The sequence below is a fragment of the Heloderma suspectum genome, chromosome 3, assembly GCF_057233095.1.
Source record: "Heloderma suspectum isolate Gila_16-S chromosome 3, 16-S_ref, whole genome shotgun sequence".
NCBI lineage: Eukaryota > Metazoa > Chordata > Lepidosauria > Squamata > Helodermatidae > Heloderma > Heloderma suspectum.
Window position 1 is genome coordinate 255,121,631 of NC_139460.1, and position 72,089 is coordinate 255,193,719.

Genomic DNA, 72,089 nt, shown 5'->3' on the forward strand with positions numbered 1-72,089 from the left:
TCCGCTGCTTCAGCACTGATATCTGTGCTGGGAATAAAGCCCCAAGAGCATGCAGTTTCCGTCGTGAGTGCTCCCTTGTAGCAGTCAGCACTCATGCACCTCTTGTCCAATGCCAGGGGATTGTAGGGTCCCCCTTGGAAAAGCTGAGGCAGTAGGAAGCTCTGGATGGCCCATGCCTAGTTAGGTTGGTGCCGATACTCCAGCTTTAAGACACTACCCCAACTGGGGGAACGCGTCTTAACTTGGAACACGGTTTTATGCTAGGTTCTAGCCCCCCCTTTTTCTCTAGGTCAACATAGGCCATCCTTACCTCGTAAGCAACATTTCTCCTCACCAGGCGTCGACAGGTTCAGGAGAGGTTAACAAGGCAGTACTGGCAGAAGGGTTTTATCCCCCCCTTTTTTCCCACACCCCGTTAGCTACTCTAGGGATCTTCCTTCTCGAAATGCTGCCCAGGAAATCCTCTAGGGAGTTTATCCTGATTCGTAACCTCTCTTCCCTGAGGGCCAGTCAGTTAATCACGAGATCCCTGATCATCTCTGCTCAGTGCGACACACCTCTTCGATGAGGCAGCTATCTTGATCTGGGATCCCGGCCATGGGTCCCTGATGGGAATGTGCTACATGGAGTCCAAAGACAGTGGTCAATGTTCTGACCTAACGCAAGTATTGCTCCCCTTTCCTGTTACCTCAGCGCCCCTTAGCTCACAAAGGCTGAGGGCCTGTTTCCCACATCAACATTCAGTGAGGCCAATCCAATACCCTTAGGTGTTATTCTCGCCTCCTTCAGGACAACTTTCAGGTCGTTTAGGCACAGCTCCAAGCAGTTATACATTAAGCATGGCTTCAACTTACTAGGGCTTTAATGGCACCTCCTTCCGGAAGCGTGAGCCTCTCCTCAAAGCTGGACAGCAGACTCACATGGTTCTGCCGCTACCCCAAGTGGTTTCAGTTTCTTCGGGCAGGTCCGATCGGGCTGTGGGTAGTGGCCTGTAGAGTGGAGGCTGCTGCCCCCGCCAAGCACGTTTTGGGATAACCTTATAGCCAAGTCAGTAACCCCCCCCCTTCAGTATGACAACATGACCACGTTATTCAATCTCCGTCCTCCTGAAATTGGAGTGTCATGTCATGTGTCAGTATGTTCGTGCTTCAGAGTCGGTGTTACAACATCTGGTTCTGGGCCCACCATGTGCTGGGTTAGGCAAACCCAATTGTCGATGCCTTGTCATGAAATTAGGTCAACGTCTTCTGGGCCTTAGCCCCGTGGGTGCTCCATTCCCAGATCCCATCCTTGCAGTACTATGGGAGACCAGGATACTGAAGCCACACATGCCAGCCTGCATTCCATGGCTCTCCGTACAGGAGCCGCCTGCGACAGAGCAGGTGGGGTGTGCCGCGCATTAGGCAAAGCCTCAGCGATAGGATTCATGGCCCTTATCTATAGATCATTGGCCACAATTTCACGCCTCTTTAAGGAACAGCAGACTATCTTGGGACCATAAGTCGCAAGCTGGCCATTTAGCCTTCTGGCCCACAAAGGTGGGTTTCACTGACTCCGTGTCAGATTTTAGGGTTCGGCGTGCAAGATAGTGTTGGGCACAGTTGTTGCCTGCATTAGTAAATTAACCACCCTCTCTCTCTGGATACCCCTTTTGGGCTCCGGGGGCGTGGGCCCTCCATTTGAGCTTTCCAATAAGACGTTTCCCTGTTCCACGTAGCTGCCTTAATGGAATTCAGGGTTGGTCTGGGCTCACAAGGCCGACTTGTCCCGGAGGGCCTTGATATGCTTCAAGGTACAGGTCTGGACCAATGTAATCCATTTACATATTTGGTGATCAAACTGATAGGTATGGCAAGGGCACGGCATGGCCCACAGCCAAACACAAGTCAACAGATTATGCCCTGTCAGCACCTTATGGGTTTCATGGAATGCCACGGGTCTGAGGAGGGGCCTCCGTTTTATCACTTCAATGGTTTACTGTTGACTTAAGGGGAATTGGGCAGTTTCTACATTAGTTTTACCCTGCTAGGCCTAGGTCATTTGCAGTTCAGAACCCACTGTTGTTACATTAAAGCAGTCTTCATGGTAGCTGCTGGAGGTTTGTCTCTCAGGCATGTTATGACATTTTGAAAATGGGGCTTCACAGCATTTCGGCCTGCGTTCGCGAGTTGTCCGCTTCTCCCTGACACATTTTTCGCTTTGCTTGCCCTAATGTGCTTATTCCTTAGTCCAGCAGACTCGTCGTATGCCGGTACGGGTGCTCTTACATGGGCACGTTATGATGTCTGGAGCTGCATGAAGGCCTTGTATGTCATCTTCAGACTTCAGCTTCTGTCACCCTGTCACATTAAGATCCAGTGGCTTCATAGACGTGGCATACGGTGGGAGTCCCCTCCTCACTCTGTTCCACCAAGTTTGTCAGTCTTCCTCTGCAGGTCCAGGTGCTGCACATTGAGAGGAATCACTTCGGCTGTAAGCCAGGCGAGGACCTGATCAAACAGGCCTTGGTTGAGATGCAGGTGGTCCGGCATACCTGGCCGGAAGTAGCCTATTGCAGCCCTCACCGCTCCCATGGATCAATGGGAAGGAATGGAATGACATTGCCAGTAGCAGGGCACGTCCGAAAGTGCACAGAGAAATGGCTTATGGCCAGGTGAATGAGGTGATGGATGCACCACCCGCCAGGGAATTCTGTGGACATGGAGGGAGCGTTACAGGTAGGACAGTGTCCGCCTGTCTCATTTAGTGAATAACATATGTCTGTCTGATCTGCAAAGGGGCCTGCAGGAAATTCTTCTGCACAGGTGGGGGGAGTTTCACAAGCTCTAGGCTTGTGACTCCTGTGGCGGCTAGGATGGGCAAAAACAGGAAAGTAGGGATGGTGTGCATGTAGAGGCATCTTATGGTGACAGGTGACGCCTGAGGCCCCCCCGAATGGGTTGTGCGGCTCGGCGGGGGGATAAGGGTTGCCTGGGAGACCAACCCTACTCACTCACCCAGGTGTTGTGCGGCACCGGGTTGGGGGTGACACCGGAAGGTCTACCTGCCCCAGAAGGGGCAGTCCGGAGGGATGGCGAGATCACCGCCACCCCTCAGGCTGGGTATGTTTTCGCCCAAGAAGTGCCAGCTAGCCACTGACACAGTTAGATGCCCGTCTTAGTTACCCCTTTGCAGGTATTTCAATAAATGTGGCCCAATTTTCAACCCAAGCTTGTTGTCTGCGTCTTCTTTAACCCATCTCTGCTCGCAAAAGTGACAAGCAAAACTGGTTAAAATGTGTTACACGGGATCACTTGCCAAGTCCGCTGCTTAGCACATGACCAGTTTCTCTGGTTCTGAAACATTGACTGTCACAGAACAAATGAACAAGATTTTTTTTTAAAGTAATAGGTCTACTGTAACAGTTTAGGCTCTCTTCACATACATGCCTGTTCATCACAATGACTTGTTGCATGTGTGAAAGTGCCATCAACAAACACCCAAAGCAAAGGTTTTATATCACCTCCAACACAACATTTTTTCAATAGAATGGAGCTAGTTCTGTATTGTGGCATGGCACCTGTTGAAATCATTAATGTTCAATCTCCCTCTGTTCCTAATCTAATCAAAGCAACGCCGTAATCCTATGCAGGGACTCCATTTGCATGTGTGAGGGCTAAAAGGGTGGTGGGGGCATGGGCATGGGTGTGCAAACAAGCCCCACTCCCAGTATCCATGTCTCTGTCTTCCCTGTTCCTGACTTCGGGATGTCTGTCATTTGCAAATCTGGCCCTTTGGGGGCCCGATGGATTCCCGCTGCCCACCTGGCATTCGCAAGCCAAGCCACAGTTTTTTCCCCAAAATCTGGGAACTTTTTTTGGGGGGTGTCTATAAATAAAAAGGTGCATAAATTGCGGCTGCAATGTATATAATTTGCACAAATTCCAGTCTTATTTGCTTAATTTGTGCAAATTCTGGCCATAATAGTGGCTGCAATTTGTGCAAATTATGCAAAATGCAGGTATAATTTGTGCAATCCTCTATTTACAGAGAATATCCACAAGCTGTCTCAATGCAGATCGAGTCAGGCCAGCTTGTGGGGAAGAAGTGAGCTGAATTCCAGAGGGCCAAGCTGATGAAAGCTCAGCGAGCTCCACCCCCTGGACAGATCCCTCCAACATCCCTATCTTGACCTTGCCATGTTGAGCCTCAAAGTCTGATATAGGGATGGGAGAATCAGTGAAGCTCAAGCTGCCCAGGATCCTCTGAGTCCCACCTTGAAGCTCAGTCCACCTTGTTTCCATTCCTGATTGTAAGCTTTTGTTGTTGTTGTTTGAATGGAAAAGGTATGCATTTTGGTAAATAGCCCATTGACACCTGTAATCTTGTGTATATGGGCAATTCATGGTGCCATTTTGTGTATAAGTGTATGTGCATTTCTGTGATAGCCATGTTTTTTCACAACATGGTGATCGTGACACAGGAGGATAGGGCCTGGGTAAGTGCGGATGGTTCTGCGAGTGGGCAAAGGGCTCGAGTGCGGTCCAGGGCATGTGAGTGGGGGCAGGGGCTGGGCGGGCACCCAGAGAACCCGGATCCCCCCCCATTCATCCCTACTTTTGTTACTCAAGAAAAAGAGAATTGCTTTTCTTTTGTGCACCTCAAAATTGCCTTTCCAGGACTACCCTACCATTTCTATTTGTTGTCTCTAAGAATATGACTGCCCAGGCTCCCAGAATTGGGCCAACAGTCTTCCCCAAGTTCTTCCAAGAGAAGTGGCCTTTCCAGCATACAATACATTCAGACTTGCTGGCTCCCGAGCTCCTGGATTGGGTTCTCATTCTTGCACTTTGGTAGTACCCTGAGCTCTAGGTGATTTCAAGAGAGGTCTTCCTGGAATAAACGCAGCCTGACTGACCCTGAACTCTGGCTTTATGTATTTTCTTCTCTGCAAAGTTGACTTTGTCCAGTAATGCCTTGGCATGGTTAAAAAAGTATTTTCCTTTTTGCCTCCCTTTTGGATTTACTGTGACACTGAACCCCTCCCTTTGTTTTGGACAAATCTTATGGAAGGGAATTTATAACACTCCCTCTTTCTTTCTCTTCCACTCCTTCCAGTTTTCCAGTCCTCATGGCAATCCCTCCCCCTTCTCCTCCCTGGTAACCAGTCACCATGCAGCCTCCCTGGTTGATAGCAGCATCATGTCTTATCTCATCCCCACCTCTCTCCCACCCATCTCTGGGACAGCCTTCACAATTACCCAGTAAATGGCCATTTTGTTTATCTACTCAATAAAACTCCTTTTCTGAAAAGAAAAACAAAACAAAACAAAAACCCTCTGATCTCATCTCTCTTGCTTCCCCAAGTACCTTATAAGGGCACTCTGCTATCCAGGCTGTGCTGTCCAGACCCAAGTTCCTCATCCTGTGCTTCTGTGTAGTTTTGTAAACACATTCATAATCTAGGCCAGCTCTACTGGACAGATAGCAGCCTGTCCTGTGGCAGAATAGAGCCGGGCTTGCAGAGGGTAAGCGTTGCCTTAACATATTTGAGCTAAAATCTCACTCTCCCCTTCCCATAATTTATGTTCCAGAAGGGCTTATTTCCTGAACATAAAAAAGTAGTTTGTATGTGTCTTGAGACAGTGTGATATCAGACTTAAGATCCATGCTGCGTTATATGCCACATCTTGTCATCCTGCCTGACATGGCAAGATGAAATGTAGCAATGCACATATCACTGTCTCTCTCCTATAGGGAGAGATACCACACTTGGAGGCTGAATAGCTGACACTTAGGCATGAGCTGGAAATGTGTACTTGTCAACAAGATAGAATGTTGTCAGAGAATAATGGTCTCCCACTGCTGCGTAAATGCTACAGGGTTTATAAGAGGCATTGATTCTCTAGTAATGCTCTTGCTGCCGCCACTACTTTGTTGCTTTTAAGTTTTGGAAAGTCACAGATTGAGCTGCCTCATCAGGAAACGCTTCAGGGGATGTTATGGCCATCATTCCCTGGGTGTGTTATTGACCTACCTACTCTAAGTTCTTAAAGGCAACCATTATCATATTAGCTTTAGTGGTCCTCAAAAGCTTTTATACGTTTGTTCTCATATAGCTCTGCTTATTGGAGCTCTCCATTCTCTTTGAAACAGAAGGCTGCACACTATTTTTGGGGATATTTACTGGACTCGGCATATTTTTCAATGACCACGCAGATCAATGATAAATCCATTGAGGTCAATCACAGGCATTTTATGAAGCAGTAGGTTGTATGGTGGAGGAGTGGGTGCAGGGCCATTCTTCACCCTCCTTCCACCTAAAGCAGGTGTTCCAACCAATTTTCACAGTTCTTCCCATCCACCCTGCAAAAGGGCAGGCATATTGCAGAGTTCTGGCTTTGATGATGCATATGGGGCCATGAATGAAGCATCTACATCATATTTTACTTTAGGTTCATGGTGGAGCTGAAGGGAATACACATACTCTTCCAATGTACTTTCATAGAATCATAGAATAGTACGGTTGGAAGGGGCCTATAAGACCATCGAGTCCAACCCCCTTTCACCACCTAGTGAGTGTTGTAAACCCAGGCATAAGACTGAAAGAAATCCAGTGTTCAAAAATCCAGTGGGTTCCAAATTCCAGGTCAGTTTATACTATCAACAGAATCAAATAGTAAAGTTTTTCCTTGTCTTTGCCTAGTAATGTGTAAGTCAGCAAAACTCAAGTTTGTTGAGATTCTCCAAATCCCACCTCAAAACTTGTTCCAAATCATGTCCATATCAGATTGCAAGCTTTGCTGTTGTTTTTTATTTGTACATGGAAAATCATGTGTATTTTTGTGTGTATTTTCCTCAAATGTACTCATCAGTTGTGCACAGTTTGACAGGTATGCATTATTCTCCCACTGATTAAAGCATGTTTGTGTGCATTTTTCAATCACATAAATTATTTCAAGTGCATTTTTCAAAGACTTTTTTGTTGGTGTTCTTCTGCGAATCACATCACAAGCTTGGAAATATATGGACTTTGTCCACAAATTGCATTCAGGTCAGCATTCAGTCCCAGGAAGTGGGAAATGGGTCAAATTCTAGTGCGGTGCCGAATCCTGCCCCCTATTTTTGGGAACTTAGTGCATTGTTTTTTCTGCCTCTTTTGCAGGGTGCGGGAGGGGGATAATTTCAGAGAATTCTCTCCTTGGGGAGGGGGACAGGTTTCCACATACCTATTTTTAAGTGGAGGTGATTCTTGAGGGTTCTTCTTTTCATTTTTCATTTTTTCATATATATATTTTTAAACACCCCCTGCACTTGCAGGAGCCCAGGACTCTTCTCCAGCTGGGTGTTCTTCCTGAATGCCTATTGGAGAGGGTGAGGTCACATGGTCTCCTGGGAGTTCAGAAAAAACTGCTTGGCTGAAGCATAGTCCGGGGCTCCTGCAAGTGCAGGGAGTGTTGTTGTTGTTTTTAACAATAAAAAAATAGAAAGAAGACCCCTCAAGAATTTCCTTAAAAAAGTATGTGGAAACCCTGTCCCCCTCCCCAAGGAGAAAATGATCTAAAATTCTCACCTCTCCCTGACTCTTTCACCAGAATTTTTATTTTGCCATTACCCCTACCCCCACCACCCATGAAACACCAAATATGGAAGAGTTGACATTTTCTGCACAGCACTAGTAAATTCTGGGCAAAAGGTTTTGGAAACTACAGAGAACAGACTGTACCCCAGTTCTCACAGTTTGTTCCCAAGTTCTGAAACATCTGTAGTTTTGTCCTGAATCACCATCACCAACTCCATAACTGGCACCAATGGAGACATTTCCCTGTGGTTTTGTTGCTGTTCAGCTATCTCCTGAACCTCCGATTTATGGGGTTTTATTAAGGGAGAGAGTGAAGCCAGCTCAGGCAAGGCATAAAAGGAGACAACTGGCTCTGGATTCAGATGGTGCCTGGAGAAGCCACTCCTACAGGTGTCAGCCAAATCTCATAACCTGCCACTCACCATCCCATTTAGGACAACAGGCAAAGCACCTGTGCACTCAGTCAGCTGGAACCTGACAGAGCAGCTCCTTCAAGTGCCAGCTGACTCCCTTCACTAGGTGCCCACCATCCAAGTAGGGTCAGTGAGTGAAGTTGGCATGCAAATCAGTCAGCAGCGTTGACTGAATGCCTTTCTCCTTGCAGAGAGAGAAACATCTCTTTGTGTCTCTCTATATACATGGACAAAGATAAAATGGGGCTAGGTGACATCGGAGGTCGGGTTTTGTGGGGAGGGTTCCACCTCTGATATCATTTGACCCTCTGGATGGGCCCTGAGAGACAATCTGGCCCCTGGGATCACTCCTGTTCCCCACTCCTGCTCTAGATCTTATTAACAACCCATTTGGCAAGTTCACATGATCATGGAGGAGAAAAAAAGACATGGTAGTGTATTTCCACTCTCCACGGAGAGATTAGCATAATTACCCTGGCAGTGCATCTTGTTGTGTTGTAAAAACCCAAGAAGGGTGGCTTGTTGCCATGGGTAACAAGCCACCCAGAACCCATGGTCTGCTCTAGGACTCTGGGTGGCTTGTTACCCATGGCAACAAGCCACTCTGCCCAGGCTCACATGACACAACAAACTATGCTGCCGAGGGTATATACGCAAACCCCCCAGCATGCAACCAGCATGTGCAGGGAGGGGAAACAAGCCACGGTGACTTATTTCCCCCTCCATGATTGTGCAAAGCAGATCATTGCAATTCAGATGATGGGAGCACTAGCAGAAGAGCCTCCCTGGATGATCTCAGTACACTGGGATATGTGGGAGGGATGGAATACATTTGACAATGAACGGCAACATTTGTTGCTGCAAACTGAAAAGTACATCAACCTCAATGGAATTTGGCACAATTTATATTGGGAAAAAATGCTCAAAACCTGTTAAAATGTGATTCATTCGCTCCTTATTGCAAACCGATGTCACAATTCCATGTATGATTTGTTATTAAAGAACTGTTACCCTTTTCATTGGGAGAGGAAGTTCTTGTAATTGGCTCCACACAGTTCCTTGAGGCATTCATTAAACTAATTATCACACAGCATACTGAATGCAGGTTTAATTTCCCCCCCTTCCCTATAAACACACCCAAAATTAAAGCATGTCATTTTTGAAAGATAATAACTGTCAGGCAAAACCTTTATGATTCATCTTTCTTCTTGCTAAACCACTCACACAATTAGATTTGCTAAATTTTAATTTTGCAACTGCTTAGAGCAGAATGAATATTTTAATTGGCAATTCAACATTTTTAAAAGAATAGATTAATCTGTATGAATCAGCATAACTGGCAGCTCCTGGAGATCCAAGTAATGTGCTTACACCACTTAAGCTGGTATGACTGCAGGGAATTACCATGTGAAATGAGGCAGCATTGTGTATGGCCTCATGAAGAGGCAAGGTGTATGTCGTAGGGATGTTAGAGAATTCCGCCACGGACTCCAACTCAGAGTCCATGGCGGAACGGACCACCCACCTCCGCCACCCTGCAAAGTTGCCCCAGAACGGATCCTACCTGCCACCAGCCAGGTCCAGTCCATCTGCTGCCGGTCTGCGGAAGCAAATGGCGTCTGGCGTAGCGGACGCCATTTACGTCCCTCCTCTTTGCCGTGATAGGCTATGTAAATCTTTACATAGCCTATCACAGCAAAGAGCAGGGACACAAATGGCTTCTGCTATGCCATTTGCATCCTTGCTCTTTGCTGTGATAGGCTATGTAAAGATTTACGTAGCCTATCATGGCAAAGAGAAGGGACACAAATGGCATCCACTATATTGGATGCCATCTGCGTCCGCAGACTGGCAGCAGATGGAAGTCCAGCTGTGGATGGACCTGGCTGGCAGCTCCGTGGACTTTCTGCAGAGTGGAGCCAGCCAGGGAGGATTCCGGTGGGAGGGACGGATTGCCTCCCCCCCCCGCAGAACCCCCCAGAGGACTGGTGAGTGGGTTTCATACACCCCTAATGTCCAGGGTCAGTAGCTGGATGAATATGTCCAGGCAGAGCCAGCCAATGGGTGGCAGGGGGGAGAGGAGTGAAGGCTATATAAGGGAAGGGAAGGAGCCTGGGGAAGGAGGACCAGCCAGCAGCTGCACCAGGTGGATCCTGAGCCTGGGCCTGCTTCTGCCCCCGCCCACAGGTACTTAAGGCGGGGCTGCCAGAGGCTGCTCGGGAAGGAGCCTGGGGAAGGAGGACCAGCCAGCAGCTGCACCGGGTGATCCTGAGCCTGAGCCTGCTTCTGCCTCCGCCCACAGGTACTTAAGGCGGGGCTGCCAGAGGCTGCTCGGGAAGGAGCCTGGGGAAGGAGGACCAGCCAGCAGCTGCACCAGGTGGATCCTGAGCCTGGGCCTGCTTCTGCCCCCACCCACAGGTACTTAAGGCGGGGCTGCCAGAGGCAGCGCCTCCGCGTGCGCCTCGGCGTTGCGCGAAGTGCGACGTTAAGTGCGCACTTAGCGTCGCACTTGGAGTCGCATAGGACCTGAAGATCTACCCACCTGCCTCTCCAGAGACACCAGCAGCCACAATACCAGCAGCAAATAGCAGCAGCAGCAGAGGGCAGCAGCTTTAAAGACAAGGGGAAGGGGCAAACGTGGACTATCTGCTCCTTCTTAGCTGCTGTTCTCTTTTATCTCTTTTATATTCTTTTAAACTGTTGTGTATTTTATATCTTAATATTTTAATATGTGCCTGGGAGGACTATTGGGCAACTCAGGGGGTGGGGGAGGTGCCACCATAACTGTGGTCACGGGCAGGGGGAGGTATGGTGTTGGGGGATTAACAGGCCAGCTGAGGAGAAGAGGGGCTAGACACCTTACAGCTGTCCCCTCTTCTGGTTCTTCCCCCAACCTGATGGTTCCTGGCAGCCTTACCAGTCTGCCCTCGGGTCTGGTGGTGCTGCTGCTGAATGCCAGGTCGGCCCAAAATAAGACCTCCCTCATCCATGATTTGATTGTGGATGAGGGGGCTGACCTGGCATGTATTACTGAGACCTGGGTGGGGGAACTGGGAGGGGTCACTCTCTCCCAGCTGTGCCCTCCTGGGTACTCGGTGCAGCACCAACACCGACTTGAGGGTCGGGGAGGGGGGGTTGCCATGGTCTATAGGAATTCAATCTCCCTCTCCAGGCTTCCTGCTCATTCGAGTGCAGATCTTGAGTGTTTGTACCTTGTGTTGGGTACCCGGGACAGATTAGGGATTCTGTTGGTGTACCGCCCACCCCGCTGCCCATCAGACTCCCTGCCTGAGCTGACAGAGGTGGTCTCAGACTTGGTGTTGAGGACCCCCAGGATGATTGTCCTGGGGGATCTCAACTTCCATGCCGAGGCCGCTGTATCCGGGGCGGCTCAGGACTTCATGGCCGCCATGACAACCATGGGGCTGTCCCAACATGTCATTGGCCCAAGTTCAATGCATATAAAAGGACACACGCTTGATCTGGTTTTCTCGACTGGGCAGGTGGATGGTGATCTGAAAGTGGAGGAATTAACATCTGTCCCTTTGTCATGGTCAGATCACTTCCTGCTGAGGTTTAGACTTCTGGTGGCCTTTCCCCTCTGCAAGGGTGGGGGACCTATTAAAATGGTCCACCCCCGGAGATTAATGGATTCCGATGGATTCCAGAGGGCTCTGGGGGATTTTCCTGCTGGTATGGTCGGTGCTCCTGTCGAAGCCCAGGTCGCTCTGTGGAATGCAGAGATGACTCGGGCGGTTGACATGATCGCGCCCAAGCACCCTCTCCCTCTGAGCAGAGCCCGGCCAGCTCTTTGGTATACACCTGAGCTGAGGGCAATGAAGCAAGAGGGGAGACGGCTAGAACACAGGTGGAGGAAAACTCGTGCTGAGTCTGACCGAACACAGGTAAGAGCCCACTATCGAGCCTACTCTGTGGCGGTGAGGGTGGCAAAGAGACAGTTCTTTTCCACCAGCATTGCATCTTCTCAGTGTCGTCCAGCGGAGCTTTTCCGAGTGGTTCGTGGCCTGTTACATTCTGGGCCAGGGAGAGAGACGGTGGAACCCTCGGTAGCACGCTGTGACAAGTTTGCGCGGCACTTTGAGGATAAAGTCGCTCAGAGTCATCATGAATTGGACACCACCATTAATGCAGTTCCATTGGTAGAGGCGTTCAGAGCACCGTCTGGTCCAGTTTTATTGGATGAGTTTCAGTTACTGAGGCCTGAGGATGCGGACAAGGTGCTTGGCCAAGTCCGATCGACCACTTGTGTGCTTGACCCTTGCCCTTCATGGCTTATTAAATCAAACAAGGAGGGGTTGTCCGGCTGGGTCCAGGAGGTTGTAAATTCCTCCTTGAGAGAGGGAGTGGTGCCTGCTGCTTTAAAAGAGGCAGTAATTAGACCACTCCTGAAATGCCTAACCTGGACCCAGAGGATGTTAACAATTATAGGCCAGTGGCCAACATCCCCTTCCTGGGCAAGGTGCTTGAGTGGGTGGTTGTAGGACAGCTCCAGGCACTCTTGAATGAAACGGATTATCTAGATCCATTTCAATCGGGCTTCAGGCCTGGTTTTGGAACGGAAACTGCCTTGGTCGCCCTGTGGGATGACCTCTGCCGGGAGAGGGACAGGAGGAGTGCGACCCTGTTGATTCTCCTGGACCTCTCAGCGGCTTTCGATACCATCGACCATGGTATCCTTCTGGATAGGTTGTCTGGGTTGGGAGTTGGAGGCACTGCACTACAGTGGTTCCGCTCCTACTTGGATGGCCGATTCCAGAAGGTGGTGCTGGGGGATTATTGCTCTGTGCCATGGCAATTGTGCCATGGGGTTCCACAGGGCTCTATTTTATCCCCCATGCTGTTTAACATCTACATGAAACCGCTGGGGGAGGTTATCCGGAGGTGTGGGCTGAGGTGCCATCAATATGCGGATGACACCCAGCTCTACCTCTCTTTCTCATCAAAACCAGGTGAGGCAGTGGCTGTTCTGAACCACTGCCTGGGCACGGTAATGGACTGGATGAGGGCTAATAAACTGAAACTCAATCCAGACAAGACGGAGGTACTGTTAGTGGGTGGTTCGTCTGCCTGGCTAGGTGATATTCAACCTGTTCTGGAGGGGGTTGCACTCCCCCTAAAGGATCAGGTTCATAGTTTGGGGGGGCTCTTGGATCCAGAACTGTCACTTGAGGCACAGGTGAACTCAGTGGCACAGAGCACTTTTTATCAGCTTAGACTGGTATACCAACTACGCCCTTATCTGGACAGAGATAGCCTAGCTACAGTTATCCATGCTCTGATAACTTCTCGTCTGGATTACTGCAATGCGTTATATGTGGGGCTGCCTTTGAAAATGGTCCGGAAACTTCAGCTGGTCCAAAATAGGGCAGCAAGCTTGTTAACAGGGACTGGCCTGCGAGCTCATATTACGCCAGTACTTTTCCAGCTGCAGTGGCTGCCAGTCCATTTCCGGGCCCGATTCAAAGTGCTGGTGTTAACATTCAAAGCCCTTAACGGCTTGGGGCCAGGTTACCTGAAGGATCGCCTCCTCCCATATGTGCCTGCCTGGACCTTAAGGTCATCATCAGAGGCCCTTCTCTGTTAGCCCCTGCCAAAGGAAGTGAGGCGGGTGGCTACTAGGAGGAGGGCTTTTTCTGTTGTGGCACCCCGGCTCTGGAATGAGCTCCCTAGTGAGGTTCGCCTGGCGCCTACATTGTACTCCTTTGGGCGCCAGGTGAAGACCTTTTTATTTTCCCAGGCATTTTAGCTTTCTAAATTTTTATCTTTGCTGTTTTAAATCTGTATTTTAAACTCCTGTACTGCTGCTAGGTTTTATTGTGGTTGTATTGTTATATTGTGGTTTTAATGTTCTATATATTTTAAATTGTTTTATTGTGTGTTGTTTGGTTTTAATTTTTGTGAACCGCCCAGAGAGCTTCGGTTATTGGGTGGTATAGAAATGAAATAAATAAATAAATATATAAGCCTGATACCTTTCCCCCATGGGTGCAGTGGTGTGTGTGTTTTCCCAACAACCTGAATGCAGAGCAAGTTTAGCTGGTTGCATTGGGCCAAATAGGGTCACTCTCTCTGTCTGTCTCTCTCAATCTCTCTCCAGGATGGCTGAGGACTAAAGTATTTTTTTTTTAATTTACTCTACACTGTCTTGTCAAGCATAAGCAAGTTAATGCTAGGGGAGGTGCAGATAAGTTAGGCTAGATATATTGGGTCAAAGCTGGCTGGGCAGAGTGCTGAACACTGGTGAGAACCCAGAGGCACAAAGAAGGTGAAAGGGTATTCCATTTACCAGGCTTCAACTCAGGCTGTTTGGACTAGTGCTGTGCCAAAATCTGTCCTCCGATTTCCAAAAGGCCTTTGAGCTTCCTTTGTCATTTCAAGGTGGCCAAGGGAGATAGGTGTGTGTGTGTGCGTGTGTTTAAATTCTCTTATGTATCTTCCCATCACTTGCAGGCTCCATGGCTGCCCACATCCTGATCTAAAAAAAGCCCCACGAGAGAAGGTACCTCATGATGTCTTCCTCTCAGCTTTAATTGACGTACGGGAAGCCAGGGAGGTGGAACACCACCAGGGAGAAGATTGTACAATGAAAGACAGGATACTCACACATACTCACACATACTCACACATACACATACTCACACATACTCCTCTGCTACCTCATAGCTGATGTAAGTGCAACAACCCTGTACTCCGCTGATTAGCATTTCACCAAAATTGTTGTTCTGCTTTGAAAACAGCGTCTTCCGATGTCTATCAAATGGACGAGAATGGCAAAAAATAATGCAGAACAAATTTTCTGGGGTAGTGGTGGTGGAATTTCGGGATGAAAACAGGAGGGAGGAAAGCTTCAGTTGCCCCCTCAAAGTGTCACAGTCCTGATCCAAATCAGGGCTATGTGCACTTTCAATGAAGTAAATAATCCAATAATCATGTGTGATTTGAAGAATATTTAGTTTGGCTCTAAAATACCAGACAAAGGGTAGTAGAGGTGGCATGTCTCCCACAAGCAATCATCCAGAAAGAAAAAAAATGAGTGTGAAAAAAATAATTAAGTTAAGCTCTGGTTGATTTTTGCATGCACTATGCATCAGTACTTCTGATGCATTATTTAGCCTACTCTGTATGTAAAAGCCCAGCTAAAGCTATTGATGGGTTTGGCTAAACATTTCACCCTCAATTGTTTACTCAATGTAGCTGAATTTGAACATCTGATATCTCTATTCTCTGCCATATAATTATGCATACTATATTATAAGTTGACACTTTAGTTATCTTCCAATATGCTTGAAATCTAACTATAGAGTTTACAGTATCTAAAATTCTATGATGCGTGTTACACCATTTTATCACATTTCCAGTAATTTGCTTAACCCCTTATGGTTAGAGCTTTATAGAAAGTAAAGGTACTATATTAACTGGGGAATGAGGGAGAGACCATGGACTATCCTGGAGAATGTCATGTCTAATACAAATAGGAGATTCCCTTTCACAGCAAATACAGCTTCTGATGCAGGAATGGGGGGGATTTAACACCCCCTCTATGTACCATGCCCCCCAAAAGACCTCTACAGCTGTTATTTAACAACAACTTCCATCTATCATCTAATTTGGCCCTTAGTGATCACATTCCATGGATGTTTCACAGTGGTTAAAACAGCTGTATAAATATTTGTACAAACTTGTCATTGTTTATACATTGATGACATTTACCATATTTATAGTGCAATCCCATATATGTCTACTTACATTTAATGTCTGCATTTTCAGAGTACCAATCCTGTCATAACATTTCAAAATGGCATTTTCAGTTTCAAATTATCAAATTTATTATGACTTTTAAAAGGCTATACACACCTGGGTGGGTGGGACTAACTCCCATTGAACTAAGTGGGACTTAGTTCTGAGTAGAAATGCACAGGATTGCACTGTCTACATCTTTTCCCCAGTTGCTGCCAGGGGTGTTTCTGAGCATGGGGAGTGGGATAGCAGTTCAGATTCTGAAGGAGAACTGCCAGACATGGGGGAGATGTTTTCCCAAGCTCGTCCAGGCACATTTGGGCCGGCTTCTCAGGTTACTGGCTGAGGATGAGGGTCCCTCTTCACACACCCCTGTGAGAGACAGTGAGCAGAAGGAGGCAGGGTTTGGGGAGTCTGATCTAAGAGACGCCAGGTGCAGGCACAGAGCAAAGAAAAAGAAGGTGGGGGAAGAACTTAGACGGTCTACCTGATTGGCCTTGCATGAAAAGCTGTGCTCAGAAGCCTCACGAGAGAGAGAGAGAGAGAGAGAGAACTCCCCCCACTTAAATTAGGATAGTGAGACCTCCTCCTTCTTCAAACAGTGGGCAACTCTTGTAACTACCTTTTGAATCCCCGAAGGCATTCATTTGTAGACTAAGAGTCAGTGAGAATTTGCATCTGTGTGACCCTGTGAAGTAATGATTAAAAGCTGTAGACGGAAGCCTCTCGTCTAGGGATGTCAGAGAATTCCACAACGGATCTCAGTCGAATTCCCCCGAAATCTGTCACGGAACGAAGCCCCCCCCCCACGAAAGGCACGTGCGACGAAGTCCCCACCGTCCCCACCCCATGAAAGGCACGTGAAATGGAGCTTACCTGCTCCCGTTTGCGCTGCTTTGCAAATAGCAGCCGTCCTGCGGCCGCCATTCACTTCCTCCTCTTCATAGCTGTGATAGGCTACGTAAATACTTACGTAGCCTATCACAGCTAACGCAGGGACGTCATTTGCGTCCCTGCGGAGGCTGTGATAGGCTACGTAAGTATTCACGTAGCCTATCATGGCGGGGGGGGGAACCCATGTACGCTGGGTTTTTTTCCCCCCTGCCATGATAGGCTACTAAGTATTTACGTAGCCTATCACGGCAGGGTGGGAAAAAACCCAGCATATGCAAATGGAGGCAGCTACCACCATTTGTGTATGCTGGGGTTTTTCCCCCTGACGTGATAGGCTACATAAATATTTACGTAGCCTATCATGGCTCAATACAGGGACGCAAATGGCGGTGGCTATGACAGCCGCCATTTGCATCCCTGCAGGGCTGCCCAGCGGCAGGATGTCAGGCTGCGAGTGGCTGGAGCCGGCTGGCGGCTCTGCGGCTTGCCCACAGAGTGGAGCCGTCCGGGCAGGATTCCGGGGGGAAGGACGGAGCGCCTCCCCCCCCACTGCAGATGCCCCTGCGTGGAGCCAGGTAAGGGACTCCCTACTCTCATCTGTGTTTGTTTTCAGCATTGAAATAAAGTGGGAGCTAACGGAATCCTGACAGTTGCTCATATTAATGTGCCTTGTTCTTTTTCTCATTTCAAAATCAGCAGCTGCATTTTCTTTTTCGAAAAGGACATCACAGTGTAATCTGGTCCTTTTGCAGCTCACCTTTCAAAAGACTTCCATGCATAATCCTTTCCAGAGTTTTCAGAGAGCTAGTAGTTACAAGGCAGAAGGTATTTCATATAGCATCTAATCAAAACTTAGGGAATGATTACATGAGCTTGTAATTACTTAATTAAAAGGCCTGATCTTGGAGGTTTACTCAGCCTCAGCATGAAGAGCAGTAAAAGCCCTGGTTTGCTTCTCTTAGCAAACTGCTTCAGCCATGCTAAGAGGCATGCCTGGGATAATGATTGCAATGAGTAAATAGCCCTATGCCTGCTCAACTCAGGGCAAAATGTGGGGAGGGGGCAGGGATGCAAGATCCCTCCATCCCCCACCCACTGAGCCCCCAACCTTCTCATATGGGGAAGGAAGATCTGATGGAGACTTCTATTGGAGAACACAAGTAGAAGCCTCGGTACAATCAGGAACCCTGCTTTATCTGGGTTCCCAGCTGCACAGCAGTTTCTGCTCATGTTCAAATGAACATGAGTAGGACCCCCCTTCAGACCTCCTTGCTCAATGTGGGAAGGTTGAAGACTAAAGCAATGAGGATGTTGGGGACATGGCATGTGCCCTCTCCACTTTTAGCCCATGCACGAGCATGCTGAATGCTGGCGTAGGACTACTGAGAAGGTCTGATTTATTCAGACTTTGGGAAGCCTGTGCAAATCCACTTTCTAATCACCATATCAGCACCCTAGCAATGCTACAAGGGAACAAATCCCCAGTATGAACACTCTTTAAAGCAGGGATGGGCAACAGTTTTTTGTTTTGTTTTGTTCCTGTGGAGGGCACATTCCTTCCTGGGCAATCTTTCAGGGGCTGCCTGCCAGTGGGGGGTGGGGCCAGAGCCAGCAGTGGTAGAACCAGACCCCAAAGTGTGTGGGTCACCCCTTTTCTTTTTCTGCCACTCTCTTTCTGCCACTTCCTTTTTTCTGTCCCCCTCTTCCTTCAAATGCAGCTGGCTGAAAGCTGACAGATAGCTCTTGACAAGAGGTCTGAAATGATCACATACAGAGGGTTTTTGAAATTAGGCAGAGGGCCACAAGGGCATCAGGTTGTCCAACCCTGCTTTAAGGCCATCATCTTCATCATCAGTAATAGCACTTCAGATGTTCACATACATTCTCTTGTTGCAACCTTTATAGTCTCCCCATAAAGGAGTCAGTATTATAATCTCCATATGACAGATGAGGCAGTCAGCTTTCAGTGATGAGGGCTCTTGTGCAAGATGCCTTCAGTGCCCCGGCCCCCTCTTCTGGTTCAGGGTTGACACAGGACACTTTTCTGCTTTAGGCAGACAGAATAACAAATGGTACTGTCTCCACAAGTCAAGGCACACACTACCCAAGGCTGGCCAAGTTATTTTGGCAACTGAGGCAGAAAATCCCACAAATCCCTCTCCCTGGAAGTAAAAAAAAAATAGTGATAATAAATTAAATAGCTAATGATTGGCTGCTCTTTCATGACACCCCAAATCAGCTTCCTGAAGTGGCCACCTAGGGGTGTACGAACCCCACTCACTGATCCACCTGGGGGTCCATGGCGGGGGAGGCAATCCGTTCCTCTCCCTGGAATGCTCCCCGGGTGGCTCTGCTCTGCAGCGAGTCCGCGGAGCCGCTGGCCAGGCCCATCCACTGCTGGACTTTCATCCATTGCCCTGCCAGTGTGCGGACACAAATGGCGTCCAGCATAGCGGATGCCATTTGCGTCCCTGGTCTTTTCATGATAGGCTATGTAAATCTTTATGTAGCCTATCACGGCAAAGAGCAGGGATGCAAATGGCATAGTGGACGCTATTTGAGTCCCTGCTCTTTGCCGTGATAGGCTACGTAAAGATTTACGTAGCTTATCACAAAAAGTCCAGGGATGCAAATGGCGTTAGCTACGCTGGGTGCCATTTGCATCCACACACCAGCAGCGGATGCAAGGACTCAGCGGACGGACTCGGACCCGGCCAGTGCCAGGTAGGGTCCATCTGGGATGAAGTTCACGTGGTGGTGGTGGGGAATGGTCCATTCCGCCACAGACTCAGTGGAGGTGGATTCTAAAGAATCCAGCCTCATTGGAGTCTGTGGAGGAATTCTACACCACCTCTATGGCCACCTCACTCTGCCTAATGGACAGACCAGCCCTGCTCTGTGGGACTGCTTTCTGTTGCTGTCTGAACTGGCCCAATGCTTATGGCTGCCTAGGTGGAAAGAACAGGCAAGTGAGTGGTGGTGGCTGTGTTTTTCTCTTTCCCTATTATTCATTCCCAACCACCAGCACAGGTTGTGATAAAAATGAGGAACAACTGGATGACTGGGCTTTGGCAGTGGCAAGGCCTTCTTGATGGTGTGCTAAGACTGAGAGAGAGTTGCTTGCCTAAGGCACCTTGTGAGTTTATGGCAGGTACGAGATCTGAACCAGGGACCTTGTGAGTTTATGGCAGGTATGAGATTTGAACCAGGGACTTCCTGACTGATAGTTCAGTTTCTAGACTCTACATTGCACATGAGATGCAATAGCGCAACAGGATGCCCCCTTTTAAGCAAGAACTGTGCACCATTTCTGAAGGCTCCTGACAAATGGTTTCCTGTTCGTGTATAAATGACCTAAAAGAATTCTTTTTTTTCTTTTTTCTTTTGAAGTTTGGATTGTTGGGATGGGATTCCTAAATTTTAAATAATGGGTGTATTACAACACAGTCCTATACCTGTCTACTCAGAAGTAAATCTCATTGAGTTCAATGGGCCTTACACTCAAGTTAACATGGTTAAGCTTGCAATCTTATACATACTTACCTGGGAGTAAGCGCCATTGAACTCAATAGGATGTGATTCTGAAGAGAAATGCTTAGGATTGCATTGTTAGTTAATTAAATTTTAAATACACTTAGGGTACAATCCTATGGCCACTAGAGAGTGGCTAGATGGCCATAGGATAGGTCCTGGGAACTGACCTCAGAGCCCATGCTCTGAGGTCAGTTCCCTGAGAACCGACCTCCACCCCTCCCGCACTGCCTCGTAGGCAGCACGGATCAGCCCTGCACTCTGTGCATATAAGAACAATGAACACAGGGCGTTCCTGGGGGCAGGCTGGGGTGGGGAACTTGGAAATGCCAGTACGACACATCCAATGTGTCATCTGGCCACCGCTTCCCCCACTCCGCCGTCCTGCGGCTGGACAGCCAAAAACTGCTGTCTAGTGCAAATACAGGATGGCTGAGGCATGGAGGGGACAATCCATTCTGCACTTCTCCTGCCATGCATTGGATAGGTGGTTGCCTCCAAGTTTGGAGGAGGTTGCCTATCCCAGTAGGATTGCTCTCTCAGTCAGATATTTTCCTAAGGAATTTTAGTATGCTGAAAGTCTCACAGTTAAATCTAATTCAGATTCATTGATAGCTGGGTTATTCTTATTCCATGACTTTAATCTCTGGTTAGATTTTTAGAATTACATATTGCATGTAGTTGTGCATGCATTATTGCCAGGTCAGGCAGTCAGCAGATCTGTAGATTCTGTACACAGAATCAACATACTAGTTGAAATCTCATTCCATTTCTATTCAGTAAGTCATCTGACATATTAAGTATTGTATTCATACTCTGGAGATGAATCATATGCATACAAATAACCTTGTTTTTATTTTTGAATAGTTTTATAACAATAGATGGTGCAGAAATAGCAATAAAATATACTTATAAACATTCTTTATCATCGCTGATGATCACTGCTGCTTGCTAATAATTCAAGACCTCTTTGTCCAACAGCTTTGGTATTCTGGTGTTAACTGCTTTTCTATGTCTCGCCACTGACATCATTTTGGTTCCTTTTCTTTTCTTCCCTAGTACAGTGCTGATTTCCAACTAATGGCATGGTAAAGTACACTCTGGGTCAGGAAACTGCCTTCACATTTTATAGCATGCTTGAAAATTCCATCTCCTGTGCCAAAGCCTGATGTTCCCTTCATAGAAATAACCATTATGTACCATTTGTAAATGAGTTATATCAATAGGTATCATCAGGTCAGGTGTATTTATTTTGAAAGACACCGGTGTAATGGCTTTTAGAGTGATCTTTTATTATGGCAGCTCTTTCTGCCTCCGGGCTACTATGAGTCGCTTATACATCTCTACCTGTCAGATGGGGAAACAGTGCAGCAGTATGGCAACTGCACATGTGGCAGTCTCTGTCTTTGCAGACCCCAAAGAACCTGCAGTCCTGTCCTCAAAGGACTTAGCTAGAGTTCTTTGGTGTTACAGTCCTTTGGACAGGTATTTTAAGGTAAGAGAAGGGAGAAAGGCATGGGCAACTACCATAGCGCTGAGAAAACATGTGCAGCCAACAAAGCCAAGATTTTTGTCGGTAACTAAGGGCACAATCCTAACTAGATAGGTGGCCAGCTCTGAACTCAGAGGCGACCGCCTAGCCAAAGGAAGGCAGGAGAGGCAGGGGGTGGGGGGAATCGTTTCCTCCATGCCTCTTCTGCCTTGATGGTTTTTGCTAGACAGCCATTTTTGGCTGTCTAGTGGCCGGGTGCCTGACCAGGAGAGGAAGCTGTCATACGACACATACGTGCAGCTCCACTCTCCCTGCCCCGGAATGCCCCCCAGCCCCAGCCCTTTTCAGTCACTGTGCACTCCTCTTGCAAGCGGGAGGACGGGGCTTCTTTGTGCTGCCTCTGAGGCAGTGCGGATGAGAGGGGCAATCAGTTTTCCGGGAACTGACCTCGAGGTCGGTTGCCAGAAAAGAACATATCATATGGCCTGCTAGACAGTGTCTAGCGGGCCAATAGGATTGCTCTCTAAGGAAAGGTATTACACAGTGATAGATAGCAATATTCATGGAGATTATATATATATATATATATATATATATATATATATATATATATATGGCTCACTTAGCTTTCTGTGCATATTGCTTCAGTTTACATTGTCCTTGCACATCAAGATATTTTCCTTGTTAACACAGTTGCAAGATCAGTTAGTGATAGTGCATTATGCCAATGTACTGTATATAACTGATTATTAACACTCTCATGAGGTGAATCTCCATGCTAGCAAATCTATTGCAGTAACACTGAGGTGAAGCTCTGTTGTTATTTTCCTGTTCTTCAACCCATGATCAATGTCTCTTATATACCAGCTCATGGAGAGACTCTTTATTGGAGAAAAGGTTGATCCACAATGTAAGATGCTCTCAGACCTCATGGCTCTTACATGGAGCCTTGTCACTTAGGATCTCCTTTTGTTTTTGACAGCCTCCATGTCACAGCTCTGATGTATGTATGAATCATAGAATCATAGAATAGTAGGGCTGGAAGGGGCCTACAAGGCCACCGAGTCCAACCCCCTGCTTAATGCAGGAATCCAAGTCAGAGCATCCCTGACAGATGGCTGTCCAGCCTTGTCTTGAATGCCTCATCTCCAGTGAGATGTAGGATAAAGCCATCCTACATCTCACTGAGTTCAATGGGACTCCAAATGGCAGCATTACAGCTAGTGTGGGTGAAAAGACAAATGGAGAAAATAAAATAATCTTTACTCAATGACTCTGAACTGATTAGGGAATACGTGTTCTATTTATTTATTTATTTATTTATTTATTTATTTATTGCATTTATACCCCACCTTTTTTCCTCTTGCAAGGAACCCAAGGCGGCTTACATTATCCTCCTCTCCATTTTATCCTCACAACAACAACCCTGTGAGGTGGGTTGGGCTGAGAGTCTGTGACTGGCCCAAAGTCATCCAGTGAGCTTCCATGGCTGAGTGGGGACTAGAACCCGGATCTCCCAGCTCCTAGTCCAACACTCTTGCCACTACACCACGCTGGCTTATTATCACTGTAGCGCAGGTTCCCCAGCCTGGTGACCTTCAGATGTTCTGGATTACAACTTCCATCAGGCCCAGCCAATACAACCAATTGTCAGGAATGATGGAAGCTGTACTTCATAACATCTACAGGACACCAGGTTGGGGAGGTCTGCTGAAGTGACTTCTACCATGGACAACTATGGGAGCATCTTTTGGAGCAAAACCAGAGTCCAAAGCAGCAGACACTGGAATTTTTGTTGTTCCTGGAGTGGATAATTTGTAGGGATGGGGGAGAATTTCTCCCCGAAACTTCAGGGGGCCGAGCGCCAACGCATTCGGTCCTCTGAACGTTGTTCGGGGAGAAATTCTCCGCCCCCCCGCCCCCCCCAGGATGGGACTTACCTTTCACGAATGTCCCTCCCGGCAGCAGGTCCCGGCGGCAGTTCGGCAGGTCTTCGTCAGGGGCGGGGGCGGCAGCTGGTCTTTCGACCGGCTGCCACCGCCGCCATTACAAGCAAAGTAAAAAAAACCAAACACCCCTGTGATAGGCTACATAACGATTAACGTAGCCTATTACGGCTAGATTTGCAAAGTCAGCCGTGATAGGCTACGTTAATCGTCACGTAGCCTATCACGGGTGACTTTAAAAAAAAAAAAAGCGCGTACGGCTAATGATGGCCCCCAAAGGGAGCCGCCATTCGCGTTCCTTATTTGGTCCCTGTAGTCTATGTAAAGATTTACGTAGACTATGGCGAAAATAAGGGCAACGCAAATAGCGTTGCCCTTATTTTCGCCGTAGTCTACGTAAAGCTTTACGTAGACTACAGGGACCAAATAAGGAACGTGAATGGCAGCTCCCTATGGGGGCCTCCATTTGCGTACACACTTTTTTTTTTTTTCCAAAGTCACCCGTGATAGGCTACATGACGATTAACGTAGCCTATCACGGCTGACTTTGCAGATCTAGCCATGATTGGCTACGTAAATCGTTACGTAGCCTATCACAGGGGCGTTTTTTTTTTTCTTTTGAAGTTCGCGGCCGGGGAGACGGGGCGCTTCTCCCCGGCCTGAATTTCGGCCAGGCGAGGCGGGAAGCCTCCCCCCCAGCCTGAATTTCGTCTGGGCAAGGCGGGAAGCCTCCCCCCCCGGCCTGAACTTTGGGGGGAGCAGCGAAGCGCCTCCCCCCCACCGCGAAGCAATCTGCGATACCAGGTAAATAACTCTCGTACATCCCTAATAATTTGTAGAAGTTTCTTTCCATTTCTTCCCCCTAGCTACTAGCACAAGTGCCTGGTTAATAGGACAGGTTTAGATTAATAACAGCTAGTTAAGGAAGGACACAAATTAGAGACCATGGCATAGAAACACGAAGATGTGAAAGAAGCATTTCAGAGCTTGCCACCTAGTTGCTCAGCCTGTACAAGGTATTGATCATGGGTTGCAGAGCAGGAAAATAATGATGCAAGAGCTCTAGGTTTAATATCAGATGTAATTATCCCAGAGGATATATGGGTGATTGTGCAGAAAAGCCATTTCTTTTTCCTTCCTTTCCAGCACCGATTGCTCTAATAGAAATATTATTTATTGGGCAGTTTCACCCATTCTGGACTTAACATATTTTTCCCACTGGGCTTTCCAAAGGGAAAAGTATGGGCTTTCCAAAGTCCTGTGCCCTTTGCAGACTCTGCTGTCTCTTCCCAAAAGGAATCAGTTGAGAAGAGAGAGACTTTTGTGAATGTACAAGGAAAGGAATTTGATTACTTCTTGTCCTCCCTATGAATCTCAGGAGTGGATTCATTTGAAAAGAGATGAGGGTGCCATATGCATGAAGATGAAGCACATGGGAGTGACTTACACTGCTCTGCCTACCTGGTCACCCTGCACTGCTTCAGCAGACTCCATTGTTTGGCTCCACTTAAGGTTGCCACTACCCGTTAGCTCATTCTTATTGTAAAGAGAAGAAGATACAGTAGACATTCAGAAGGTTTCATCTCTATCAGGAGCAAGCTTTTCATAAAGCTAATGGGGGTTAATTATCCATTGAACACCAGCCCACCCCAAAATACTTTGCGTTACAACAGGGATAACTCTCAACTTTGTATTGTTGCTGGGCAAATCCATCCCACCCCACCAAGCTACTGTGATGATTGAAGCTAGGTTCAGAGAGAGGAGTAGTAGTAGTATATTTATATCCTGCCTTTTTTTTCCATTAGTGGGACTCAAGGTGGCTTTACAAGGGAAGCCTGAGGAGGGTGACAGTCAGATGATGTTGTTGTCCCTGCTATTAAAAATGCTCTGGCACTTTGACCCTGTGTGTGTCCTGGTTCCACTAGATCACTGTTTACACCAGGGAAGCAGAACCTCCAGTCTGCAGTCCTAATCTGGCCCATGGAGGTTCTACACCCAGCCTGAGGAACCTTGTTGAGTTCCTCCAGAAAGGAGTAGCACCTGGTCCTCCCAGTGCTGGCTGAGCCCCTTTCTCCATGCTGAAAGAGTCATGAATATGGGTGGGGCAATTACATCCGTGGGTATGGCTTCACCGTCTTCTGGCCTATGGAAGGCTTGGTGGGAGGCAACTCATCCCCATCCCATTCTGTTTCTTCACTCCTGGTTTAAATACGCCATTGATGATCTGGTTCCCTCTGCCCTGCATCCAATCCTCCTAACTAGGAGAATGCCTAACAGTAATCCCAGAACTGGAACATATGCAGTTTGCTTTCATTAGGGCACATGTGGGCAGCTTGGGAGAGTTCAGGGACCACTGTCCAATGATTCTTAACTCTTATTATTGCTGTGAATGGGTTTTCTATCAGTTTAGGTTGCCCGAGGCAAACCTAGTCACAGCCATCAACTTGTGAATAGTGTTGGCAAAATGCTTTTACCTTCCTTTCATTTTGGGGATTAGCCTGATGGCCCTCCATCCTTGGCCTCCTGGATGAAAATGACGTGTTCATGGTGAGAATGCCCATCTGTGCCCAACCTGTATATATGTGTAAATAAATTATATATCATAAAAAATGTCATATGCCTCCACTGACTCCATTCCAAGGAAACTGGAACCCTTGGTAAACAGAGATCACAGGGTCAAGTCACCGTGACTATCTGTTTAGAAGGGATGCTGACATATCTCCCCCCCCCACTGCCACCCACACACAGGATTTTCCTGTTCCCTCTGAACTTAGTTGCAAATATCCTCACTGTAGCTGGAGAGATTTTCCTAGGGATGGGTGAACTCACTCAGGTCTAGGGATGGCGGAGAAATCCACTGCGGACCCCAATGCTTGCCGCGGACCCTTCCACAGAGTCCATGGCGGAAGGGGGTACTCACCTCCACCTCCCCTGGAATCTGCTGTGAATTCTGCTCCTCTCCATGGCCAGCGCCATATAGCCAGCGATATGGCTGCCATTGCCATGCCAGCTCGCTGAGGAGGAAGGAATCCAGACACAAATGGCATCCACTACGCCATTTGCAGCCGTAAAGCTCTTAGATTAATCTAAATGCAGCTGTAAATGGCTGCATTTAGCTTAAACTAAGGGCTTTACAGCTGCAAATGGCGTCCACTATGCCATTTGCATCCATGGTTTTTCCTGCAATAGGCTAGATGGGTGATAAATAAATAAATAAATAAATAAATAAAAATTTATGGCCGCAAATGGTGTAGTGGACGCCATTTGCATCCAGATTCCTTCCTCCTCAGCAATACAGCATGGCAATTATGGCCATATCGCTGGTTATACGGAGCTGGCCAGCAGCTCCGTGGAATTGCCACAGAGCGGAGCCAGCCCACGAGGATTCCAGGGGGAGGAATTGATCACCTCCCGCCCCCATGGACCCCCCATCGAAATTGAAGGTAGGGGTTTCATACATCCCTACTCGGGTCTGCCTTGCACTCCACTTGACAGACCTCCACCAGCCCCCCACCCTGTTTGTCATGATGAGCAAACCACTGCCCAGGCTGTGGGCACCTGGCAAGCAGTGTGCAGCCACCCACTCCCTCACCGAGCCACCATTTTGTGCAAAATGCCAGCTCATTCTTTTTACATAAAGGGGCTTTTTACACAAATGGCAGCCATAAAGGGGCCATTTATGCAAAATTACAGGCATAAATGGTCATTTATGCCTGTTATTTTGTGTAAAGGGCCCCTTTACGACTGACATTTATGTAAAAAGCCCCTTTATGTAAAAAGAATAAGCCACCATTATGCATAAAATGGTGCCTCAGCAAGGGGAGGGGACTGCTGTGCTTGCCTGACTCAGTATGTGCAGAGTTGGGGAAGCGCAGCAGTCCGTGGACTGGAGTCTGGGAGGCCACCCTCTTAGACTCCCGTGACAGCCCTAGATTTTCCCAGCAATTATATATTGTTGGGAACTATCCTGTAATAAAAATGTCAAGGGCTCCTTGGAGGCCTCTCTCAGTCTAATCCAGTAGCCAAGTCCAGACACAGACAAAGAAATTCCTTTCAAAGCTTTATTCTTCTTTTACAACTTAACAACTTTACAGGTAGTAACTAGATCTGAGCAGCAGAGTACCTATGCCCTAAGTTGAAACAGTTGGTCCCCGTTTGAAAGGGAATTACTGGCAGACCCCTGAACTTAAGGACTAGGGAGAGTCCCTCCCCTTTTCCCTTGGAGCCTCTGGGCGCAGCCTTTGTTTGCGTGCCAACCTGGCAGTTCGCCTCCTTTCCGCGCCCTCCATCTAGCGCCGCTCTCTGCATCTGCGTCGTGCATCTACTAAGTCTGCTATCTCTGCTTGGTCACTCCCTGGACTGCTTTCAAGTCTAGGAATGCTGGTGGGAGGAATCTCCGCCAGCTGTGGGCCCTGGGAAAGCGGAGCATGCTCCTCTCCCAGGAGCGACTGCTCTTCCTCAGAATCAGAACTACTCTGGGATTCTATGGGCTCAGTGTCCACCCTGACAAAAAAGAGTTTTGCAACAACGGGGTATGCAACTTACTAATGACCCTCTAGTTGTCCATTTTTGGTGTTTTTGGTCATATGAGAATGCACCATATGTTAGAGACATGATGAATCATAAGAGCAATAAATAAAAGCAATGAACCTAAATGCCAGCAAAATTAAAATCTAAGGTTGCAAACTGAAATAATTTGGTATTCAAGTTGGGGAAAATCCTTATACTTGTTAATAGTTCCACAGTGCAATCCTATACAGCTCTACTCATGGAAGCCCAAATGAGTTTGATGGAACTTACTCCCAGGTAGGTGTGTCCCATTAATTCTATCCCTTAATCATCAGTCTATATTCCCAAGCTACTAATGCCCATTTCTGAACTTCATAATAAACAACATTTCACTGACTTACTACTCAATGCCCATTTCTGCAACTCTTATGAATTTTTGTTGGAGCTTATAATGCCATTAATCTATTATTTACACCACCTAACATCTGTTATAAACCAGAGAGCAAACTGAATGGACAGCTTCTATTATTTTCTTTTGGCTGGGAGGCAAAGCTCTCACTTTCCTTAGTGAAATGTTACTTCCGTTGATTTATAGCTTTGCAGATCTTTCTGTGTGTGATTGGTGAATTTGCCATCCAGCAGGGACTAGGTAATCTGTGTGTCTTGGCAAGGGCTATTCATCTTACATGCTTCAATCCCCCTGTTACATTATTCTTATGTTTATGAACTACAGTAACAGTGATCACCATAGCTGAACATGACACTGAGATCAGGGCTTCTTCTCTAAATAAGACAGGAAACCAGCCACTATCCAGCTTTGAGGGTATCTTAAGCAATCAGGAGAGAAACTCCTAATTCCAGGCTACAGATGTTTTGCAAAGTGGAGAGGAATGGCTGTAGTTGGAGCAGAAGTTTGCTTTCAGTTTAAAGTTAGATTTATCTTTGACTCCTGTGACATTATTATACCGGAACAGTCCAATCACTTTGCAGGTTATGAATATAACACGTTACACGGTGAGGCAGGGCAGTAAAGACAGCTTACTGAAGGATTCCTCACCTGCATTTTTCCCCACACAGACTCAGAGATAATCTCCATGTAGGGGGGGAAATGTGTATTCAGATGTGTTCATGGTCATATGTGTCACATTCCTTCATCCTCCCCCTTTGCAATCAACACACTCCAGGTTACCAGGCTTCAGGCTCACTACTTCATTCGTTAATGACCAAATTCCTTACAAATGCAAATTCTAAGAAACTCTCAGGCCACAAAGGAAACAGCTACTCCACACAATTGTGACTATTAAGAGAGGATCTGAAGTGGAAGTTAGAGAAGTTGCCAGCAGTCTGAACTTCTCCGCCAGACTAGCTTAGGAAGGATGTCCCTCCCTTACGATGGCTCCCTCCTACGTCAGCTATCACGCATAGCCAACCTCATGGAGCACCTGAGCTCTGCCTCTAGCTGTTCCTGCTTCGCTCTGTGACACACCCTAGCATCCCTCTGTAGCAGAAATCAGAGTCAGAGAGACCACGGAGTGAAGGAAAATGAGTACTTCTTTATTTAACGCGCGGGCTTAAGGCTGGAATCACTTCCAAAGAGCCAGAAGCCCCGAGGCATATTAACACATTGCTTTTATAGAGATGGTGACACACAGGCGACTTTCTCCACCACCCCTTCTCTTACAGTTTTACAGTTGGTACAGATGTTTATGGTACAGGAAATGGGTCACAGGGCATTCTATGTTAAGAACAAGAATGCAGTCTGCAATAAGCAAAAAGCAAAATTATGACTATGTTGTGCAATTCAGCTTGCTGACAGGGGAAGTCTCTACATTGCTGTTCCTGCCAAACTATGCTAGCTCAGCAAGAACATGAGACCACTTAGTCTGACCCCCGAAATGGCTGCTACACCTCAAGTCATGCCCCTCACTCTCCTCTACCCCCAAAACCTGGGGTTTCATGGAGGAGGAAAGAGGGGGCCCTTCAGGCTGAGCCATCTGTGATTCAAGGTCTTGGGAAGAAGGCCTTGCCATACCTGAGCTCACTAGGGAGGGAGCCTCCCCCTGTTCTTGCTGTTCCCATTCTAAATCTGAGCTGCTAGACATCTCCACATGCTTAGATTCATTTCTGACAATATGTAAAGAATGTGTGATCAACTGTTTTGCTGTAAGTCCAAGGAGGATGCGCACGAACCCCATCAGACATCCAGCTGATATTTGATGGGCTCATGGAGATTGTGCTGGGTAGCCTAGCCCTGCCTCTCCCTGCTGCCATGTTTCAAATCAGCCAAGCTCAACACTTGCTGATAGAGATGGGTGAGAATTTCATATCAATTCGGTTTTGATAAGAATTTACCAAAACGTGTAAAGTTCTCCATATTCAGGACCAAAAGAACTAGAGATTTAAAAATCTATTTTTAAGAGATTAAAACGGTCCTTTTAAACATGAAAGACAGCCAAGAAACATTTTAAATTTAAAATAAAATGCATGTGGGAGAAACCAAAAAGGACAGATTTTTCAATCCAGGCCGAATGCTTTGTATGCTTTGCTTTTTAAAGTCTGGGTTTGAACTGCTGTGTATTCAACCATGTTTGTGGTGCAAAATTAGTGCTGCCACCTCTTTCTTTTTTTCTGACAAGCTCCTCATCATTAACAGCTTCTTAGCAGGTGGGTACATCGTGGTCCTTCTCGTGCTGGGAATAGCTAGCTGTACACATTGAACGTGGCCCATGCAGATGGTTGAGAATTTCATTTCAGTTCATTTTTGATAAGAATTTACCAAAAGTTGTTCTGTTCTTCCTATATGGGGGAGAAAGAACTGGAGATTTTAAAAATCTGAATGCAGGAGAAAGCAAAACTTACTGTTCAGCAATCCCTACTTGTTGATACCTATTCTGCTAAGGTATTTTCACTAGGGATGTCAGAGAAATCCGCTGCGGATTCAAATGAGGCTGGATTCTTTGGAATCCAGCCTCAGGAATCCACGGCAGATTGGGTCGGGACCACTTACCTCTGCTCCAGGAGGACTGGAGGCGGAACAGCACTCGGCTGCTTCTTCCAACCAGAGCCGTTCGCCTCCTCCCTGTCCCTGCCGATTGCCTTTAAAAAAATGTTTAAAATGGAGAGCAGCAGAATGTGCACATAGACCTATACGCAAAATTGAGCCATGAATCTTGTGTATAAGCCTATGGACACATAGACTGAGATGCAAGATTCATGACTCTATTTGTGTAAGTCTATGGGCACATCCTCCTGATCACCTTTTTTTTAAAAAAGACTTTTTTTAAAAGGCAATTGGCAGGGACAGGGAGAAGGTGAATGGCTCTGGCTGGCAGGAGGGAAGGTAAGCGCCCCCAAGCCAGTCCCCCCCCCCAGAATCCAAGCCGAGCAGTACCGCTCTGGAGGATTCTGGAGGGGGGGAGGAATGGATCATCTCCCCTCCACAGATCCCCCACTGGAACAGACGGTGGGGAATCCATACACCCCTAAATTTCACCCCTTCTCTTATTTAGCAGTATACAGTCACCAAAAAAAGTTAGAGTGGTAACCCAGTTCTAAACTGGGTATGGCACTGAGCTTCCCAACACCTAAGGGGGCACACTTGAACTCCTTCATGTGTTGAAATTTATTTTATTTATTAAATTTCTTGATTGCCCATCTGGCTGGTCACCCGGCCACTCTGGGCGATGTACAACAGTACAATTTAAAACAGTAAAATTATACATTAAAACATTTTTAAAAATACCCTACCCCACCCCAAATGCCTGCCTGAACAACCATGTTTTCAGTGCATGGCAGAAGCTCATTAAAGAGGGGGCATGGCAGAGTTCCCCAGGGAGGGAGTTCCACAGAGTGGGGGCCACCACAGAAAAGGCCCTCTCCCTCATCCTCACTAGCCTAGCTGTCCTGGCTGATGGGACAGAGAGAAGGCTATCCGAAGCTGATCTTGTTAAGCAGCCTATCTGGTGTTGCTGGAGGTGCTCCTTGAGATAGGCTGGGCCGAAACCATATAGGTCAAAACCAACTCCTTGAATTTGGCCCAGAAAACAACTGGTAACCAGTGCAACTCCTTCAGCACTGGAGTGATGTGATCATGCTGGCGGCTGCATTTAATCAGGCGTTCTGCACCAGCTGCAGCTTCTGAACCGTCTTCAAGAGTAACCCCACATAGAGCATATTACAGTAGTCTAGACAAAAAGGAGACCAGGGAATGTACTACCGATTGAAGCAAGTGGTCAGGAAGGTAGGGGCGCAGCCGCTGTATCAGATGGAGTTGGTACAATGCTGTCCAGCTCACGGCTGACACCTGAGCCTCCATGGCCAGCTGGGAGTCTAAAATGACCCCCAGGCTGCAGACCTGGTCTTTCAAGGGTAGACGCACCCCATTCAATACCAGGTCAACATCCCCCAACCTCCTCTTCTCTCCCGCCAAAAGTACCTCAGTCTTGTCAGGGTTCAGCTTCAGCTTATTCCTCCCCATCCAGCTACTCACCATCCCCAGACATTTAGACAGGGATTCCATGGCCAACCCTGGTGAAGATTTGAATGAGAGGCAGAACTGCATGTCATCCACATATTGATGACACTGAACCCCAAACCTCCTGCTGATAGCCCCCAGTGGCTTCACATAGATGTTAAATAGCATCGGGGAGAGGATGGAACCCTGTGGCACCCCACACGTGAGGGGCCATGGGTCTGACACCTCCTCTCCCAGTGGTACCCTCTGGTACCTGCTGGAGAGGAAGGACCGAAACCACCATAATACGATGTCTCCAATGCCCAACCTCTCCAGGTGGTCCAGGAGGATGCTGTGGTCAATGGTATCAAAAGCCACTGAGAGGTGGAGGAGAACAAGAAAGGATCATTCACTCCTATCCAAAGCCCTCTTCATATCATCTAGGGATGGGCGGATCACTTACCCCGTTCTGGGTGGGGGGGTCCGTGGGGGGGGAGGCGATCTGCCCCTGCCCCCAGAATCCATCCAGGCCAGCTCTGCTCTGCAGTGATCCTGCAGAGCCGGACGCCATTGCTGTGCTGTATCACTGTGCTAAGTCTGGACTCAAATGGCATCCTCTACGCCATTTGCATCCCTGTTTTTTCATGCAATAGGCTATGCAAATATCTATGTAAATATAATTTGCGTAGCCTAGGGATGTAAGAAAGTCACTTACCTTTTCGAAGGGTGACATTCATGGTGGGGGGGAGGTGCTCCGTCCCTCCCCCCAGAATTCTCCTCATCTGGCTCTGCTCCACGGAGATTCCGTGGAGCCGCTGGCCGGGGCCGCCCACAGTCAGACATCTGGCTGCTCAGCAGCCTGCAGGGACGCAAATGGCAGCTGCTATAGCTGCCGCCATTTGCGTTCCCCCCCTTTTTTTTGCCATAATAGCCTGCATAAATATTTACGTAGGCTAAAATGGCAAAAAAAAAGGGAATGCAAATGGTGGCCGCCGTAGCCGCCGCCATTTGCGTTCGCTGTTTTTTTTTGTTTTTTTGCCATGATAGGCTACGTAAATATTTACGTAGCCTATCATGGCTATAATGAGGAAGCGACTGGTGGCTGCAGACGTGACACCATTCGCAAGTCAGCGCGGATGGCAGCAGGTAAGTGCTCCATTTTGCGTGCCTTTTGTGGGTGGGGGCGCGGGGGGCTTCGTTCTGCCATGGATTTCAGGGGTCCGCATGCACTGGCATTCAGCCTCGCCGAGATCCGTGACGGAATTCTCTGACATCCATAGCATAGCCTATCATGTGAAAACAGGGATGCAAATGGTGTAGTGGACGTCATTTGCGTCTGGATATAGCACAGCAATACGGCACGGGAATGGCGGCCGTAATGCCCGCACTGCAGAGCTGGTGGCCAGCTCTGCAGGATCACCATGTGGAGGAGCCAGCGTGGATGGATTCCGGAGGGGCACGGTGATGAGTGCTCCATTCCGTCATGGACCCCAATGGGGCCAGATTCTTGCAATCCAGCCTCATTGGGGTCTGTGGCAGAATTCTCTGACATCCCTAATATCATCCACTAAAGTGACCAAGGCCATTTCTGTCCCATGCCCAGGCCTGAAGCTCGAACACATGCGGCTGTCACAGACTTGCAGATGTACATATATAGTGCTTCTCCATGTGAGAGGAATCCTATTTGGCTCAGAATACCCCTTTTCATGGAAGAGATCTATGCATATGCATTAGGACATATGTCATATTGGGACCCTTCTCATAGTTGTTGGACATGCGGCCAGCAGAAGATGCAGCTGGCTCACCAGAGGATTTGTGGGGCAGAGTTACGTAGTGTGCTGCTGTGAACCCCCATGTGTTCCTTCAACATGTGAGGGGTTTTGAGTGAACACCCCACCCCTCATGTATTTGGAAGCTGAATGATGTACATAACTTAGGACTGTGACTACACACTAGTTTCCACTGCGACTTCAATACTAAATAAAAGATTGGGCAAAAGTACCTCATCAGAATAGGAAGGGACCAATTAGTGTTGGGTTGGCTGATTTGGGCTGTGCCACCTGTTGTTCTATACTTACCACAAGTGGGATCTGCTGAGGCAGGGGTGCCCAATGTGGGGGACCTCCCACAGTAACCATGAAGCTCTCCACACCTTGCCCCCTTCAAATATATATATATATATATATATATATATATATATATATGTGTGTGTGTGTGTGTGTGTGTGTGTATATACACACACATACATATATATATATATATATATACATACATATATACACACACACACACACATACATATACATGTGTGTGTATATGTATGTGTATATATATGTGTGTGTGAGTGTATGTATGTATGTATGTATGTGTATATAGATAGACAGATAGACAGATAGACAGATAGACAGATACGTACATACGTATGTATGTATGTATGTAGATACATACTTTGAAAAATGTTAGGACAACAGGTTCTCCTTCCTTTTCCTGAAACTGCCACTGATCAGCTGTTTGGCAGACAAGAAGAGAAAGAAAGAGTTGCTTCCTGGCCCCACCCAATTTTCTTCTACTCACACAGATCTCTCCCTCCCCCCTCTCTTTCCTCTCAGACTTTAGCCTCAGTATTTCTGCCCAATCCCTTTCTTTGTTATTTTTCTCCCTTCCCTGTCCCTAACCCTTTTCTTCCCCTTACTTTCTAGCCCCTAGCCTTGCTCCTTCTCTCCCCTCTGCCCCTTTGCCTTGCTATCTCCTCCTCCTTCCCATCCTATAGCCTCACTATTTATCCCATGCACACATCTCTTTACCTTGCTGTTTCTCCCCCCTTCTAGTCTCTCTGGGGTCAAATATGTAGGTTAGGTTTGCAGTTCAGACTCTTCCTCTGTTTGTATTCAGTTTCTTGGGTAAATTACTTGACTTTTGACTAGCCAGGCCTCCACAGCAATTATGTGACTAGTCACAACCTCTGTAGGAGCAATTTTGTGGTGTTGCCCAAAGCAGTTCCTCAAATTCTCAACTGTGCCCATGGGTCCAACAAGATTGGGGACCCCTGCTCTGGGGTATGACAGATGCCTGAGGCTGGTTTGCAGGTGGCAGATAGAATCAAGATGGAGTTGCAAGACTATAGATGACTCTAAGCCAACCCTCCCTAACCTGGTGCTCTCCAGATGTTTTGGACTACAACTATTTATTTATTCATTCATTCGTTTATTAATTGCATTTATATCCTGCCTTTTTCCTCTTTCAAGGTACCCAAGGCAGCATACATGATCCTCCTCCTCTCCTTTTTATCCTCACAACAGCAACCCTGTGAGGTGAGTTGGGCTGAGAGTCTGTGACTGGCCCTAAGTCACCCAGTGAGCTTCCATTGCTGAGTGGGGACTAGTCTAGAACCCGTATCTCCCAGCTCCCAGCCCAACACTCTCGCCACTAAACCACACTGGCTCTCTTCCAGAATTCCTGATGTTGGTTGGACCTGCTCTAAGCAGACCACTCCATCAAGAAATGGTGCTCAAGTGAGGCCTTTTATCCCTCTTGGTCCAGACTATCCCTCCCAGTTTCCATGCCCCTTTTCAAAAGGTGGAGATTCTTAAAGAGGTAATCTTTTGACCTGGAGGTCAGCATTTTATCATCTGTCAGTGAGATTTTGTGTATTGCCAGCACTGGTGATCATTAGGCATTAGGCCCCTGGTGTAGGCCCCAGTTCATCAGGGGAACCTGTCTTGGTGGTGTTGTCTCTGGGGATCGTAGGCCAAGAGGCCCTAGTTCAAGAGACCCTGGCAGTGAGGCTCAGGTTCACTGTTGGAGTCTTAATCAGGGTTCTCTACTCTTATAGGTTATACTCCTGGTCTTCCTGAGACAGCTGGTGTCAGAGTCCAGTGGCTGGTAGGGCCATGACCCTGAACTAAACCCACTAGTCCATTTGGGCTAGCAGCAAGCAGTATTGCAATGACTCAAGGGTGCCTGGGGTGCTGGTTCAGCGCAGCACCATGCGGCAACAGATATTCCTTTTTGGAATTTGCATCTGATGACCAACTCTTGCAGCTAACATTAAAAGGAAGAGCCAGTCAATACTTGTCTTGGATGGATCAAAGGCATGCAAGAAATTCAACCTCCATTTTATTCTAAATAGTTTTGGCACTTCAGATCAGTGTCTCTGCTTATTATTAGGCCTTTGTAAAAATACGGCACTTGGATATGGCATACCACTTCTTTTTTTAAGTGAACAAGACAAATTGGATAAAACTGGGAAGAGAGCAGCAAAAAAATGATAGAGGCTTTGGGAAAAGGAGTCTGCGGAGAGAGATAAAGATGAGTAGTCATATTGAATTTGGAGAAGAGCAACTATACCTGTCTACAGGTACATAAATGAAAATTATAAAGAGGAAAGGGACTACTTATTCATTTTGAGTCAGCAAGGACAGGACAAGAACAAATGGACTTAGGATACACTTGGGGAAACCTATTTAACATTAGCAAATAATTTCATGGCTATAAAAGAGATTAGGATGGTGGATGGCACTTCGAAGAAAAGTTGTGACATTTACATTACTGGTAGTTCTCATTCTAGAAACCTAAGCTGGTTCATCAAGGAAAGCTAGGAGGAAAAGAACATGAGTTCAGGGTTCTTTTCTGATGATGTAAAGGGGGTTGTTGAGACCCTGAAATGGAATCTATTCCAGTTTAAGGACTTGTTTGCATAAGCATTCATTCTTGAAAGAAAGAAAGAAAGAAAGAAAGAAAGAAAGAAAGAAAGAAAGAAAGAAAAAAGAAAAGAAAAGAGAAATACTGACTCCTAGAAAACCAGCAAATGTATTTTCTGCTTAATGAGGATTTGGTGGAGAATTCTTACCATCTTATTCTGTATTTCCAGTCATCAGGGGAGAGTGCCCACCCTTACATAGCCAAACCAGCAACAGATACTCACAAAGGGGAGGTATCAGATTGGGGGGGATTTAAGGGGAGGAATTTCCTCCCAAAAGGAAGAAGCCAAGATGGAGCATACATACTCATGGACACACAATGCTGTCTGTTTGGGGGGAGTGGGGTGTGCAGAAACCAGGAGGGAGAAAAAGTGGAATTGGAGTGACTGAAAAATGGAGGAAGTGATGCATAGATATAAAAAGTGCAGAGAGAATCATTGCATTGTTTGAATAGGCCATTTCCTAGTTCACACCAAGAAGCTATTTTTAAATGTCTCCAAGTACTGAAGTGAGATCTGCCCATAGAATGGACAAATCAAAGATGTTAATATAACTAGAATAGTGCCCCTCCAAACCCCAAAAGGCAGCAGCAAAGAAAATAATTCCTGGTCTTTCTAACCCAGTTCTTATTTTGTGTGAAACATTTTAACCTGCTAATACAAATTCCAAAGCAATTAAAGTTCATTGTTCCAAGGTTGGGAGAGATGTGGCTAGCAGAGAGTGACTTATGACAGCTAGGGATGCTGGAGAAATTCGAGATGGATTAAAATGAGCTCAGATTTCAAAGAATCTGGCCTGCAGAATCCGCTGTGGAGTGACCCCCTCAGGCCACATGGAGTCCGTGGACTTTTGGATGATTTTTTTACTTTCCTGAAATTTACCCATATAAATAAATCCATAGACAAATACATGAGTTTCTGCTGAGGAAACGTTGAATGGAATGGGGGACAATACACTAAATGTATTGGGGGTTGGACTCCATGGCCTTGTAGGCCCCTTTCAACTAGGGATGGTGGAGAATTCCGCCACAAGTTTCAGTGAGGCTGAATGCACTGGCATTCGGCCCCCTGAAACCCATGGCGGAATGGCCTCCCCCCCGCCCCACCCCCGCGGAATCCCCCCCGGGATGAAGCTTACCTGGGGTGGATGTTCCGGTGGTGGTGGCTCCGGAAGTGGCGGCGGCAGTGGCGGTGGCAGCTGGTCTCTCGGCCGGCTATAGCGGACTCAAATGGCGGCCACCTTAGTGGCCACCATTTGCATCTGGCCAGGCTGCTGTGATAGGCTATGTAAGTATTTATGTAGCCTATCACGGCAAAGGCAGCCACACAAATGGCAGCCACCGCGCCATTTGCGTAGCTGCCTTTGCTGTGATAGACTATGTAAATACTTACGTAGCCTATCACGGCAAGCTAAACAAATAAATAAATCAGCGTACGCAAATGGCGGCTACGGCAGCTGCCATTTGCATTCCCTTTTTTCCGCTGTTTTAGCCTATGTAAATATTTACGTAAGCTATTAAGGTGAAAAAAAGGGAACGCAAATAGCGTAGTGGGCATTATTTGCGTTCCCCTTTTTTTCGCCAGCTGACTTTGGAAATCTAGCCGTGATAGGCTACGTTAATCGTTACGTAGCCTATCACGGGTGTTTTTTTTTTCTCTTTATTTTGTAATGGCGGTGGCAGCAGCCGGTCAGAAGACCGGCTGCCGCCCCTGCCCGTGACGAAACGCTGCCGAAACGCCGCTGGGACCCGCCGCCGAGAGGGACATTCGCATGAGGTAAGTCCCATCCTGGGGGGTGGCGGGGGGGTGGCGGAGAATTTCACCAACAATTTCGGGGGGCCGAATGCGTTGGCATTCAGCCTCCCCAAGATTCGTGGAGAAATTCACGGCCATCCCTAAATAGCTTACGTAAATATTTACGTAGGCTAAAACAACGAAAAAAAGGGAACACAAATGGCAGCCGCTGTAGCTGCCGCTATTTGTGTATGCTGTTTTTTTTTTTCGGAAGGCTGCCCAGCAGCCGGATGTCTGGCTGTGGGCAGCCCTGGCCAGTGGCTCCGTGGAATCTCCACGGAGCGGAGCCAGCCGGATCAGGATTTTGGGGGGACGTGCGGAGCGCCTCCCCCCCACCGCGAATCACCCCGTCAAAAAGGTAAGTGACTTTCGTACATCCCTACTTCCAACCCATAATATTCTATGAAATGTTACATAGTGAGGTAAATTATGTAAATACTTAACATAATTATTTCTGTGTTTTTCCACATGACAAAAAATATATATTCGCATCCATCTGGGGATGGATGATGGAATGAAAGGTGCCTGACAATCTGAGAAACACAGACAGAGTGGATTTTACACAGTCCGTATATCCCTAAACAGCCCCGTAGTATAGTTCACACTGAACACTTCAAGTCTAGCTCTGTGTGTTTTGTAACAACCCTGCAGTGTTTTCCAGAGCTTTTGAATGCTATTGGAGATTGAGCTGAAGCTGACAGAGTAGTAGGGATGGGGGAGAATTTCTCCCTGAAACTTCAGGGGGCTGAGTGCCAATGTATTCAGCCCCCCGAAGTAGTTTCGGGGAGAAATTCTCCGCCCCCCCGCCCCCTGCCCCCCGCCCCGGGATGGGACTTACCTTTCCCGAATGTCGTTCCCGGTGGTGGGTCGCAGCGGCAGTTCGGCAGGGCTTCGACAGGGGCAGGGGCGGCAGCCGGTCTTTCGACCGGCTGCCGCCGCCGCCATTCCAAGAAAAGTAAAAAAAAAAAAAACGCCCCCGTGATAGGCTATGTGACGATTAACGTAGCCTATCATGGCTAGATTTGCAAAGTCAGCAGTGATAGGCTACGTAAATCGTCACGTAGCCTATCATGGGTGACTTAAAAAAAAACAAAAACACGTACGGCTAATGGTGGCCCCCATAGGGAGCCGCCATTCAAATTCCTTATTTGGTTGCTGTAGTCTACGTAAAGATTATGTGGACTACGGCGAAAATAAGGGCAACGCTATTTGCATTGCCCTTATTTTCGCCGTAGTCTACGTAAAGATTTACGTAGACTACAGTGACCAAATAAGGAACGCGAATGGCGGCTCCCTATGGGGGCCTCCATTTGCGTACGCGCTTTTTTTTTTTTAAGTCACCCGTGATAGGCTACGTGACGATTAACGTAGCCTATCATGGCTGACTTTGCAGATCTAGCCGTGATAGGCTACGTAAATCATCACGTAGCCTATCACGGGGGTGGTTTTGTTTTGTTTTTAACTTTTTATTTCGCGGCCGGGCGAGGCGAGGCACCTCCTCCCCGGCCTGAATTTCGGCCGGGCGAGGTGGGAAGCCTCCCCCCTGGCCTGAACTTCGGGGGGAGCAGCGAAGCGCCTCCCCCCCACCGTGAAGCAAGCTGCGAGACCAGGTAAGTGACTTTCGTGCACCCCTACAGAGTAGCTTACAACAACTAAGTATTGTTGTCTGTTTCTTTTATCCCTACAGGGAAAGTTGGGTGAGAGAGTAGTATATGACAACACTGCAGTGTAGTTCTCTGTTATACTCCTATTGCATGTTGGAGGGCTGTGCTAAGAGTAGCTTACATCAGCCCTTCAATGTAGTCCATTGTTAATATTGCAGGCCAAAGATAGGGCTACTTATATTGCTCCCTCAGACCCCCTTTCAGGCCAAACCAAGCACTGAATTACAGAGAGAAGGCTCATTCTCAGTTTAAATATCCAAAACTGCTTTAAAAAAAATGTACACAAAGTAAGATACAAGTTAGAGCAGGGAGCCCTGTCTTTGAGACAAACCCTCCCCACCCCCTTATCCACAAACTCAGGTAACAAATCCTCACCAGGGATATAGATGTTTCATTTTGTTACAGGGCCCCACCTGTTCCCTCTGTTCAGGGTTTGAATGTCATTGCATATGTAGCCAAAATGGCATCATCCACAAGCAGGCTTGCTGGTTGCCAAGGTTTACAAAAGTACAAAAAAAAACTTTTTTGAGGGGGGACCCTCTAAAGGAGCAGGGAAGAACCCAAGGAGCTCCATGAGACCTGAGCATGCTCAGTGTCCAAAGAAAGATAACTGTTGGGGGAGGGGAGATTGAATGGTATGGCTGGAATCCTGAACAGTAGCACTCCACACTGCAACATTTTGTTTCAGTTTCCACTTTTACAGTGGCTAGTTTGTTATTAATTTATTAATTGTCTGTCTGTCTGTCCTATAGTTTGTGGAACCTAGACACCTGAAACTTGACATGCTTACTAAGGGGACCCTAGGGGTGTATGCCTTGGGGTCATTTTGTTTCTAAAATGCATTAATTCATTTAAATTAATGTAAATGTGTCCATGTGGTTGAAATAACATCTACAGTAATATATTCAGCCAGTAGAGGCAGACTTCCCTAACCAGTATATAGCATTCCAGTCCATACAGTTGGAAGCCATGGGAGAAGTAGGCTGATGGACAGAGTTATATGCCTGTCCCATCCCCCCTGCTGTAGGACATCCATGTTAGGTGAATGGATTGGAAAAAACCCTCCCTCAGGGGGCTATAGGGGCACACCATGCCAGGGGCTGTGCCTAGGACTGCTAGAGGGCATAGTTTCACTCAGGGTGAGTACAATGTGTCCAACTTTCACAGCTGCATAAGTTTGCTTAAAGGCTTAACTGTATCAAAGGGCTATTCTAAACCATGGGCTTTTCTAACTTGTGCAAAGCTGGGTCCCTTCTCTAGTTAAAATGTTTAAAATGAAAGTGAGTTGTTCAGGATACACACTCGCTCACTCACTCACACACACACATACACACACACACACCAGGATAGAACAGAGTTATCAGTTCCCATTAGGCCTCTGGAGAGTGCTTGCCAAAATGTCAGCCATGCAGATTTTAAAACTGATCACAGCATGGTGAAAACATTTATTCATGTGTGGGCATCTCTACACCTGCAATTTATCACACATTCATGATTAGCCACTCATGGAAGTTTGTGGGTCCATTACACAACATCATAATCCTCCAGTGATTTTCCCGCCATTTTCCCCTGCCTATCACACATTATCCCCAAATAGAAGAAATGCAGTATTTTTTCAACCTGCACAACAGAAGTGCCATGGCCTCCCCATGTATTTCTTCTGTTGCGTGAAAAACCCTCTTTGTTTGAGGTTGTTGGGAGTGCAGTCATGACTAGAGGTGTATGAAACCCCACTTATCTGCCTCTGCTGGGTTCCGTGGGGGGGGGGAGGCGATCCGGTCCTCCCCCTGGAATCCTGCCCGGCTGGCTCCGCTTCACACCCAGTCTGTGAAGCCACTGGCTGGGCCGATCCACAGCAGGGCTCCCATCCACTGCTGGGCTGCTGAGGCTGCAGCAAATGGCATCCTGCATAGGGGGTGCCATTTGCATCCCTACGCTAGGCAGTGATAAGCTACGTATATATTTATGTAGCCTATCACGGCGACAGCAGGGACACAAATGGCAGCCACTATGACGGCCGCCATTTGCGGCCACAGCAGCTCAGAAGATGACCTTGAGCCACCGCCGGAGCTGCCGCCGGAGCTGCCGCCAGAGCTGCTGCCAGGTAGGGCCATGCCGGGGGGGGGTTGGATGGGGGTGGCGGGGTTGTGAGGCCATTCCACCACGGATTCCAGGGGGCTGGATTCTTTAGAATCCAGCCTCACTGAAGTCTGTGGCGGAATTCTTCAACATCCCTAGTAAGGGTGATGGCAGTGACATTGGGGTGGTGGGCATGTCGGAATACTGACCTGCCAGCTTGCCACCATGCTGTGACTAAATGCAATGCACCAACTTTTGCTCCCAACACAGAATGGCCGGCATACCAGCATTCCAGCAGTTTGCCAGGAAACCAGTGCCTGCGGGGGTGGGATTCGGGCACTTTGGTCGAGGTTGCTGTCCATCTGCACTGCGTGTCAATCACAACCAAACCACCAGTAATCTGTGAGGGGAGGGAAAGGGGCAGGAACCAGGGAGGAAATCTTGCAGTGCCCTCAGTGTATGTAATGGCTTTTCATGGAAAAGTAGCCACCCTGTGAAAAGGTTAGGAATAGGGATGTATGAAAGTCACTTACCTGGTCTCGCAGCTTGCTTCGCGGTGGGGGAGATGCGCTTCGCTTCTCCCCCCGAAGTTCAGGTGAGGGGGGGGAGCCGTCCCGCCTTGCCCGGCCGAAATTCAGGCTGGGGGGGAGGCTTCCCGCCTCACCTGGCCGAAATTCAGGCTGGGGAGAAGCACCCCATCTCCCCAGCCGCGAACTATAAAAGTAGTTTATGGTCCCGGTAGTCTAAGTAAAGATAAGGGCTATTTGCGTTGCCCTTATTTTCGCCATAGTCTACGTAAATCTTTACGTAGACTACTGGGACCAAATAAGGAACGCAAATGGCGGCGCCCCATGGGGGCTTCCATTTGCGTACACGCTTTTTTTTCTTTCCCAAAGTCACCTGTGATAGGCTATGTAATGATTAACGTAGCCTATCATGGCTGACTTTGGAGATCTAGCCATGATAGGCTACGTTAATCGTTACGTAGCCTATCACGGGGTTGTTGTTGTTTTTTACTTCAGCTGTAATGGCGGCGGTGGCAGCCAGTCGAAAGACCGGCTGCCGCCCCCGCCCCCACCGAAAGCCCGTCAAACCGCCGCCGGGACCCGCCTCCGGGAGGGACATTCGGCTACGGTAAGTCCTATCCCGGGTGGGTGGCGGGGGGGTGGCGGAGAATTTCACCACCAATTTCGGGGGGCCAAATGCGTTGGCGCTCGGCCCCCCGAAGATTCGGGGAGAAATTCTCCGCCATCCCTAGTTAGGAATGGAATATAATGAGATAGAAACAACTGTGTAACGGAGCCCAATCTAATCCTGCGATGAAACCGGATGGAGAAAACCCTAGTATTGATGTAGATTTCTGCTCCCATGTGATGAACCTCTGTGACTTTCTATAGAGAACTAACAAAATGCCCTAGAAACATTTTTTGTACTCTTCTAGTATTCAAAAAGATACAATTAATTTTATGATACAGCTCTTTGTGTTTGTGTGCTTTCATTGTAAGTGAATGTAATGATCCAAAAACTTTTATAACTTGCTTGCTGCTGCGTCCCCCCCCCCACACACACACACCCTGCTCTTCCACGCCAAATTCTAAGGAAGATAATGTGATACCTTTTCTAATGATGGGGACAAAACCTCCTGTTAAGATAAATTTAAAACTGGAATTTGTTGAATGACATTACAATGGAATCTGACAAAGTCTGGAAGAAAACCAAACACTGTTTTGTGATGAGCAAGCAAATTCATGAATGGCTCAGAGGCACAGGTGAAATTATTGCTTAATTGTCTGGTATGAACAAAGCTGGTACAGCTAACCCCAATCTAATTAGGGAGGAAAGAGGAAATAAGTTCATCATCTAATCTCGCTAGACATTCCATGATAACCTGCCATCCCGAATGCATTACCTCTACTTTCTGGTACCTCTGACATCGTTTAGTTGCAGGTATTTGAATATTAACCTTCTTTGTTTGAACTGCAGTCTTTCTGCCCTGAAGAAGTCACAAACCATTTTCTGTAGGTTGCACATTCAAATACTCTTATGGTTTACGTTATGTGATTGTTCTGCTATTTCCAGCTCATTTTCTTCACTATTGAGACCCACATTGTTATTTCAGTCTCTGGAATTAGTTACCTGTAACAGGTACTTGAAAGAAAAAAAAATGTCAGAGAATTGGCTAAGTGGTCTTTGTCAGCTTTCTGCTAAAGGACAATTTTATGTTATATTCTCATTTAGAATTTTTTTTAAAAAAATTACGAAATTCTAAGCAGTTTATCTGATCATTCTGCCTAAATGGACCAGGTGAAGAACAAAATGCAATGCTAGGAAAGGTTAACAAAGACCTAATGAGATAAGGAATATAGATTTTGATTGCACTATGAAAGATGGAGGTTGGGTACACATATCAGTAGCCAATCATTACTCTTTTTCCTATTTTAGAACATTCTGCAGACTATTCAAATCTTCACATCTAATGCCATCTCTTAAAGATAAGGTTGAACACATTAAAAAAAAAAATACTGAAGTCTCCAGCCAGTTGGATTGATTGTCATTTTTGTATTTTCTTTTCTAATTTCCAGCATGATTATTTGCATGATTATATGGGTCTCAAAACTGAAATTTGTTCTAGAAACAGATCTGCATGTATGGGAAGTTTTGTGTCCATTATGTTTTTGGCCTTTGTATTGATTGGTTACATGGGACAACACAATTCTGGGATTGGAAAGAACTGTAGCATGGTCTCTCCACCCACATGACCAAGGGCTTCTGACATTACATGCATGGCACAGGAAAGAGCCATATTACAGCAGCTCCCACAACATACATTTTATTTTATTTATTTAGAATAAGTTTGGATCACCCCTCCACTCAATGAATGCTCGAGGCAATGGGCAAATAAAATACATAAAGCACAAAAAGCTGAACAATTTCTTTGTACAAACCAGGGATTAAAGGGAACCTGTGTAACATCAGGAAGGCAACCTTAGAGTTAGTTGATTTATGCAACACAAAGAAAAAGACTCAAGTAGACTATGGTGGTAGAGTTCTGTGTGTATGTGTGTGTGTGTGTGTGTGTGAGAGAGAGAGAGAGAGAGAGAGAGAGAGAGATGTATGGAGCACATGACAGAGGTGTACTGAAGCCTTCTCTTGGGTGTAGTACTGTACTGAGAGCATTTTACATGGAGAATTCAAATATATGATCTCTCACCTGCAGCCTGAAGTTGAACAGGTCAGAATTCTACCACCTTCTACATATTACAGAATTCTAACTCCTACATATTACATTCAGCATTTAGTTTTCATTAATTGCAAGCTGTATTCGTCTGAGTGATAGATGCTTTAGTTCTCGTCTTTCATCACACGTCTTCTCCCTTTGTTTTGCCTGGTGATTCTGTCAAGTTTGCATACATTATGAAATAAAAGTAAGCAGTGCTAAGCAGTAATTCAAGTCCTGCTTATCTATCAGGTGTACTGCTGAAATCAGTCAGTGGTTTATAGTGCCCACAGAGCCACGGTGATGAAGATTAATGGCAACCTGTACTTCAGTCCAAAGGAGCTGGCTGCAGATATATCCTTGGGGCAGCTTTGGATTACCTGAAGTTTTACATGTACTGAAAACATGCTATCTCTTTTACATATCTTGGTGACTTTGTTTCTGATCAGGTTATAGATATCTGATAACTCAGTTGCTGTGATGAAAATAAATAAATAAAAGAATTCCCTGCTGCTGAAACAGTACTTAAAATTAATGGGCTGGATCCATAGGTTCCCTTCTGCTAGAGATAACCTCTGTTACCAGAAAGCTTCTGCACTTGGCATAGCAGAAGTGCACTGCATGAGAAAAATGACCCTCACCTCACAAAGGATGGGAAGAATGTGTTTGGCCACAGCATGAAGAACTTCATCAGGAGGGCTTTAAACTGAATCCTATGGGGAAGGGAGATGTAACGTTGGGGGTAACAATGGATGTAGCCGCATGCACTGCAATGGAGAGAACAGCTCTGATAGCACCTAATAATATTCTTCAGGCACATGTAGGAAGAAAGCCAGACTATGAAGCATATGGTCTTCGATGTCTATATACTAATGCCCAGAGTATAGGAAACAAACAGAACGAACTTGAACTCTTAATACAAGAGTGAAATTATGACCTGATAGGTATAACTGAGACTTGGTGGGATGACTCTCATGACTGGAATACAGCAATTGAAGGATATAACTTGTTCAAAAAGAACAGGAGGAACAGAAAGGGAGGTGGGGTTGCACTGTATGTGAAAAATACATATCTCTGCACAGAAATACTGGAGGAGGAGCTTGGTAGCCCCATCGAGAGCATCTGAAATTTATTATTTGAAATAAATGGAGCAAAGAATAAAAGGAACCTGGTGGTCGGAGTCTACTACTGGCCACCCAATCAAGGAGAACACAAGGATGAAACTTTTGAAAAGCAAATAGCCAATGTTTTAAGGAAGCATGATGTAGTAGTAATGGGGGACTTCAATTGCCCCTGATATTTGTTGGGAGACAAATTCTGCAAAACCTGGCCCCTCCAGGAAATTTCTGACTTGTGTGGTGGATAACTTCCTCCTACAGAAAGTAGAGGAAGGAACTAGAGGATCGGCTATCCTTGACTTGATCCTAACCAACAGAGATGACTTAGTGGATGAAGTAGCAGTTACAGGAACTCCGGGGGAAAGTGACCATGTTGTACTTGAGTTCTTGGTTCTAAGGGAAGCAAAAGCTGAGTGTAGTCAAACGCGTACCCTGGATTTTAGGAAAGCTGATTTTAATCAACTCAGAACAATGATCACTAAGGTCTAAGGATGGACGAAAGTCCCTTACCTGGTCCCGCAGCTGTTTTCGGTGGGGGGGAGGCGCTCCAGTTCTCCCCCCGAAATTCTTGGCAGGTGGGGAGGCGCCCCGCCCCTCTTGGCCGAAATTCTGGCCAGGGGGGAAGCACCCCGTCTCCCCGGCTGCGAAATAAAAAAGTAAATTGTAAAAAAAACCCCACACATGTGATAGGCTACGTAACGATTTACGTAGCCTATCATGGCTAGATTTTCAAAGTCAGCCGTGATAGGCTACGTAAATCTTTCTGTAGCCTATCACGGCTGACTTTGAAAAAAAAAGAAAAAGCACGTACACAAATGGCGGCGCCCATGGGCGCCGCCATTTGCGTTCCTTGTTTGGGCATGGGTAGTCTACGTAAAGATTTACATAGACTACGGAGAAAATAAGGGCAACGCAAATAGACGAGGCTGGACAGCCATTTGTCAGGGATGCTCTGACTTGGATTCCTGCATTGAGCAGGGGGTTGGACTCCATGGCCTTGTACGTCCCTTCCAACCCTACTATTCTATGATTCTATGACCCCAAATCCAAAGGAATTCCCATGTTTCAGAAAAGTCTTATAAGAGACTTTGCACAAGCTCATTCTCAAGATATTGATGGAGCACTAAAGTCTATATGTCATAGTTTCCGTTTCCTTTAGGGTTGTATGAAACACTTACCTGGTTCCGCTGAGGCCATCCATGGTGGGGGAGAGGTGCTCCCCCCCCCGGAATCCTCCCTAGCCGGCTTCGCTCTGCAGTGACTCCGCAGAGCCGCCAGCCACGGCCAGCCGCAGTGGGAATTCCAGCTGCGGCCGGGCTGCTGCGGCTGCAAATGGCGGCCACTATGCCATTTGTGTGGCTGCCTTTTTCATGATAGGCTATGTGAATACTTACATAGCCTATCACGGCAAAGAGCAGGGGCACAAATGGCGTAGCAGCCACCATTTGTGCCCCTGCTCTTTGCCGTGTTAGGCTACTTAAGTATTTACGTAGCCTATCATGCTAAAGCAGCTATGCGAATGGCGGCCACTAGTGTGCTAGTTGTGGCCGTAGCAGCCTGGCAGCAGCCAAGAGACCAGCTGGAGGAGCTGCTGCCGCTGCAGCCGCAGCCAGAGCCACTGCTGCCGGAGCCGCATCCGCCGCCAGGTAAGCTCCGTCCCAGGGGGATTCCACAGGGTGGTGGGGAGCAAGGCCGTTCCGCCACAGATTCTGGGGGATTCTTTAGAATCCAGCCTCACTGGAGTCCGTCGCAGAATTCTCTGACATCCCTAGTTTCCTTATTCACTGTTTTTAACACTGTAATGAAACTCCAGATCATATTGTGGTGCTGCACTGACAGAAATCTTCTACTACCTCTTGCACAAGAGTTCACAGGCAATCTATTATTATTATTATTATTATTATTATTATTATTATTATTATGCCTTTCATGACACATTTCCCTCACAAGGCAGCTTACAATATTTCAAGGACGTTACAGTTAAACACCCACACAGCCACAGCAGCTGCTGCTAATGTTTTTAAGCACCAAATGCAGACTCAAAAAATGAGCCTTTAGTTTTGTTTTGTTTTTAAAAGCCAGAAGTGATGAGGTCATAAGTGTCTCCTTAGGGAGGGAGCTCCAAAGGTATGGGGCCACCACTCAGAATGTCCTGTCTGGTACCCGCCAGCCTAACGGCTTCTGCTGGTGGGCCAGAAAGTAGGGCATCTGACTCTGATCTTAATGCTTGGGCAAGCTCATAAAGGTGTAGTCAATCCTTCAGATAACATGTTCCTACACCATTCAGGGCTTTGGAGGCCACAATCAGTACCTTAAATTGGGCCAGGAAATGGACAGGCAGCCCAAGGAAACAATACAGAATAAGAGTAATATGATCTGAATGCCTAGCTTCGACAGCTGCAGTTTTTGAATCATCTTCAAGGGCAGCTCCACATAGAGTATATTAGAGTAATCTAACTTGGACATTACCAAGGCATGTGTGTCACTGTAGCTAGGTCAGCTTTGTCTAGATGCCGCAGCTGCCAAACCAGCCTAAAGTGGTAGAAAGAACTCCTGACAGCTGATGCCACCTGCACTTCCAGTGCTAAATGCAGAAGCACTCCCAGAGCATGGACCTGGCCCTTCAGGGGTATCCCATCCAGAATCAGATGTAAACCCCCTGCCCCCCATCTAGGCTAGTGCATTTCCCAGTCCACAGCAGGGGTGTACGAACCCCACCTACCCAAGTCTGCGGCGGGGGGAGGCGATCCGTTCCTCCCCCCTGGAATCCTCCATGGAGCTGCCGGCCAGGTAAATACGTAAATATTTATGTAGGCTAGAATGATGAAAAATAAAGGAATGCAAATAGCGCCCACTACGCTATTTGCATTCCTCTTTTTTTCACCGCTTTATCTCCTTAAATATTTATGTAAGATAAATCGGCGAAAAATAGGGAATGCAAACGGCAGCTGCCGTAGCCGCCGCCATTTGCGTACGTGGGGTTGTGTTTTTTGGGGGGGTAGCCATGATAGGCTATGTAAATTCTTACGTAGCCTATCACAACTGCCTGGCTGGACGCAAATGGTGGCCGCTACGGCAGCCGCCATTTGCGTCCGCAGCAGCCCGTCGCGGCCGGAAATCCAGTTGCGGATGGCCTGGAGCCCGCCGTCGAGGATTCCAGGGGGGAGGACTGGACTGCCTCCCCCCGGTTGAGGATTCTGGGGGGAGCAATGGAGCGCCTCCCTCCCCACCGCAAAAGATTCTGTGAAAAGGTAAGTGAGTTTCGTACATCGCTAAGATGAGTCTGGGAGGGCACGAATGGGTGAGAGGGGGTGTGTGAGCAAGAAAAGCAGCTTATTGGGCACCCAGAGAACCTGACCTGGGGTGTGCTCACACATCCCTAAGTGTGGTATAGTGGTTACAGTGTTGGACTGGGACTCGGAAGATCTGGGTTCTAGTCCCTACATGGCCATGAAGTTCACTTGGTGACTTTGGGCCAGTCACTGACTCTCAAGCTAATCTAACAGGGTTGTTGTGAGGATAAAATAGAGAGGAGGAGGATCATGTAAGTTGCTTTGGGTTCCTTGCAAGAAGAAAAAAGGTGGGATATAAATGTAATAAAGAAATAAAGAAATAAAATGTAATAAAGAAATAACTTGATTACAAAAATATAATCTCACATCACAATGAAGTTTTTCAATGGTCTCTGTTTCAACATCCAGGTTGCCAGTCATCAAGTGTTAGGTATGAAAAAATGGAGAAATCAAGCATGTATGAATAGGGATGTGCGAACTCATCCCTGTTTGGGTTCTCTGTAAGCCCGCCCAGCCCCTGTCCCCACTCACTGGTCCCCGGACTGCGCTCAAGCCCCTCCCATGCTTGGCGAGCAGCCTGCACTTACCCCAGCAGCCTCATCGAGCTCCACGGTCACCATTTAAAAATAAAATAAAATGGCAACTGCAAAATTGCATGCTTTTGTATGTGTGAAAATGTTCATTTTTGCGAATGCGCATATTCTCATGCATAAAATGCACATTTTTGCAAAGGCACACATTAGTGTGTGTGCCAAAATGTGCATTTTTCAGAAAATGCACATTTTTGCACATACACAAATATGCACATTCGCAAAAATGCACATTTTCATGTGTATGCAAATTTGTGCATTTTTGCGATTGCCATTTTATTTCTCCAAAAATGGTGACTGCAAAGCTCGATGAGGCCACTGGGGTGTGTGCAGGCCATTCACTGAGTGCAGGCAGGGGGCAAGTAGGGCCAGGGGCTTGGCGAGAGGGGCTTGGTGGTGCGGGCAGGTGCGGGATCGCTGGATTCCCGGACTGAATCAGGTTCCTACACCATCCCTATGTATGAACCAGTCCTTAAGGATGTAAATAGCAAAAAGTAAAGAAGCCTTCAAGAATGGCCAGTATTAGTAGGAAACCTCCTGAAAATGTAAACCTAATCTGAAGCAGACGTGTTTCAATTGTTATTCCAGGAGAGAAGCAACCTTTAAACTATAGATGTCACAAGATGCCCATGTACAAGGAAAAATCCTGAAAGAAGCTTGATGATACAGACTCGACTAATGACTTAGAAAGGATATTCTTACTATGAGGAGAAAAGAAATGCAAGACACCCTAATTTAATTCTTCTCTTGACAATTATTAATGAACTGATACATATACAGAGACATAATTATTGATGAGATATGCTAATCTCAACAGAGATAAGAATGAACTTGTGGGTCAGATTCATTTATAAGACTATCAGCAGTATATATTTGTCATTGATACATATCTAATAAAGTATGTAGAGACATCTTGATAACTCGTTTTCAATAAAGAGATTTTGTGGGTTTGTTTGTTTTTTCAATTATAGCATAATGTCTTATCTTATTCTCATTGTACTATTCAGAATTTACGGCTAAGGACATCTAACTTGTTAAATGCTGAACAGTTAGACAACATAATAAATTATGGATGTACAAAAGTCACTTACCTTTCCGCGGATTATGTTGATGGTGGGGGGGAGGCGTTCTGTCCCTCCCCCCGGAATCCTTGACGGTGGGGGAGGCGATCCGTTCCTCCCCCCCGGAATCCTCCACGGCTGGCTGTGCTCCGCAGCAGCTCCATGGAGCAGCCGGCCAGGCCCAGCCAGGCCAGAGCCATCCACAGCCGGATTTCCAGCCGCGGAGGGCTCTGGGGAAAAAAAAAACCCGCGTGCGCAAATGGTGGGTGCTACGGCCGCCGCCATTTGCGTTCCGTATTTTTGGCCATCTTAATCTACATAAATATTTATGTAGACTATGACGGCAAAAATAAAGGGGAATGCAAATAGTGTAGCAGGTGCTATTTGTGTCCCTTTTTGATTCACCATTTTAGCCTACGTAAATATTTACGTAGGCTAAAACGGCGAATCAAAAAGGGACGCAAATAGTGCCCGCTATGCTATTTGCATTCCCCTTTATTTTTGCCGTCATAGTCTACGTAAATATTTAAATAGACTAAGATGGCCAAAAATAAGGAACGCAAATGGCGGCAGCCATAGCCGCCGCCATTTGCGTACGCGGGTTGTTTTTTTTATAAAAGCCAGTCATGATAGGCTACGTAAATCTTTATGTAGCCTATCACGTCATTTTTGGGTTTTTTTTACACAAGACTGCAAATGGCGGCGGCGGCAGCCAGTTAGAAGACCAGCCGCCGCCGCCGCAGCTGCCGCTGGAACCGCCGCCCCAGGTAAGTCTCGTCCCAGGGGGGATCCGTGGGGGGGTGGGGGGTGGCAGGCCGTTCCACCACAGAGTTCAGGGGGCCAAATGCACTGGCATTTGGCCTCACCGAGATCCGTGGTGGAATTCTAAGGATGGACGAAAGTCCCTTACCTGGTCCCGCAGCTTGCTTTGCGGTGGGGGGAGGCGCTTCGGTTTCCCCCCCGAGGTTCTTGGCGGGGGGAGGCGCCCCACCCCTCCCAGCCGAAATTCAGGCCGGGGGGGAGGCGCCCCATCCCTCACTGCCGAAATTCAGGCCGGGGGGGAGCGCCCCGTCTCCCCGGCCACGAAATAAAAAAAGTAATGTAAAAAAAAAAACGTGATAGGCTATGTAATGATTTACGTAGCCTATCACGGCTAGATTTTCAGTCAGCAGTGATAGGCTACGTAAATATTTATGTAGCCTATCACGGGTGACTTTGAAAAAAAAAAGTGCATACACAAATGGCGGCGCCCATGGGCATTGCCCTTATTTTCGCTGTAGTCTACGTAAATCTTTCTGTAAACTACTGCTGCCCAAATAAGCAGCGTTGCCCTTATTTTCGCCGTAGTCTACGTAAATCTTTGTCAGGGTGGACACTGAGCCCATAGAATCCGAGAGTAGTTCTGATTCTGAGGAAGAGCAGTCGCTCCTGGGAGAGGAGCGCACTCCTCTTTCCCAGGGCCCACAGCTGACGGAGATTCCTCCCACCAGCATTCCTAGATTAGAAAGCAGTCCAGGAAGGAGTGCTCGAAAGGCACTTACCTCGTCTCGCAGCTTGCTTTGCGGTGGGGGGGAGGCGCTTCGCTTCTCCCCCCAAAATTTAGGCTTGGGGGGGAGGCACCTCGCCTCGCCCGGCCGAAATTCAGGCCGGGGAGGAGGTGCCTCGCCTCGCCCGGCTGCGAAATAAAAAGTAAAAACAAAAACGCCCCCATGATAGGCTACGTGACGATTTACGTAGCCTATCATGGCTAGATCTGCAAAGTCAGCTGTGATAGGCTACATTAATTGTCATGTAGCCTATCACGGGGGCATTTTTTTTTTTTACTTTTCTTGGAATGGCGGTGGTGGCAGCCAGTCGAAAGACCGGCTGCCGTCCCCGCCCCTGTCGAAGCCCTGCCGAACCGCCGCTGTGACCCGCCACCGGGAGCGACATTCGGGAAAGGTGAGTCCCATCCCGGGGGGGTGGGGGGGTGGAGAATTTCTCCCTGAAACTACTTCGGGGGGCTGAATACGTTGGCACTCGGCCCCCCAAAGTTTTGGCGAGAAATTCTCTGACACCCCTAGTCCAGGGAGTGACTGAGCAGAGATAGCAGACTTGGTGGATGCGCGACGCAGACACAGAGAGCGGCGCCAGATGGAGGGCACGGAAAGGAGGCACAGTGCCCGGTTCGCGCGCAAACAACGGCTGCACCCAGAGGATCCAAGGGAAAAGGGGAGGGACTCTCCCTAGTCCTTAAGTTCAGGGGTCTGCCAGTAATTCCCTTTCAAACGGGGACCAACTGTTTCAACTTAGGGCATAGGTACTCTGCTGCTCAGATCTAGTTGCTACCTGTAGAGTTGTTGAGTTGTAAAAGAAGAATAAAGCTTTGAAAGGAATCCCTTTGTCTGTGTCTGGACTTGGCTACTGGATTAGACTGAGAGAGGCCTCAAAGGAGCCCTTGACAATCTTTACGTAGACTACCCCTGCCCAAATAAGGAATGCAAATGGCGGCGCCCATGGGCGTACGTGCTTTTTTTTTTTTTTTTCAAAGTCAGCCGTGATAGGCTACGTAATGATTTACGTAGCCTATCATGGCTGACTTTGAAAATCTAGCTGTGATAGGCTACGCAAATCGTTACGTAGCCTATCACATGTTGTTGGTTTTTTCTTTTACTTTACTTTGTAATGGTGGAAGACCGGCCGGAAGACCGGCCGCCGCCCCCGCCGAAATGCCGCCAAGACCCACCGCTGAGAGGGACATTCGAAGGAGGTAAGTCCCATCCCAGGGGTGTGGCGATGGGGGGGGTGGCAGAGAATTTCACCACCAATTTCGGGGGTCCGAATGCATTGGCATTCGGCCTCCTGGAGACTCGTGGAGAAATTCCCCGCCATCCCTACGGAATTCTCTGCCATCCCTATATAGAAATGCATAGATGTGCACAATCCCTACCTATCCTACTTCTCCCCATGCCCATATTAAAATGGGAGTGCAAATTTCCTCTTTATTTTTGCACATATATACAAGATCACAAAACACTGAATCCCTAGTACATTTTGTATGAAGTTACTATTTATTTATTTATTTATTTATTTATTTATTAGATTCATATTAGGGCTGTGCATGGACCCCCCAATCCGCTTGGATGCCACCGGACCCACTTAATCAGCCCCACTTTGACTTGGACCAATTTGGACCCCCTCCACTTCTACTTGGTTCCAGATCCGAAGTGAGATTTGGATATCTGGACCACTCAGTTTGGGTGTTCTTTCATTGACTTCATCAAACACAAATGGCCATAACGTTTTTCAGTTTTCATGATAAATATATGAAACATGGGAAACTCTCTGCTGACATGGAGGGGATCCCACCTGTCAAATTTCAGACAGTTTGGCCCAGTACTCTTTGTGCTATGTGCAGCTGAACTAGCTGCACATAGTGTTGCCCTTATTTTCGCCGTAGTCTACATAAACATTTACGTAGACTACAGCGACCAAATAAGGAACGGGAATGGCGGCTCCCTATGGGGGCCGCCATTCGCGTACGCGCTTTTTTTTTTTTTAAGTCACCCGTGATAGGCTACGTGACGATTCACGTAGCCTATCACGGCTGACTTTGCAAATCTAGCCGTGATAGGCTACGTGAATCGTCACATAGCCTATCAGGGGGAGTTTTCCCCCCCCCCTTTCATTGCAATGGCAGCGGCGGCAGCCGGTCGAAAGACCAGCTGCCGCTCCCGCCTTGCTCGAACACCCGCCGAACTGCCGGCCAGACCAGCCACCGGGAGGGACATTCGGTGAAGTTAAGTCCCGTCCCGGGGGGGTGCAGGGGGTGGGGGGGTGCGGAGGATTTCTCCCCGAAACTTGTTTGGGGGGCCGAACACGTTGGCGCTCGGCCCCCCGAAGTTTCGGGGAGAAATTCTCCGCCATCCCTAAGAAGGACGCTTCCTTGTTACAGCAATTTGCAGATTGTGCTGCAGGCAGCAAGACCTCCTCTGATGATGATAATGCTCGCACAGGTCAGTATTGGGGAAGGGATCTGCTAGGTTCAGGCCTTTATATGCCAAAAGCAAGACCTTGTGCTTGGCTCAGTAGCTAGTAGGAAGCCAGTTAGGGATGTCAGAGAATTCCCCCATGGATCTCGGTGAGGCCGAATGCCAGTGCATTCGGCCCTCCGAACTCCGTAGTGGAACAGCCTGCCCCCCGCCCCCCCACGGATCCCCCCCGGGATGAGACTTACCTGGGTTGGTTCTTCCGGGCGGCGGCGGCTCCAGCGGCAGCTGCGGTGGCTGCGGCTGCAGTGGCTAGTCTTCCGACTGGCTGCCACCGCCGCCATTTGCTGTGTTGTAAAAAAACAAAAACAAAACCCTGATGTGATAGGCTACATAAAGATTTGCATAGCCTATCATGGCTGGGTTAAAAAAAACAAACAAACCGCGTATGCAAATGGCGGCGGCTACAGCTGCCACCATTTGCGTTCCTTATTTTCGGCTGTCTTAGTCTACGTAAATATTTACGTAGACTATGAAGGCGAAAATAGAGGGGAATGCAAATAGCGTAGCGGGCGCTATTTGCATCCCTTTTTGATTCGACGTTTTAGCCTACGTAAAGATTTACGTAGGCTAAAACGGTGACTCAAAAAGGGATGCAAATAGCACCCGCTATGCTATTTGCATTCCCCTTTATTTTCGCCGTCATAGTCTACGTAAATATTTACATAGACTAAGATGGCCAAAAATAAGGAACGCAAATGGCGGCGGCCATAGCCGCCGCCATTTGCATACGCGGTTTTGTTTCCCCCCCCCCAGAGCCCTCCACAGCCCGAAATCCAGCTGCGGACAGCTCTGGCCTGGCTGGGCCTGGACGGCTGCTCCGCGGAGCTGCCGCAGAGCACAGCTGGCCGGCGAGGATTCTGGGGGGGAGGAACAGATCACCTTCCCCCCCCATCGAGGATTCTGGGGGGAGGGACGGAACGCCTACCCCCCCACCATCAACATAATCCGCAGAAAGGTAAGTGACTTTCGTACATCCCTAAAGCCAACACAGTTGCTTTAACACAGGTTTAGTATGTTCATGGTCATGTGCTCCACTTAGCGTTCTGCATGCTGCATTCTGCACCAGCTGCAGCTTCTGGACCAATCTAGGGATGTGCAAACTCACCCCGTCCGGGTTCTCTGGATGCCTGCCCAGCCTGTGCCCCTGCTCGCCAGTCCCTAGACCACACTCGAGCTCTCCCACACTCGGTGAGCAGCCTGCACTCACCTCAGCAGCCTCGTCAAGCTCTGCAGTCACCATTTTTTTAAAAAACAAACAAAATGGCAATCACAAAAATGCACATGTCTTTGCATGAGCGAAAATGCACATTTTGTGAATGAGCATATTCTCATGTGTGAAATGCACATTTTTGCATTTCACGGCTTTGCACTTTCTCACCAGAGCCCAGCTGTAATCATTCAGCCCTGTTAACAAAGCCTAGCTGTGCTGTGCCCTTGAGCATGGGAGCTGCCCAAGCTGGCTTGAGTTAGCACATTCACAGGGGGTTACATCATTATATGCTAACCCAATGGCTGAGGCAACCAGAGAGGAAACTGGTAACCTGTCCACTGTTCCTGACAATGTCTCATTCATTTGTGGATTTCCATCCCAGGGAGGCTCATCTGGTGCCAATGTTCTCTCTCTCTTTTTCCGTTCCAGGAAATGTCTTTGTATTCTCCCATGCCCTGTAAATAGTTTTAACAGTGCAATCCTGTACATGTCTACTCAGAACCCTTGTGTTCAGTGAGCTAAATCCAGGATAAGTGGGTACAGGATTACAACCTTAACTGCTGTTGCCAATGATGATAATGTTTGATATTGATGATATGATGTTATTGTTCAGCACACTTTAAAAACAACAACTCTCCTTTAAACGCTGGACTTCTCAATTCCCCCATTACTTTGCTAATATCTCAGGACCAACTCTGAACTCTGGGTAATCCAAATTTGAAAAACTTTCCCTGGTTTTGCAGTTATCCCATACAAAACTCCATGGACATGGCAGTTTTGCTGCTCAGACGTACCCATAATCTTCTCTGGAGCCCTCTATAGTTCTGCTTTACCAGCTTGGACTTAACCCAAAGCGGCTATAGGGATTGCCCCACCCACCCCATGAAAAGTTGTTGCTCTCTACTCCCAGCCTGCCTCCTGCACTCCTAACATACAAGGTGGTCGGATGGCTCCCCCCCCCATTTGTACTATAAAACCAAGCCACAGATCTTCATGGCATGCTCAGAATCCAGCCAGGCACACTGCGTACTTTAACAATGACCCTGCAACTCCAAGGAGTCCTTCCAGTGCCAATTTCAAAGCACAAGGGCAGTTGGGCTGCATGCCACAAAGCCCTGCAGCTTAGTTTTAAAGTGTAAATAAAAGAGGAGGGAAGCCCTCAGATCGCCTAATATGTTACTGTGGGTGACAACAGCAGGCGGGCAGTAGATTTACAAAAAATTACCTCCCTCTTCTTGCAGGGCCTTTGGGAATTCTGCCCAAAGTGGCACCTAGTGGTGCCGCTGATAGCATAAAATAAAGTCCATGATATCTTATTTGGAAGACTTTAGGGTGCCACAAGATTTGTATTGCTTTTGAAGTAGGGGTGGATGAAAGTCACTTACCTGTCCTCGAAGGACGTTCGCGGTGGGGGGGAGGCGCTTCACTGGTCCCCCCGCGAAGTTCAGGCCGGGGGGGGAGGCTTCCCGCCTCGGCCCGGCCAAAATTCAGGCCGGGGGGGAGGCTTCCCGCCTCTCCCCGGCCGAAATTCAGGCCGGGGAGGAGGATTCCCGCCTCGCCCGGCCGCGAACGTGAAAGTTTTTTTTTTTAAAAAAAACGCCCCCTGATAGGCTACGTGATGATTCACGTAGCCTATCACGGCTAGATCTGCAAAGTCAGCCGTGATAGGCTACGTCAATCGTCACGTAGCCTATCACGGGTGACTTTTTTTAAAAAAAAAAGCGTGTACGCTAATGGCGGCCCCCATAGGGAGCCGCCATTCGCATTCCTTATTTAGTCGCTGTAGTCTACGTAAATGTTTACGTAGACTACGGCGAAAATAAGGGCAACGCAAATAGCGTTGCCCTTATTTTTGCCGTAGTCTACGTAAATCTTTACGTAGACTACAGTGACCAAATAAGGAACGGGAATGGCGGCTCCCTATGGGGGCTGCCATTATCCGTACACACTTTTTTTTTTTTTTAAGTCACCCGTGATAGGCTACGTGACGATTCACGTAGCCTATCACGGCTGACTTTGCAGATCTAGCCGTGATAGGCTACGTGAATCATCACGTAGCCTATCAGGGGGCATTATTTTTTTTCTTTCATTGCAATGGCGGCGGCGGCAGCCGGTCGAAAGACCAGCTGCCGCTCCCGCCCCGCTCGAACACCCGCCGAACCGCCGGCCGGACCTGCCGCCGGGAGGGACATTCGGCGAAGGTAAGTCCCATCCCGGGGGGGGTGCGGGGTGCGGGGGGGTGCGGAGGATTTCTCCCCGAAACTTGTTCGGGGGGCCGAACACGTTGGTGCTCGGCCCCCCAAAGTTTCGGGGAGAAATTCTCCGCCAACCCTATTTTGAAGTTAAACAGAAGGGAAGGAGTGACAAAAGCGAGATTCTGTGCTAGCCACCAGATGTGCATAATCACCAAGAGTGAGGGACTAACACAATGAAAGCTTTTCCCATACTCTGAAATGGTCAGTTGAAATGACTAGGCCCTAACTGTGTTTTAAAGGAAGAACTGAAATGGGAGAGTCAATAGACAATGGAATATGGTTCTGAACAGAAAGGGCAGCATAGTAGCATGCATGAAAATAGGAATGAGAGCTAAACAAAGAGGGCTGATAGCAAAGGAGCTTGAGCAGAGCAGACAGATCAAGAAGGAATGTAGGGAACTAAATCCTGTAGTCTTTTGGACTGTAAAGAGACATGAGCAGACAGGTGAAGAGATTCAAATGAGAGACGAAGAGCTTGGCATCAACATGACAAGTAGCCAATACATTCATTCATCCAGCCAGCCAGCCAGCCATTTAGGGCACAATCTTATGGCCCTTCCAGTCAGCAGCTAGACAGCCATAGGATAGGTCAGTTCTCTGAGAACCAACCTCTACCCCCTCCTGTGCTGCCTTGTAGGCAGCACTGAATGGCCCCACACTCCGCGCGCAGAAGAGAAGCACAGAGCAGCAAAAATGGGGTGTTCCTGGGGCATGCCAGGGCAGGGAGGGCATTCTGCCATTCTGACACTTCCTGTGTGTTGGCCGGCATCTGCCCTTCCCCGCTGTGCCTTCCCATGGCTAGACAGCTAAAATTGGCTGTCTAGTTGCAAATGCAGGGTGGCTGAAGTGCGGAGGGGATGATCCCCTCCACACTTCTCCTGCCCTGCATGGGATAGGTGGTGACCTCCAAGTTTGGAGGCTACTGCCTATCCCGATATGATTGCACCTTTATTTAAGTATTGCATTTCTATATGGCCCAATAGCCAGAGGTTTCTGAGTGGTTCAGAACCATTATTATGTAGGGAAAGTACTAGGCTGATTCTAGCAACAGAACAGGAGAGTCATATTATTTTAGCAAGGGTATTCTTTACCAGCACTTTAATTTTTTCCCCCATCCCTTTATCTTCTTGTTTTTTAAATATAAAATAAATCAATAATGGAAAGCCTCACAAGCAAACAGCAGCTTTTAAGGTCTATTCATACATTTTTAAATGATACGGATAGAAATTGGATGCATGGAAGAGAAAGGGTCATAGTATTAGTCTTTAGGGCCTGGTGCTGGTAATGAGTTTGCAGATGGTCCTGCAAATAATCTCAGATCTACAAAACTGTTAATGCTCTACAAACATAGCAAGATTATTATTTTTTCATGAATGAGGGCTACAGCATGAGTAATGAAATTTGTACAGGCTCCTCACTGAATTATGTGCAAGCACATTAAAGCGTTAACTTAAAAGTTTAGTTAAATGTGAAAGAAACATCTGACATTTCCTATTAAAAATTATTACTTGGATAACTGGCCCATCAAACTGGCATGCCAATTTCATCTAAGTGCAGTGGATGACTTATGACTTGGGGACTGATAACATTTTATTGAAAGGGCTGCCAACTGATTCTGTTCTGACTACAGCACATCTGAAAAGATAGTATCAACACCCCGTCCCCCAATTCTGCAGAGTATATCCTATATACTAATAGCAAATTCATTTCTGCAGTGTGGGTCTTACTGTTGCTAAAACAGCCCTATTTATACACAAAAGGGAGTTATCCTGATTTGTGCAAATGAGAAGTGGTACAGAAACACTGCAAATAATTAGCTAAATAAGAGTGTCCTCTCCACTAGGGATGCTGGAGAAATCCACCACAGACCTGAATGAGGCCAGATTCCTGAAAATCTGACTTACGCAGTCCGCAGTGGACTGGTTCTCTGTGTCCTCCAGATTTTGGCAGGTTTTTCTCTCTCTGTAAAAAGGGCACGATTCTCCAGTTGTGGCTGCAATTGCTGTAACTTGTGCAAATTGCAGCCATAATTAGTTTATTTTACACCATTTGTGGCCATAAAATGCTTAGTTATATGTAAATTGCAGCCAGAATCTTTTCCAGCACCTTCCCTTTCTTTCCAGAACTTTCTCTACTTTCTGAGCCCCCTTCCAGACCTTTCACCCAGTCACCTTCTCAGGGCACTCTTATTTTCTCTGCCTTGATTTCCATTTTCTTATCCTTTTTTTTTTTTTTAGCCCATCTGTATAAAAATTGCATTTTAGAGATCAGTGCAGCTCCCCCAGGAAAGGTTGCTAGAAATTTTGTTAATCTTATTAAAACATTTGTCTTCCCACATGGTTTGCCTGAGGAAGAATTCCAAAAACAGCTTTAGATTTCTTTTCAGTGGTGATTCTGATTCTTCTAACTGCTATAGGAATTTGTTTTCAGACTTTCCCATTTCTGTTCTAGTTTCCACTTGGCCTGTTTCTAAATGAAATCACAGAGGCAGTTCACATGTCTACATGCTTTCCTGTTCTCTTGGAAGATACAGGGAATCGCAAGCTGTGTACTAATTGATCTACCTGGCCAGGTGGCTGCTCAGATTCTAATGTTTTAGACCTGATTAACACTTGTAAGAAGCCAGAGAGGTGGCCATTTGTTCCATATGGCAAGTCATTCCGTCAGAGAAGCACTGCACAACCTTATGGTGATTTCCACCACATTGGTAGAAACCCTCATATTTTCATTTTGTAGTTGTATGGTTATGGTAAAATTCACTAAAGCTGTGGGTATGATAGGGAAATGTTCAACACACAAATAGCCAGATGTGGCATAAGAACAGCTGGATCAGAGTAAAGGCCCATGTAGTCCAGCTTCCTGTTTCCACAGGGGACAAACAAATGCCTAAGGGAAGCCCACAGGCAGGACATGAGGGCGATACACATGCTATCTCTGATACTGGAGGTGGCCTATAGTAGTCACAACTAGTAGCAGAATTTGACTAATCCTCTTTTAAAGTTAAGTTGCCATCCATCACCACATCTTGTGGTAACAAACTCTGTGCACTGTGTGAAGAAGTACTTCCTTTTCTCTGTTCCGAATCCCCAACCATTTAGTTTCATGACCCTGGGTTCTAGTATTATGAGAGAGGGAGAAAGCTCCTGCACATCATGCATAATTTTATACACATCTATTCTGTCCCTGCACCCTTACCTGTCCCTCCCCCCTAAAATAAAAAAAAAAATCTCTAGCTGTGCTTCTCCAAGATTGCAATATTAGGGATGTGCCAACTGGCAAGCTCAAGCTCACTGAAGTTCTCAAAATTCCATCTTGAAGCTTGTTCCAACTTGAGTCCATATCAGAGTGTGAGCTTTGCTTTTATCTTTACGCATGAAACTCGGTGCACATTTTCCTGGGTATTTTTCAGAATTGACCCATTAATTGTACACATTTTTGAAAAGTATGCATTTTTCTCCCATTGATTAATATGTATTTATGCACATTTTTCAAAGGTACACATGTTTTCGTGCACATTTTTCAAATGTTTTCGTGCACATTTTTCAAATGCTGTCAAATGCATTTTCGGGGTCTGCGAATCACATTGCAATCTTGGAAATGTACAGAGTTTGACCACAGATTGCATGTAAGTCTGTGTTCAGTCCAGAGGGTGTGAAATAGGTAAAATTCTGATCAAAAACAAGTTGAAACAAATTTCTGATACATACCTATGCAATATATTGTGCAATCATATGGTTCTGCTACCTTGGTGGCCCATGAACATTGGCATAATGCTGAGCTGACTAGGGATGTTGGAGAATTCTGCCATGGACTCCAGTGAGGTTGGATTCTTTAGAATCCGGCCCCCCAGAGTCTGTGGCGGAATGACCTCACTTGTGAGAAAATATTCATGGAGAATATGCAGGTGAAAGATTTGAGCTCAATAGCTCTGTTGAGGGAAGGATTCTTATGTCAGGAAGGGACAACCAATATGGCTTCAACTGTTGCTTGTCCCTGTATAATTATTGCACCTTCAGAGAAGAGAAGCTTGTGGACAGCCACCACTGTCCAATAGCACACTGGGATAGGGCGCTGACATGGTAGACAGGAGAGTCCTTTTAGGGAAAATGTGAAATTAAGGCAAAGCTCACCAGTTGGATGGGGATGTCACTGGCATGTGGCTGGGGCTCAAGGGAGGCCCAGCAAGAAATCACCGGCTTGGGCCCCTGTATGCCAGTCCACTGATCCCTGAGCTTGCCTGACTTGGCACACGCTGAGTCATACAAGTGTGGGGATCCCTGATCTGTCACTAAGCCACAAAATGGCGGCTCAGCCTTTGTTTGCAAAGGCCAATTTTATGCCAGTAGCGGCCGTAAAGCAATCATATATGCAAGATTGCAGGGGCAAATGGCCATTTACACCTGTAATCTTGCATAAATGGCTGCTTTACAGCTGCCACTGGCGTGAAATCGGCCTTTATGAAAAAGGCCAGGCCACTATTTTTACACAACATGGTAAAAGTGCTGGGTGCTTGCCAGGCACTCGTGGACCACTTGGCCACTCACTGCATGCAGCAAGCAAGAGTGGCTGGCTGGTGGGGTTCAATGAGGAGCACGCAACCCAGGCTGCCGTAAGTTCACTCATCCCTATGGTTGGATGCTTGACCAGCAACTATCATGTCAGAGGTGGAAAGGAGTGGGGCATGTTGGACTAGAACCCACACCTCACCAACTGAAGAGCAGCTGTCTAACCTTACAGCCACAAGAGAAGACAGGCAATGTCATGGGACACTTGGGATCTCTCAGCTGCGCAGCCCGCAGGCCCAGCCATATACTCTGGCTGAAGGGCTTCCAGAGGGCAGCATAGCAGCAAAGATCAATAGAGGTGGTCCCAAGCTTGAGACACCTACCAGAAAGCCTACACCACAAGTACATCTGAGGGCCAATTACAACTCAGAACCAATCAGAAAGAATGGGACATGGAACATTTACTCTATCCTATTCTGCCTGGCAGATCTTTGTTGTTGCTGTTGTTTATTCGGTCAGTCGCTTCTGACTCTTCGTGACTTCATGGACCAGCCCACACCAGAGCTTCCTGTCGGCCGTCGTTGCCACCCCCAGCTCCCTCAAGGTCAAGTCCGTCACCTCCAGAATATCATCCATCCATCTTGCCCTTGGTCGGCCCCTCTTCCTTTTGCCTTCCACTTTCCCTAGCATCAGCATCTTCTCCAGAGTATCCTGTCTTCTCATGATGTGGCCAAAGTACTTCACTTTTGCCTTTAATATCATTCCCTCAAGTGAGCAGTCTGGCTTTATTTCCTGGAGTATGGACTGGTTCTTCTTGCAGTCCAAAGCACTCTCAGAATTTTCCTCCAGCACCACAGTTGAAAAGCATCTATCTTCCTTCGCTCAGCCTTCCTTATGGTCCAGCTCTTGCAGCCATAGGTTACTACGGGGAATACCATTGTTTTAACTATGCAGACCTTCTGGCGGATCTACCTGACTCAATATGCTTTTCATTTTGCCCTTATCCCATTCAGCCACACCTACCATTGTTCATTTGATTGACTGACTTTGCCCTCAGTATTGTTTTTAATCTTAGCAAACCGTATTATCCTCTTCCTTACTCTCCCTTCCACTTCATGCAACCTAGTTGTGTCATATATAGGGATGGACCAGGGTTCAGGTCCTCTGGGCACCCACCAAGCCGCTGACACAGTTCAAGTGCCCCCAGACTTGTGCTCAAGCTCCCCCCCCCATTTATGCCTGTAATCTTGCATATATCGGCCACTCACGGAGACATTTTGCATAAGACTAGATTTACGCATATTCACAATCACCATTTTCTTTCACAAAATGGCGCTTGGGGCATTCATGGATGGGTCTAGGGTGAGTGCAGGCAGCTCGGCGAGCATGGCAGGGGGTCAGGCAGGGGAAGGGGCTTGGTGAGCATAGCTTGGGAGCATGGGAAGGGGGCAGTTCGCAGGACTCCCAGACCCAATCAGGTGCCCACGCCATCCCTAGTCATATAGCTAGGGATGTCAGAGAATTCCTCCACAGATCTCAGGGAGGCTGAATGCCAGTGCATTCGGCCCCCCAAAATAGGTGGCGGAACGGTCTGCCCCCCACACCCCCCGGATTGAGACTTACCTTGGGTGGATCTTCCTGGTGGCAGGGGCTCCGGCGGCGGCTGCGGCGGCGGCTGCGGTGGCGGCTGCGGCAGCCGGTCTTCCGACCAGCTGCCGCCGCCGCCATTTCCAGTTTAAAACAAAAAACAAAACGTGATAGGCTACGTAAAGATTTACGTAGTCTATCATGGCTAAGGTTTTTAAAAAAACCGTGATAGGCTACGTAAATGTTTACGTAGCCTATCACGGTTGACTTAAAAACAACAACAACGCGCGTATGCAAATGGCGGCGGCCATGGCCGCCGCCATTTGCATTCCTTAATTTGGCACGTCTTAGTCTCTGTCAAGATTTACATAGACTAAGACGGCGAAAATAAGGGGAACGTAAATAGCGTACCATAGACTATACTATTTGCGTTCCCCTTATTTTCGCCGTCTTAGTCTGTGTAAATCTTGACGTAGACTAAGACTTGCCAAAATAAGGAACGCAAATGGTGGTGGCCGTGGCCGCTGCCATTTGCGTATGCGCGTTGTTGTTGTTTTTTAAGTCAGCCATGATAGGCTTCGTAAACATTTACATAGCCTATCACGGCTGACTGCAGGGATGCAAACGGTGGCAGCTACGGCTGCTGCCATTTGCATCCCTGCTAGCCAGCGGCCAGATGTCCAGCTGCTGGTGGAGCCAGCCGGCGGCTCTGCAGAATCCCTGCGGAGCACAGCCGGCCAGCCAGGATTCCGGGGGGGGGGGGAACGGAGTGCCTCACCGCCCGTCCAGGATTCTGGGGGGAGGGACGGAGCGCCTCCCCCCCACCATCAACATAATCCGTGAAAGGTAAGTGCCTTTCATACATCCCTACATATAGCACACTAGCAGGGATGGGAGAATCTATCATTCACTTTCTCTCACATGGATTTTTTTTAAAAAAAATAAATCTCAAGTTCTTTCTCTCCTGAATATGAGGAACTTTGCAAATTTTAGTAAATTCTTATTAAAAATGAAACAAAATTCTCACTCATCTGCACCAGCCAAATTCCATAGGCACTGCTATTCCCAGCATGGAGAGGACCATGTTGAATCTCTGCCTGGCAGAAAACTGTTAAAGGTGATGGGCCTGTCAGAACAAAAGATGGGTGGAAACTAATTCAGCACAAACAGGGCTAGATGTACACGGATTCATGCCCAGGTTTTTGAGAGCAAAGAAAACCACTCAAAGCCCTGTACTTGAATGAATGAATCTGTCAGTTTCAATTTCTCCCACATTTGATTTTTAAAAATAGTTCTTTTTGTCCTGACTAAGAGGAACTATGGAGAACTTTGGGAATGTTGGTAAATCCACCAAACTGAAACCAAATTCTCACCCACCCCCATTTGCGAACTTTGAGGAAATGGTCTCCTTGGGTTCCTTCACACGAAGCTTTTATCCTTTGATGGAGATTGCTCCTTCACAGAAGTTTGGGGCTCTTTACATGACGCCGTGATCATTCAAGGCATCTCCTGCACTAAATGCCCTTTGTTCCATTTTTGAATAGATCGCAGCTATCAAGTTACACCGTTGTGTTCTGCTTCAGGTTCCTCCACGAAAAGAGTAAAAGCGGCAAGAAGAGGAGCAAGATCAATGAAAGATAATGGAAGACTCAGATATGGGGCGAAGGTGGGGGAAAGGGGAGGGGGGAAAGGAAGCACGTGAAAAAGGGAGTCATTGTGATCCTGTATTTAAAACAGAAGCAGAAAGCCCAATTTTAAATGCAGGATTTCAGGCTGGTGTTGAGAAGCCCTTTATCTTTGCTAGAATTCAAGTGACCAGAAAGTAGACAAGATGCAGACTTTGGGCCTGAGCCGTGGCATGAGCCCTGGTGTGTGTGTGTGTGTGTGTGTGTAGAATCCCTTCCTTCCCATTTAGAACTCGCTCCCTCTCCTCCACCCACAGAGGTCCCCTAGGAATGATTGTGTGTCATCATGTAGTATCATTCCCAGATCAATTCTGGGAGAAAAAAAATTAGTGGTTGCCAGCTGGGGGACACTAAGAAGAGTACTTCTTGCAGCTGCCATTACTGCTGCTTCTAGTAAGCTCTTCCAGTTTGCCCGCATTTCACTCCCTTCTCCCCCCCCAATCATTACAAAGTGGGGTGCTTTGGTTGGCCCTGCCATTCTGTTATGGCCCATACCAGTTATGCAATTGCCGTGGGGGACAGAGATGTGAAAATGCTTAGGGTTACAGCTCCTTCCTACTCCAGCCCTCAATACAGCCCATGTTTAGTCTGTAGTGAAACCTTCCCCAACCCGATTCCCTCCAAATGTGTTGAACTACAGTTCCATCATCCAGGATCACCAGCATGCTGGCTGGGGATAATGGGAGTTGTAATCTGACACATCTAACAGGAACCAAGTAGGGGAAGGCTACCTTAGAGACATGGGTCTACCTGTTCTAGGGATGTAGGTACCTAAGCCTCTGGAGCCAGAGTGACCGAACCGTAAGATGGCCTTGTGACTCCTGCATGCGAAGTCAAGAAGCATAAACATTAGAGTATTAGTTTTGTGTCTCACTGCTAAATACAATAAGCTGCAGTTCAGCAAGGGTTTAATTCCTCCTTCTACTTGCATATGTACACACACACACACACACCAAAAATGCTCTTGATGATGGAGATCCATTTGAAAAATGAAATCTCCAGCTGCTACCACAGCAATTATATTTTTTTCAGATGTTTTCCGTTAACTTCAAATGTTATTTTTGCTTCGATGTCTTTCAGAGTAAATTGACATTTTAAAAAGGGAATAATATGCATTTTTTGCCTAACCTTTAGAAAACAGCATTAGATTGATACACTTCTTTGTGACTTGCTATGTTTCCTTCTAGTTTATGCGGGTTCTGTGTGCTATTCTTTTCCTCTTCATTGGTAAAAGCAAAGTCAAGTGTTGCATATTGGACACAAATGATGGTAGAGAGTAAAAATAATATAGAAAGTAGTTTATCTCAATTCCCAAAATATTATGTGGAAGGATTTTTGAGCCATAACTTAGCCACAGTGTGTTTTTTCAATGACAGGGCTCAGTCATGAAACATTTGATGAAAGAGGTTGATGTACTGGCTATGCACAGAATGTCCCTTCACCATGAAATAACCATAATAACCAGCCCACATATACCTAAGAGGGCACGGATATAGATTTTATATCATTGAGTATTATCATTGACTCATCTCATTTTCATTTATTTGGATTAATGAACAACAATCTCTCCTGATTCAACAGATCAACAGGATGAATCTCCCCTGTTTAAATCCCTGACTACCCAACCAGCCTAGACAAGTGTCTGTCTGACTGTCTGTCTGTCTGTCTGTCTGTCTCATACCCACATGGAGAGAGGGGGAGGCGGGGGAGAGAGGCTGAGAGAGAGAGAGAAAGAGAGAGAGAGAGAGAGAGAGTTTGTTTGGAAATGTAATATTTTCACAGAAAACAAATGCAGCAAAATTGCAACATTCTAGTGTTAGCTTCTCCCCTCAACCCATAATTATTATAAAAGCAACACAAATGAAGAATAATGCTGCAAATGAAGCTACATATATTTTATGTTGCTTTTCATCTTCAAGGTTTCAGCCCGCCCCAGGAAACCTCACCAAGCTAAATATTTGCTCACAGAACTGCATTTCTAATGAGATGTAAATTCTTGCATGTTGTTTGACAGTGGAATGAGTAGATTCATTAATCAGCAGTTGAACCTTTTTATTATTATTTTAAGTCCCTTTTCATTGCTAATAGGATCTTGGGATGTGTTTATGTGCTTTCTTATTATATTTCCATTAATGACTGATCTGGATGATGCAAGGCCAGATCTATGCTAATGACTGAATGCTGAATGAACAAATTTGTTCTGGAGATAAGAGATGTGGAGCTACATTCTCACCATAGCCTTAAAGTTGTTTAAGAAAAATTGTATGTTTTAGCCATTCCATGTGAAGGAATGCTTCCATATGATATTGACCCCTATAAGAGGAGACTGTAACTGCTGAAAACTACTTAGCCCTATTGGTGGAGAGGCTCCATGACAGCCTTCCTCAACCTGGTGCCCTCCAGATATTTTGGACTTCCACTCCCATCAGCCCTCACTAGCATGACCAATGTTCAAGAATCCTGGGAATTGTAGTTCAAAACATCTGGAGGGTACCAGGCTGAGGTAGGCTGCTCCATGACATGAAAGCCACTTACTTATATTATGACCCTAAGTGGAAGCACAGATATCTATATTCAAATGTGTTTTTGATGGCTGCCATCATATAAGAAGAAACTCTTAGCCAAAGGTTATTCAAAGGCCAAATATAAAATATGTGTTAGAAGACAACTTAGTCTTGGTAATTAATAGCAATATATATCAGCCAAGCTTGACTACCAAACTTGTAGTCAATAAATGTATGTCAGCAATAAAGGTGTGTCAGCAAGTAGTTGGAGCTATTTCCTATGTTGCTTCTGAGATGGAGAAAAAGTACATGTGATGCAACCCTTAAATGTGGACATAATTACCAGCCTAAAAGCCAAATACAAACCCTTGCATCTGCTTATTTTACATGCTCACTATCAGGACATGAATGTCCGAGATTGGGCTAATCCAGAGCCAATATTGCAACATAAGAAAGTTACTGATATGTGAAACTACCAGTTACACTTGACATAGGCTGCTGACCTAAATGGCAGAGTCATGTTGAACTCCCCCCCCCCTCCACTAAAATATTGGTTCAGGGCCTCAAGGGTAGGCATGGTTGGGCACTTGCTGAGGGTAGTGATGGATGAAAGTCCCTTACCTGGTCCCGCAGCTTGCTTTGTGGAGGGGGAGAGGCGCTCTGTTCCTCCCCCGGAAATTCTGGCCGGGGGGGAGGTGCCCCATCCCTCCGGCTGCGAATCCTCTTCTCCTGCCGGGTTGCAAATGGCGGTGGCTGTAGCCGCTGCTGTTTACGTCCCTGCAGTCAGCCGTGATAGGCTACGTAAATGTTTACGTAGCCTATCACGGCTGACTTTGGGAAAAAAAAAGTGCGTATGCAAATAGCGTTGCCCTTATTCTCGCCGTAGTCTACGTAAATGTTTACGTAGACTACACGTGCCCAAATAAGGAACGCAAATGGCGGCGCCCATGGGCGCCGCCATTTGTATATGCGCTTTCCCCCCCCCCAAAGTCAGCCGTGATAGGCTACGTAAACATTTACGTAGCCTATCATGGTGTTTTTTGAAAATCTAGCCATGATAGGCTACGTAAATCTTTATGTAGCCTATCACGTTTGTTGTTGTTGTTGTTGTTTTACACTTGGAAATGGCGGCGGCGGCAGCCGGTCGGAAGACCGGCCGCTGCCGCCGCCGAACCACTGCCAAACCGCCGCTGGGAGCCGCCACCGCCAGGGACATTCGACCAAGGTAAGTCCCATCCTGAGGGGGTGGCAGGGGGGTGGCGGACCGTTTCTCCACCAATTTCGGGGGGCCGAATGCATTGGCATTCGGCCTCCCAGAGATTCATGGAGAAATTCTCCAACATCCCTAGCTGAGGGTCCACACCCCAGCAGGGACCCACTGACAAGAACCCCCTGAAGTTTCTCTTCCCCTTTACCATTGCAACCTGCTTGTTCACCTGCCTCTCACTCTGGCCCAGGCAATGGTAGTAGTGTGAAAGAGGAGCAGTAGATATCACTGCCTACTTGCTCATTGGCTCTCTGCCTGAAAAGCATGTAAGGGGTAGCAATGATAAGAAAGAGGATAAGGAGCAATAGCAGCTGGTGACAATCGCACTGAGAAGATAGAGTCAGTGAGGGATGAGGGCCATTGAGGATGTCTTGCCCAAGGGTTCTCCAAAATCTGGAGCTGACAATGGATTGGTCTGTGCTTTGCAACTCCCATTTCACATTTGGCAGCTTTTGGTGGGGAGAGGGGAAATACATGATGTGAAGATGTCAGGGCATTGAGTCCTACATGTGAGGGAGTGTGGGGGCAGGGGGAACTGATATGGACAACCTCTGTCAATTATAATATGTATTTCCAGCATATAAAATGTCAGCTTTTCAAAGGACACATCCAAGCACTACAGCTGATCACAGAACCAAGTCTATATGAGTTAATATCCCTGCTGCTGGCAACTGCTGAGTAACTGTAGAACAGTAATTACTCTGACAACATTATATTCTTTGCGAGACAGGGAAGTGCTGTAGATAATGTTTGTTTTTGATCAAGTATTAGAAGTAATTGCCTTTAATGATCATGGCAAATGTTCTGTGTTAGATAATTATATGTTGACCCTTCTTCAGAGCTTCATAGTTGGGAGGCTGTTGGGCCTGCTATCCTATTGTAATGGAAGATAAGCCATTTCATGGCAATTATTATATGCAGAACTCCAGATTTATTTCTTTTTCATTTCTTCTTAAGTTTTTGCTGGCTTATG

At 47.1% G+C, this 72,089-nt stretch overlaps 1 protein-coding gene across 1 annotated transcript; it reads right to left on the bottom strand.

The window, feature by feature from the left end:
• Positions 1-29,638: 29,638 nt before the first annotated feature.
• LOC146351045 (uncharacterized) lies at positions 29,639-57,537 on the bottom strand. The gene is made up of 5 exons (XM_084841984.1): positions 57,311-57,537; positions 56,289-56,387; positions 47,639-47,769; positions 46,652-46,723; positions 29,639-30,900 (listed from the first exon to the last, which is right to left on the bottom strand). The coding sequence occupies exons 1-5, from the start codon at positions 57,341-57,343 to the stop codon at positions 30,855-30,857; spliced, it is 381 nt and encodes a 126-aa protein (XP_084698110.1). The 5' UTR covers positions 57,344-57,537; the 3' UTR covers positions 29,639-30,854.
• Between the last annotated feature and the right edge of the window lie 14,552 nt (positions 57,538-72,089).

What these genes read in the sequence shown, in the direction of transcription:
- LOC146351045 (XM_084841984.1), bottom strand. Translation starts at nt 57,343, where the DNA reads ATGGTGACTGCAGAGCTTGACGAGGCTGCTGAG. An exon ending in AGCTTGACGAGGCTGCTGAG is followed by an intron (nt 56,388 to 57,310) that starts GTGAGTGCAGGC and finishes TTTACAACACAG; the next exon opens with CAAATGGCGGCGGTGGCAGC. An exon ending in GAAAACAGCTGCGGGACCAG is followed by an intron (nt 46,724 to 47,638) that starts GTAAGGGACTTT and finishes CCTTCCCCATAG; the next exon opens with GATTCAGTTTAAAGCCCTCC.